This window comes from Amphiprion ocellaris, chromosome 15 (genome assembly GCF_022539595.1).
Source record: "Amphiprion ocellaris isolate individual 3 ecotype Okinawa chromosome 15, ASM2253959v1, whole genome shotgun sequence".
Lineage (NCBI taxonomy): Eukaryota > Metazoa > Chordata > Actinopteri > Pomacentridae > Amphiprion > Amphiprion ocellaris.
In genome coordinates, this window is record NC_072780.1 from 22,300,618 (window position 1) to 22,372,706 (window position 72,089).

Below are 72,089 nucleotides of genomic sequence, written 5' to 3' on the forward strand. Positions count from 1 at the left end.
TTAGAGTTACATCTCTGCAAAATTCTTTTATGCTGTTTTTAAAAGAAATGTATTTTTATAGTCTTCAAAGTACAGTGTCACATTGGTAGGAGTATTATTATTATTTCAGTATTAATGAATCGGACTGTTATTTTTCAAATAAGCACAAACAACTTAATAAATAAATTAGTTGTTTGGGCCATTAAATGAGACCATCACATTGGCTGATTATTGGATCTGATATTTAGCATTTTTCAGATTAATGACGTTGGTATAAATCTAAACCAATTTCAAACAAAATAAGTTAAATTAAAGAAATCATTATTTTGACTCTGATGTAACCACCATGAACAGTGTCCCACCGGTTATGCATCATGACTTATAGACTTTTCTGAATTTTTGAAACCAATATTAAAATTTTTTTGCAAATGTTTATCGGTTCCAAATATCAGTTATTGGTCTATTTCATTACTAATATTCTGTGTCATTATCAGCCCCGAAAGACCATCATCATTTGTTCGCGGCATAAAATCTCAGGAAATTATAATAAATCCTAATCCCAGTTTCTCTTGAAGACCAAGAAATTTGGCATGATTATAGAAAAAAATGACGAAAAAAGTTGAATTTATTAAAATAATTAAATGACTTATCCAACAGGTGACTAATTGTTGCAGATGTAGCTAGTAGAACCGGAACTGCTCTGTCAGACATGTAATCTCCACAGATAGAGGTGGGTATTGTTTTCTTTTACTATCAGTACTATTAAAATGTCCATAGTCTCAATACCAAACTTGTTTTTTTTTGGGTTTTTTTTAAATCTTGTTTTCTCCTTTAAATGGCATGTCTGAAACTAAAAAAACAATCTTGGTGTGAGCAGAGAGAATGTCAGATAAAAGTAAATAAGCACAAAGACATAACATGTCAAATGCTTGTACAAGTGGAGTGTTAAAGGTGCAGTAGATGACAATGATCCATAGAGGGAATGTGAAAACAAATGATAAAATGTGGATTTTCTGTTTGAAACATAGTTTGAGAGACTTTCTATGTTTATTGGATAGAAAACAAAACCTGAACAGAGAGTAAGATGGGGAATATAATGCAGCAAAGGTCTTCGGTTGCAAGCAAACTTTGGGCTGCCCTGGTTCAGCTAAAGCACCTGAGGTAGAATTTAATGCCGTGGACACATTTTTGTACTTTAAAGGCACTAAGGTTCCAGACACAGCTCGATGTGTAAATCATCAGACCTGAGCCTTGCAGTTTGTTGTCAGATTTACAGGTGCTGTAGTTTTAACATTTTTCTTCCTCTGCCTTTTGGTGCTGCCAACAAGTGCCGCCATGCAGCTTTAATGTTGATCGGGGAAAACAACATGAGAAGGTGCACCACCACCCTCGCTTTGTGTGTCTGCTGTTTTCAGGCAAATTCCTCAGTATCAAAGTGGAGTTTCTGTGTGTGTCTGTGTTTGGAGCTCTCTTACCTCAGCTCCACAGCTTCACCTACACGATGTGTGACTGCTGAGGTGAAACCTGGCGTGTTGTTTAAACGCACCCGGCTGCTGTTAGCTGGGGCTCAGAGGAGCCAGAGTAAGGAGCTTATTTAATCTTGAGATGTAACCACGTGAGCAAACTTCAACGCTGAGCGGCGCTGACACGCAGCTCCAAACAGCCTGAAACTGGGGGTCAGGAGGAGGTACGCTTGAAAAGACCACACTGAATATGGGTGCTGACACGAGAAGGTGGGCTTTCACGGTCTGCTGGGAGGATGTAGAGCGGGGGTCCTCGGTGTGTAGCGGTGTGGATCCAGCTCAGTGTTAATCCAACAGAAAATAGCCCAACACACACTGCTCTCCTGGGGCAAATTTGAAGGCTGTAAATGGAGAAAATGGAGCGTGTGCTCACACAAAAGGAAATGATGAAATGTGGTTGTTCTGGAGGAAATAACACCAGATTCTTTAATAGAACAATGGTGAACTGCATAATGGCTACACGGTTGTTGAAGAAAATGAGTGCACTGTAATTATAGCTCATGATAATGAGATGGTAAAGGAAGAAGGATTGTTTCAACACCAGTTCTCATAAAAGAAGAGAAGGCTCAGATACCTATGAGTATAATGGAGCCATGTGGTTTACCAAGCAGTTACAAGCTTTCAAAGCTGTGGGACGACATTCCTGAAGCAACGACTGGGCTTTGATTGTCTGTTTGGCTGAAGAAAAATGGATGCTGTTAGTTAGAAATGGATAAAAATTACCAGATGGAAATGATAAAGTGCAGATCATGTTTCACTCCTCACCTTTCTGATGAACACATTAGAGCATTAGATGGATTACATATTACAAACAGCCAACATGAGGCTATTTTTCTTTCATTTAAATGGATGGGTCAAGCATCAATGCGTTGACACATTCAATCAGCCTGAGCAGCCTGATGGACTGAGCCTGTGAGAGCAGAGCAGGCCCCGAAATTTTAATTGCCTCGACCGTTAGTCTCAGCCATTCTGTTCATCTCAGAGACTTTTACTGGCGGCGTGGCTAAAGCAAACTTGCAAAGGTGTTTGACAGAATTTTCGTTTTAATCAATACAGTGGAAGACTTGATGGGCTTTTGGAAGTTCTCAGACTTGTGAATGCTGCGAGACTTGGCAAGCTTCACTGGCTTTATACGCATATAACTGCAGCGTGAGTACTTCTGTTTATCTCAAAATGATTTCCTCTTATCGTTGAGGGAGGAGTCAGAGCTGCTGTTGTGCTACTGAAGGCAATTTTCTCCATGGAAGTGGAAATGCGGAGAAAGGCAGTGTCCCCATCCACAGACTTTATTGTTGCTGTCTAAGCTGAACTCCAGCTCCTCCTGCTACATCTGTCTGTCAGTGTAATGTATCTTCAGGAGTCATCAGCTGTCTACAGTGTTGGGCTATAGCTCATTACATCTAAAGGGAATATGATTTTCTTCAGTAACAAGTTGCAAAAGATTACAGTTAATAATCTACTACTACTGTGTTACTTTGTGTTTTAAGGGTTGCATTTTTGGCACTGGAGTGATTCATGAACATTGCAGTGTTTTTTAGCAGAATGGCTATAAACACCTGCTGACAGTTACATCGAAATGAAATACAGTAGCACTCATATGATTGACTTGAAGAAGTTGTTCACAGTTTGTCTTTAGCAACACTACCGTTCAAAAGTTTGGGGTCACTTAGAAATGTCCATATTTTTTAAAGAAAAGTATTTGTTTTCAATGAAGATAGCATTAAATGAATCAGAACTACAGTCTAGACATTGTTAATGTGGTAAATGACTATTCTAGCTGGAAACGGCTGATTTTTAATGGAATATGTACATAGGACTACAGAGGCCCATTTCCAGTGTGTTCTGATGCTACATTGTGTTAGCTAATCGTGTTAAAAGGCTACTTGATGATTGGACAATCCTTGTGCAATTATGTTAGTACATGAATAAAATTGTGAGTTTTCGTGGAAAACATGAAATTGCCTGGGTGACCCCAAACTTTTGATCGGTAGTGTATGTACGTCACCCAGGAAATGAAGCTAATTTAGGAAACTTCAGGTTTGGATATCGTATTGCATTACCAACTGCAGAAAATGGGCAGTTTGATTAATTAGAAATGTGTTGAGTTATTTGCACCACTGAAGCACTTTATGAACTGAGATGGACCATGAACTATTAGCTAAGAAGGAGGAGCCCTAATAAATACTGTTGTGTTTGAGGAAATGCTGACATATTTAGTGTCCTCCAGATTGAGGTCTGGTTGGAGGACTTCATGTGAAGTTGGGAGGTGCCATCAAGGCCAGCTGCCCCCCAGACCACACTGTTTCACTTTCTATTTCTACACATGCTGACTTTGGAGTTTGAGGTCAGTGAAACAGAAGCTGGAGTGTCTTTATTGAGAGATTCAAATTATATCCACAACATGTGATTGGATGGCTAAAAGTGGGCGTGGCTGAGGGGTCCTACAGTACTGTAGAGATTAAGGAGAGAAGCAGTGAAAAGGATGATTCAGTTGCAAAAGAAACACATAATCAGTCATATGGAAACATTTGGAAGGATGATGTTGACTTAAAAACACTGCCAGCAGCGTCTTCTAATTGCTGCCACCACAAAAAGCAACAAAATTAATTAGTTTGAGCCAGATCTGAATGCTATTCAGAACAAAAAAAACCAAACTATTTCAGAAACCTTTGCGAGTGTCAGACCTTATGAGAAAGGTCCCAGATGTATTTATTCAGCTCTTTTAGACATATTTTTTATTTTCTATGGCGATGCACTCCTCTGCAATATCACAAAACGATTCTTGAATAATTAATTAATTTTAAATAGAAAAAAAAATTAAATTAATTTTAAATAGTTATTCAAATCATCTGCTAATAATGTGTGTATTTTTCATACTAAACTAAAGATCACAAGGCCAGTTTTTTCCAATATCGTGCATGCCTTGTACTAAACAAAGTTTTTGCCACCTGTGATACAAAACCACACTATATATAACTATACTGTTGCTCTGCTAACTTCCTATGAATGGTCAAGAGCACTTTGACATGATTCACTGTGTTAGTTAGGATCTTTCTGCATGGAGTTTGCATGTTCTCCCTGTGCATGCGTGGGTTTTCTCCAGGTACTCCGACTTCCTCCCATAGTCCAAAAACATGCTGATGTTAATTGGTAACTCTGAATTGTCCGTAGATGTGAATGTGATTGTTTGTCTCTACGTGTAGCCTTTTGATAGACTGGTGACCTGTCCAGGGTGTGAACTGGGATGGACTCCAGGCCCCCCACGGCCCTATTGAGGAATGAGCGGTGTACAGTGGTCCCTCGTCTATTCCGAGGGTTAGGTTCCAGAATTCCCTGTGATAGGGGGGAAAAATCCACAAAGGAGCGACCTTATATTTATTTTATTAATTATGTATATTTTAAGACTTTATAAACCCTTCCCACACCCTTATAAACACTTCCTATGCTCTTAAAAAATTTCTAAACTCTTAAATCTATTTTCATTTTCTTAAGTAAGCATCTTCCTCTGGTGCTTGGGTTTGGTGCCAGAAGCCTCAGAAGACGCAGAATGTTTGATCGACATCATATGGATTGAAATAAGATAAGATAAAAATTTATTGCACGCCAGGGGAAATTTTTTACGAAAATTTCACAAAAATACAACACCGCAGAGCAACACTATGCGCAGTGATCAGACGTTAATGTGACATGGACACGGCGAGATGCTGAACGCATGCTATACACGGGAGATGGAGGAAACTGATGCTACGGTCGCTGAGCCAATCAGCTCACCGGCGCTATACGCATCTCATTATATTTAATATTCTTCTAATATGTTGTAATTATTATTTTTTTTATATTTTTTTATATCGTGTAAAATTTTTTAGGCTAGAAAATGGTTATTTTAGCACAAAATTTTTTTAATAATAAATATGTTAAAATACCTATATACCACGCTAGCAAAAAAATCCGTGATACAAAATTGTATATATACAATTTAAAAATCCGTGACACAGTGAGATGGCGAGGGACGACTGCTTAGATGACAGACGGATGGATTGATTTTCATTTATGTATCTTGTCCGGCGCTGGCTGTCAGAATTGTTGCATTTGATTTTCTAGACCAATTTAATGGGGTTTCTGTCAGCAGGGCCCGTGTTGGGAAACCACATGTTGGTCGTCTGTGGCTGTAGCAATCAGACTGTCCCTGAATATTACCGCCTTGTGCGTTGTCCTACTGACATTAATCTAGCGGTGTGGCTGCTGCTGCTGCTCACATGTGCCTGTCAGCACCACACCTTGTTAATGGAGCTGACAGCACCATCAGACTGCTTCGGCCTGGACCCGTGAGCCGTCTTTGTGGAGAGATCCAGGGCCGGCTTCAGCTCTCCAGGTGCTAGAATGTGTTGTTTTTTCCCCCTCGTTGACAACAAATCATTATTGAGCAGATGGAATAAAGCCAGCAGGCACTGTGCTGCCTGTCAAGCTGATCGCTGAACATGTTTAGACAATAAAGTTAATTTGCTCACTTTTAGACATCGGTACTGAATGAATTGTTGTTCACTTTAGATGGCTTCAAAGGAAGCTGCTGGGGTTTTGATTGCTGATGCTCAGTTTTTCCTCAGTGACTCATTTCATTGCTTACACAGCTCTCAGTTTCATCTCAACAGCTTTTATAACGACGTGCTCGATGAAATGCTTTATGAAATCAGTAAAATGGCTGAGTAGAATAAATTCACATACCATAAACACCTCAGCAGCAGGTGGAAAGTGAATGTTAGACTTGGCTGTGTGTTGCTGGTATGCAGGGAGCTGCTAATTGTAGAGTCTCAGGGGACTGACATGTTGCTGGAGCAACAAAAGCCAAGCAGTTTAAAACATCCAGACTTTGTAACCTCAGATGATAGTCAGACATCAGTTTGCTTTTTAACAAATTATAGTAAAGCTGCTTCTACCTGAGGTCCCCTCCGTGAACTCCTTCAGCCCCTCTCTTCTTTAGTCTGAGAGCTCACCGTCTGACACGGATCATGTCTCAAATTGTCCGCAGAGCATTGAGAGTGTGAAGATGATGCTTTGAAAGCAGCCACATAGGCAGCTTACCCGATTAAAGTGAAAGAATCGCACTGACAACAATATCTGTCTCTGAAAGCTTGACTACATTTCATGTCAGTGAAAGCGTCTCTTAATTCCTCAACCAGCCTCAAGAAAGGAAATATCATCAAGCCAGACAAGTGCACTTATCTTGTCAAATCTGAAGGAATGAAGTTGAGCAAATTCACCTTAAACACTTTAGCACTGTTAGGTAACTGTTGGTGGTGATTTACCTTATGTTCCTGGGCCTTTTTTTTTTTTTTTTTTTGCTGCTTTGGTGGTATACACAGTGATTTTGTCTAAATCGGAAAAACAACGCAGTAATACCAAGTATGAGTATGCAGAGTGTTTACACAAAATGTCAGTATGCCTATAAAATCTGCTTAATTTGCAATATATATATATATTTTTACATTTTGGCAAAATATCCATACAGACAGTAGATGTAGATAGGAGTAGGAATGTTATACTAAAAATGTGCTAATCAATACCAGTATTACAGAAATTGCACAGTCCTTAAGGTCAAAGTTGTAAATCAATTAAATTAGTGTATTTAAAAATAATCCTACTATTATAAGCAGCACCGAACTGACATTATGGCTAGAAATGTCCTGATCAAGTTTCTTTTGCCTCTGATTTAGTCTGAGACATTTAATATTTGGTATTGCTGATCTGATGCCCTTTTCCTCCACCTCATGTATTGTAGATTAGCTGTACTATCTGGTCATGATACCAAAAGGAGCCTCTTACTGTTTAATACAGAAGTGACCACAGGAGGTGCTCATTTGGACTACGACTTCCACGATGCTTTATGACCTCCAACCAGGGCTCGTGTTTGAGACACACCAGACTATAGGCTGTATGTCTGTCTTTGAGCTGCTTAGATGTGAAGGAGGTATTTTCTGTTTTCATCTGTGAATCTGTTTGCATTCTGACTTATGGTTGTTTACAACTTGTCCATGAGCTTCAACTCGAACACGAAATGTCTCTTTATTGACTTGGTGTTTATTTTCTCCCCACAAGTTGTAACAAGACCTGTTGCTGCAGCTGCACTTGCCATTGCAATCTGACATGTTGTTATTGTTGGAAATCTATGTGCAGCATTTATGGAACCTTTGATACTTTTGGCACCACAGAAAGAAAATATCATAATTTCCAAAATTGGACTTGGTACTGATATATCGCTTCTTGTGACACCTCTAGATAGGAGCGTTCATTTTAAACAGGGAGGATGACTCAATGATAGCACGGCTACAGATGATAGGCTAGCAAAGGAGACAGCATCTCCCTTCCTTTCCTGTGTAGATCACACACATTTGGAAATACTGTAATACAGATTATTTTCAAAAGTGACATTCACAAGTAAAACATTATTGTTCTATATTGTTGATCGGTACAGACAGACTAAAGTTAGAGGAGAAATTCACAACAAAATTACTTTGCATAAAGCTATATTGGAACATAGTTTTACTTTTTGTTTTGGAAAAAGAACACCAAATGTAATTGTGTTTTTTAGAACAGGAATGAGGCTCAAGGATGGAACTGTAGGTCCCAGCTAATTGCAAAAAGAAATCTAGATGAAAATGTGGTCAGCAGTTTTAATATTTACAGCATTAGGGTTGCATTGTGACAATATTTTCATTAATTAATATGTAGATTTTTTTTCTTGATTAATCTCCCGATCTATCTTGTGTTGTTCGTCCGGTGGTTCAAAACTGTAAGAAATGTAATTTATCATAAGATTAACAAAATCCTCACAAGAGTTTTTAGTAGTAAGAGTTTTAGGTATCATTAGTACATAATGATAAAGTTGATTTGTTGTTTACTAACTCCAATCACAGCACAGTGCAGTATATAGTACACACTGTATTTTCTAGCCTGTAGTAGTATTTGTCAGCAGTTGTTCAAAGGCACAAAGGAAAATGTATTAATTTAATTAGAAGAGTATTAAATCCTCACTGCATTTTTTTGTACTGACCAAATTTTGTTTGTATCACCGAGGAATCACTGATTTTTGTGTTAAATTGCAGTGTTTGGTTGTTTGTTTTTTCATATCGTACCCTGTTCATTTTGGCATTTGTACCACAAATTAAAATGATAACCAGACCTACAAAGAAAAAAGCAGTTTGTACACCAGAAAAGTAAATTGCCTCATCAAAATTTAAGCCCTGGAATGCTCTCAACATCACAGATTGATGAAAGATAACAGTGCGGAGCGTTTGAGGGAGGATTTTTCCTTTCAAGGATAATTTACCCTGTGGTTCTGGAAACATTTGCTCTCAGCACACAGACAGGGCCAACTTGTTGGGAATAGCAGGTAAGATAAAATGGTGTAGAATCCTGCCGATTGTGGCTATCTTTGTGTGCATATGTTGGTGGTGACGTGTACACAGGGATGAGATATGCAGGAGCATGACTGTTCAGTGCTGATGGCTGGCTGTCCATTTAGTCCAGCCCTGCTCTCTGTCAGATTCAGCTGCTGCTGCCATTACCTCCCGGATTTGTCAGTGCCGCTGACAGCCAACCATGAATAATCTTTATGAATATTCCTGCATCGCTTGTGCTGCCTAACCGCAGGTGTGTTTACACTGTTCTGCAGAACCAATTGTCCGAGCTACTCCCAGCCATGAAACCTGTGGTCGTGCCTGTCACGTCTGATGACGCTTTGATGCCAGTCGCGGCACTGGCATCAGAGTGGAAGCTGTCGCTCAGTTGTCTTGGCAGCATGAGAAGACGGACCCGCATATTCAGCAGATGGGTCAGAGTTCATGTGCAAGATGATTTTGTGGTGGTGCTGTCAGCAAGTGTCACTTTAGATTGCGATGACATCGGGGGCCAAACTGCGGGAATAGCATTCCTCTCGCTTCCTTTCCTCTCTGCAGCTTCTGGGGAAATATAACTGCATGATGCCAAAAGCCATTTCTTTTCAGCTCTGCTACCTCCTCTTCAACTTCTTATCTGCCAGAGTTTTTCCTCTCAGGCTCACATGTTTAGTCCCCCATGTCATTAATGTAGAAGACCACAGTGCTGATAAACTCAAGTTAGATTAACTGCCAAGCTACAAACTCACTCCTCTTTATATCTTACCCTTCATTTTTTTTAAAATACCAAAAAAATAAAAAGACCACTGATATGGAGCAAGACCCGGGGTGTGCAGGTCCCAAGGTAGCTGTAGATATTACACTTGAAAAAGTAGACGTTTAAAGTTATCAAACCTGTGGGCCTCTGAGTGTCCCTGTGGCGCACAAGAGATATTAAAAGTTAGAAGGGAAACTTGCAAGAAAAAAAAGTCAAATAATTAAATAAATAACGTGACATGCCCCTCACCGGAGTGAACAAGGGCACTGCGGCAGTGCCTGCTCACCCCTGTCAAGGTTAGCAATGACCCTCCTGTGCACAGCAGGGGAGGTTATGCAGCATGAGCAGCAACACCTGTGTGTCTGCTATCACCGTGGGACGTCTACCTCCTTCACCTCCCTCTTCTGTAGGTAATGTTGGATTGATGCCAGTTTTCGTCTCACTGTTGCTCTTTTTCATTCCATCTTACATTGTAATTGTATACATGAAGTGTCAGAGCCCCATGGTGCAGGCTGGGGAAGTCGGGAAAGAGTAATACTCTACCCTCCAACCGCAGGTATTCTAGAGATTCTGTCGAGCACATAACCCCAAAGTTTCCTGTGCAGCTGCTGCGTGGCTGGTAGTTTTTCATGTTGTTTAACACCATGTCCGCAAGAGGCAATAATCATTCAAGAAAGTTATAGGTATGTACAGATTCGGCCCTTTCTTTTCTGATACCTTCACTCTGGGTATCTGACAATTCTGAGCTCTGAACTGATTCCATTCATTAAATTTCTAGCCATCCTTATCCTCACCTGTCCAAGTCACTGTGTCTGAACAAAAATGTACACATCTGTCAAAGAAAACACAGAATTTTAAAGTGACACTGCAAAGAAATTGTGGATCTGTCACATTTTGGTGGATCGGGTACTGACCAAGACACCTGACACACTTGCTGAGGTCAGTTTCAAAGTAGATCGGATGTCTTGAGTGACACCTGATCTGTAGATGCAGGTTACTATCAGGGCTGCTAACAGTGGCGTACTGAATCGATGCATCATTAGCTGGGAACAATGATGCACACTTTTGAACAGTCTCTGAAAACATGCATGTTGGGTAGCAAGTGTTGTGTAAAGAATGATGTAAGGCAGTTTGAGAGAGAATCCTACTTTCTTCTTCACCTCTACAGACCTGGACAGTCGCTGCATATGGTCAGCATGCTTGTCTGATTGTTAGCTTAGTAAAGTTCTAAAAATGATAGGACACATCCCCTCCATTTCCCATGTCAGAAAGGCATGGTTCCGGACACTACAGTGATCTGACGAGTACTTTGATTGAAGCATACTGACACTTTCACACCAAGCAGTTCCCACTTTGACTGGGTGGAACTGTGTCAGTTTTCAGAACAACATGTGAAACTTCCCTAGATAAACAAATTTCAAAATGAAATTAATAAACGCTTCCAGTGGAGGCGTTCCCGCTGAGAATCGAACCTTTAACCCTGGCAGTGTTAATGGCTTGCCTCCCCATATTCGCCCCCTTGCTTCACAGCCCATCTGTCCTCCTCTTCCTCTTTTAGAAATAACTTGGCATGCACATTTTTGTTCGATCAATCTCTTTTTTTCTGCTGGGGCTAAACGACATGGGTGAGTTGCAAATTTGCAATTTCAGTTCCAAATTTTCTAACAAATAATGCAATTTGATTTTCCATATATGCTCTTCAAGTCTATAGTTCAGTACTCACTGTCTAATGATGTCAAACATGATGGGGCATTACCACATGAGACACCATTAAAAGTGGGACTGTCACACAAGGATGAGGACATGAATTTTGTAGAACCCTTTCTAAAACCATTCGACATGACAGTTTAAACTCTGGGTCAGACATGCTGCATAATGTATACCCTAAATTGCAGCCTTTACGATTGGCTAATTGCACTGTTCCAAACTGTGATTGCAATTTGAAATTGATTTATTGTTCAGCCCTACTTTGTACTTTCCATTGGACTTCTATCAGGAGTGCTCACTTTAACAGTGATTTAGATGATCTCGGTATTTTGGCAGGCATAAACTGTAATGACACCTGGGCCAGCATCTGCTGTGTTTGCCTTCCAAACGCCACATGCATCAGTAGTGAGTACAATAGGTTGCAGCCCCCATGGCCTCTGAACTTAGACAGATAAACGTAAGGGATTACATTCATGAGCAAGGAGCTGACGGACCATGCTCTGCATGGGAATGAGCAGGCTGTAGCATCTTTGCATTCACAGAGGAACACGTAGCCAAGGATGATTGGAGGCATATACCTCTGAAATCCTCATTCTGTTTTATGAGATATATCCCCGCCAGTGCCCAGAGTGTGATGTTGTGCTTTTTATAAGCTTGCCATTCCAGGAAGTCCTGAATCATTGATTCAATAGGCAAGACCCTGCAAGTCAGGTGGAGACAAAGAGGCAGAGAGTGAAGGAAGTGGGAGAAGAGAGGAGTGTATGGAGTACAGAAGGGGAGTAGGTGGATTTTTGATTACAATGATGGAATCAGTTTGGTGGAAACAGCATGAAAATCAGCTGGTGGTCAGATTTCTGTCTGTACTGCATGTCTGTGGGCAAGTGTCAGTGTCACAAATGAGTCCAAAGATGAGCAAAATCAACTTCACAAGTGAAGAGTTGTAATTTATAAGAAAGATCCATTTTAGGGGGTAAGTAAGTTCTCAGGTTAAATTCAACATTGATTATCCCAAACATAAAGTCATGAATCATTTACCCTTTTACACTAGTAATGGTTTTAAATAAGGAAGTATTACCATTTCCCCAAATGGCAAATATACAAACTCTCCACATGAGGCGCAAGCTTTACACAGTGGGATGCTCCATAAATGACAGAAACCCTGTTTTCCATTAGGGAGAAGAGAACATTTGACTTCATTGCACCATTGCACCATCCTGGATTATTGATTCAATAGTAAGACCCTCAAGTTAAGACACTGCAAGTTAGGTGGAGGTGGAGAAAAAGAGGCAGAGAGTGAAGGAAGTGGGAGAAGAGAGGAGTGTGTAGAATACAGAAGGGGAGTAGGTGGATTATTGATTACAATGATGGAATCAGTTTGGTGGAAACAGCATGAAAATCAGCTGGTGGTCAGATTTCTGTTTGTGCCGCATGTCTGTGCATCTCCTTTCATCCACCATCTGATCTAGCAGGCCTGTTCGAGGTGAAAGTGACCTGGGGGAAGACTTTCCAGATTGGCCACTGAACATGTGTGTCCCTGTGCCCTCCTGGCCTTCACCCTAATCTCAGCATCAATAGAGTCTGAGCAGATGGCTCTGTGGCCGGGGTCACCACGCCCATACACAATAATAATAGGGCATGAGAGGATGATGAGGCTGGCCCAGACATGGAGGGATGATGCAGGGATGACCTGAGTAGACATTAAAAACAGATCTACTTTGTTTGCCCTTGCATAAGGCAGCAGTTGACATATGTTGTTTGTGAGTTGGTTTAAGCACAGTCTCCTGTATATCGACCTAGAAAAGTGATGAGAGCAGCAGAAGCTTGCCATCAAACGGCCACACTGGTTGATGTTTTTCTCTGTTTCATGTAGAAGTTCTTTGCTTGTGTTAATGTATTATGAAACTAAAGAAAACTCAATTCCACAGGCGGAGCACTGGCTTTTATAGGAAATTGGTTACTCATGAGGCTAATCAGGTGAGAGTTTTTTGAAGATGGCCCCCACATCTAAGGACAGATTGTGCCGCTTAAGTTGTAATAACTCCAGTAATTACAGCTAGTTTTTCAGTTTGATTAGTTTGTAGAGCTGTTTATGGTTAAAGTAGGGCTTAGCCACTATACTTTTTAGACGAGGATGTTAATAATATGCCAGCACTGATCGCTTATGCCAAAAATATTCCCACGATATTTAGTTTTATTCCTAAATCATCTGTCATCTGGGAAAAAAGCCACTGAACAGCATTTAGGCCCATTAAATCTCTTCATTAAAAGTCAGGACAGGGTGTTTTTATGACCATCGCTCCCAAAGCTCTTACGGACAGTGTTGATGGGCTTAAAGTATGATTTTAATAAAATGGAACACTGATGTACCTGTCCATTTGTTAAACAAAACCCACAGCATGTACAAAAGCTCTTAACTGTTTTTAACTCAGCTTCATTTCTGAACCACTTTAAATGCAATGCACTTGATCAAAAGTGGTTTACAGCAGAGAATGGGACACAAAAGAAAGCAGAGAAAATGACAGAAACATAAAATCACAAATTCAAGAGCACCTATAGTCACAGGAAGAATCTGCAGCAATTTAAGGCAAGTAAGTCAGATGTAATGTCAGTTGAAGGTTGGGAGCATCTGCAGAGTGTAAATATGTAAGATGGACAATCAGATTTTATATTATTTGCTGACTTACTGAAAGAGAGAGACATTTACTGTCATTCATTTTTGTATGAAATTCACAGTGTGTTTCAGTTACAGTGTTATTATGTGCTGCACTTAACAGATTCCTCTGCCAGTCTTAACCCCAACCCTCTGACACCGTTACGTTCACAACTTCATAAATATTGATAAATATTTTTGTTCCACTCATTCATCTTTTATCAAATCTTAAAGTCTCTTGACTGGACAGGTTCAGATGCAAGTTGCACGTTACAGTGGTCTGGTAAATACACTTCTTTCTGGAAGCACAAGCCCTTTTCACAACTTTTTCATGTATGTATTGGTAGTCCTGAGCAATCAGATGGAGTTCATTTTGTTGCCCTATGAATTGAGTAATAATTTTTCGCCATCAATTTAGCCCAGCTGACATTAGCTATATGTCCAGGTTAAGATGTAGCAGTAGAACCCCCATCTGTATTGAACTAGTGAACTGAGTATCTTTTAGTAGCACTAAAACATTATTATTGTTATTACTTTTTGAATGTAGGAATGTCACAATACCAGAAATTTGGTAATTAGCACCACAAAAATTCTATGATTCTTAATACTGATTTTGATACCATGGCCAAAAATAAACCAATGAAATAATGGCGCTTCAAAATATTAGCAATTAAAAAGAAATAAATTTTTATATATATATATATATATATATATATATATATATATATATATATATATATATATATATATATATATATATATATATATATATATAAACATATATTTTCCCACTGCAGCGCTCAGCTGCTGATATGTGAAAAAGAATACAAATAATAAATAGTCTAGATGTAATAAGTTTTCAAAAAACTGTGGAATGTAAGCTTTAAGGATACAAAACAAGCAATCCTGTGTTATAAAACTCACTCTTTCAGTTTGGTTGTGAGGACTTTGAAGAGTGTTTTTGTAATATTATCTGAATCTTCAGATGTAATTGGCTGTGTTTTGTGCTGTTCTCTGCTGAACTGTTGCTTTACCTGTACTTGTTGATGCCATTCTAGAGTAATCGCCATCTCCAGTAGGCTATGTATGGCAGCTGTGCTAGAAAATAAGTCCCATCACTTTTTCAGAATATTGTTATACGGACTGGGTAGTGAAGTTCTCATGACATCTTGAACTCCCAAAGTCTGGCCCATTTACCATCTCTAGTCTCATGTGTTATCTCTTATTACACAACATTAATCACTGGCTTGCTGTAAGTGCTTTGAACTGAATTAATATAACTTTAAAATTCAGTTTTTATTGAGATCCAGGTAGTGCTGTCCTGGAGGCAAGTCTTTAAGTCTGTGAATTTATAGTCACAGTAAGTAAAGCTTGGTGTTGTCAGTGTAATGTGAAAGAAATATTGTACATACAGACCATATAAATGTTGAAGAGTCTGGGAGTATCAAATGGTGGGACACATGGCAGCTCTCTAGCCTTAAAGCAAGAACTGAGTTGAATCTCCTGACTCAGCTGCCAGAGAAGGTCATTTTTTACTGTTAGTTATGCAAATTTCCTTCCTGACTTCTAATTCTTTGCCACTTCTATACATATTATATGCCATGTACTTTAACAACTAGGCAATTTTAAGTTGTCAGTGGCCGGTTAAGTGCGGGGAAGGACTACAGTGACCCTGATGTGGTTAGTGTAGGAGAGGAATGCATATGTAGAACAATGTATGACATGTTTGTCATTGTCATTCCTGAGGGACGGTTTGCAAATTGCTTCAGCATGAATCTGTGCGGCCACGCCCACGCGCTTCTGCAGCGAGTCCCAGACATCACTAATTATATGCACACAAAAGTAGGCTATGCATTGTTTTCATATCTCCACTTCACCTCCCTCCATCCTCATTCCCACCCCCACCCCTACACCACAATTTGCCAACTCCATCACCCACTTTCTGCCAGGACGGCAGACCTGTTGTTAATTAAACCTGCCAATCATAGACACAGAAGGGAAGGGGACAGAGGAGAGAGAGAGAAAACCATCCAGAAAGTGTTTTTACTTGATAATAATAGAGTCAGTCAAACCTCATTTTAGAGGCTGTGACCAAGGACAGTAACAGATGGCTTGAACAGTTTGTATGAATGTGTCTTGTCCTCTGTTTGTCCATGCATGAGTGCATTCTGGGAGGGTGGAGCAATTAAAGAGGGCGCCGATCAGGAGTCCTGTTAAAAATGATAGGTCTTTTTTCTTCTGTCTTCAGAGAAAGACATAGAGTTTGGGTAACAAGCTCTGCTGCACACTTCAGTACCGGTACAGGCCTCCTTTAGCCTCAGTGTACTTGCCTTGCCAGGGTGCCGTCTTGACCCCCATGTGTTGTCTGTGTTTAATTAAAAATCTGCTGAAGAGGGATTACAGTACAAGGCAGGGTGAAACTGGCCAGGCAAACAAGTGGGAGCATAAGTCGAATCACTAATGCAAGGTTTAGTGTGGCCAGTTGGCTGGGCATAGGATGGGTTGCTAGGGAGGCTCTGAAACCATCCTTCACCGTGTGAGGGAATGCTAACTAGTTTTTCCAATCCTTGGGTTGGCCAACATATTTAGAGGCGGTTTACTGTAAATCTCTACCTAAGCCGTCTCCTTTCTAATTAAGTTGATTTGTTTGTGTTTAATTGGGCCTGAAGCATGCTTGAATAGCCCACCTACTGCACTATTTACTGTTGCACAGATGTGGGAATGACCTGCAACAAAACTTACCTCAAAGCCATGAGAGAAAGTGCAGACTGACACAGAAATGGTGACAGACATGCTTAGGGAACAGGAAAAAAGAAAAATGTGCACTTTCAAGTGTTTAAACAGTCAAATCTCTTCAACTCACATTTCGTAAATGCCAGTGAAGTGACTTGTAGCACCACCATTACTGCATTGCTGCACTAATATCTGCTGTGACTGTTCTGAATGCTGCTATTAACAAAATCCAAATGCTCCTAATAATAATTCTAGTAATGATGCTGCTAATTATTTCCCTTCTTTTCCTAATACTAGTACTACTTCTTCTTTAAATGTAGATGCCCTGCACCACCAATGCTATTGCTGTTACTAACACTATAACTAAACCTTCTGCTGCTTAGCTTTAATGCTACTCCTACATCTACTGCTGATGTTTCTAATTATGTTGCTGATGCTGCTTCTACTGCTGCTTCTTACTAATGCTACTATGGAACTAACTAATGACTGATAACTGATCTTATTGATCAATTATTTAATCAACATAAAAAGAGGAAAAAATGCCCCTCACAGCTTTGCAGTGCCAAAGCTGACATTATCAGACATCTTGTTTTGTTCAATCAACTGTGTAAAATCCAACTATATTCAGTTTACAGTCATGCATGAAAGCAAAAAGCACCAAATCCTCCCTAACTGACAGACTAGACAGAGAGAATTTTTGTCTGAATTTTAAACTGTTTATTCTGGCCATCATTTTCTCAGTTTATTGTTTAATGTACAAAATGTCAGAAAACTGTCCAACTTCAAATGTATTGTTTATGTCTAATTAACTGTTAAGTGTCCACTTGAGACTGTTGCTTTAAAAATGATGTTTAATCGATTATCAAACCATCTACCATTTAATTCTCAGATGATTGTTAGAGCTCAAGGGCCAATGCTGGTAATGTGCATTTATTAGTGCTACTGTTGTTTTTAGTGATGTTACTGCTTATACATTTGCAATGGTAATGGAAATGTATATATTGTTAATAATGCTGCAGCCTCACTGCGTACAACACTTGATAGTGTTGCACCTGTAAAAAAGAAAGTTCTATCTCAGAGAGGACCTGCTCCTTGGTATAATTCCCAGCTGCGGACTTTAAAGCAGGCGTCCCGAAAGCTGGAAAGGAAGTGGTACTCCACTAATTTAGAGGAAGTTTATGTAGCTTGGAAAAAAAGTCTAGTAATTTATAAAAAAGCTCTTCGTAATGCCAGGACAACATATTATTCATCTTTAATAGAGGAAAACAAGAACAACCCCAGGTTTCTCTTCAGCACTGTAGCCAGGCTGACAAAGAGTCAGAGCTCTGTTGAAACTTGTATTTCTTTAGCTTTGAGCAGTAACAACTTCATGAGCTTCTTAACAAATAAAATTATTACGATTAGAGAAAAAAATTAATCTGGCCCTTCCTGCAAATGTCACAGATGTATCATCGATTACAGATACTTTAGAATTGGCTATAAGACCAGATGGATATTTAGAATTTTTCACCCCCATACATCTCTCTGAACTCATTTCAATAGTTTCTACATCCAAACCATCAACATGTCTTTTAGATCCTATCCCAACTAGATTGTTCAAGGAGGCTTTACCTTTAATTAATTCCTCAATGTTAGATCTGATTAATCTCTCTCTAGTAACAGGTTATGTACCACAGGCTTTTAAGGTTGCTGTAATCAAACCTTTACTTAAAAAGCCCACTCTAGATCCAGATGTTTTAGCCAACTATAGACCAATTTCCAACCTCCCATTTCTCTCTAAAATTCTGGAAAGAACAGTTGCAAATCAATTATATGAACATTTACAAAGGAATAGCCTGTTTGAAGAGTTTCAGTCAGGCTTCAGAGTGCATCATAGCACAGAAACAGCTCTGGTGAAAGTTACTAATGACCTTCTCATAGCGTCAGATAATGGACTGGTCTCTATACTTATTCTGTTGGACCTTAGTGCAGCATTCGATACAATCGACCACAAACTTTTATTACAGCGACTAGAACATTCTATTGGCATTAAAGGGACAGCACTGGACTGGTTTAAATCCTACTTATCAGACAGGTTCCAGTTTGTGCATGTCAACAATGACTCTTCTGAGCATACTAGGGTTAATCATGGAGTTCCTCAGGGTTCTGTCTTAGGACCAATACTGTTCACATTATACATGCTTCCCTTAGGCAACATTATTAGGAAGCACTGTATTAATTTCCATTGTTATGCTGACGACACTCAATTGTATTTATCTATGAAGCCAAATGAAACTAATCAGCTAGCTAGACTGCAAGATTGTCTTAAGGACATAAAGACCTGGATGACCTATAATTTCTTACTACTAAATTCAGACAAGACTGAAGTCATTGTATTTGGCCCCAAACATCTTAGAGAATTGCTTTCAAAGCATATAGTTACTCTGGATGGCATTACATTGGCCTCCAGTACTACTGTGAGGAACCTCGGTGTTATCTTTGACCAGGACATGTCCTTTAACTCGCACATAAAACAAATCTGTAGGACTTCCTTTTTCCACCTGAGAAATATTGTGAAAATCAGGAACATCCTGTCTCAGAGTGATGCAGAAAAACTAGTCCATGCATTTGTTACTTCTAGGCTTGACTACTGTAATTCCTTATTATCAGGTTGTCCCAATAGCTCTCTGAAACATCTACAGCTGATCCAAAACGCTGCAGCCAGAGTACTGACGGGAGTTAGCAAGAGAGATCATATTTCTCCTATATTGGTTTCTCTTCATTGGCTCCCTGTTAAATCTAGAATAGAATTCAAAATCCTTCTTCTGACATATAAAGCTCTTAACAACCAATCTCCATCATATCTTAAAGACCTGATAGTACCATATTACCCTAGCAGAACTCTTCGCTCTCAGACTGCAGGCTTACTTGTTGTTCCTAGAATCTCTAAAAGTAGAATGGGAGGCAGAGCCTTCAGTTATCAGGCGCCTCTCCTGTGGAACCAGCTCCCAGTTTGGGTTCGGGAGGCGGACACCCTCTCTATTTTTAAGACCAGGCTTAAAACCTTCCTTTTCGACAAAGCTTATAGTTAGGGCTGACTGGGTGACCCTGACGGGGTGAGCTGGTGTTTTCATTTGCACAACTGACTTCCCCTCTTGACGTCCCTTTAGTTTGCCCCTAGTTATGCTGCTATAGGCCTGGACTGCTGGGGAACCTCTCTGGATGCACTGAGCCCTTCTCTAACTACCTATGTATTTACTATATATACCATTATTGCATTACATTCACTCTGTTTCTTTCTGTGTCCTTTCTCCGAGTGTCCCTGGTCCCAGAGCTGGATGCTGGATGCTTCAGATGTGTGGCTGTGTTTTATGGTCCTTGTGTCCCACCCCCCACCTCTCTATCTCTACCCCTCTATCTGTATCCCTCTATCTCTACCTCTACCCCTCTATCTCTACCTCTCTACCTCTTTTGTCCCTCTCAACCCGCCCGGCCAGCAGGCAGATGGGTCCCCCCACATTGGAGCCGGGTTCTGCTCAAGGTTTTTTTCCCTGTTAAAAGGGTGTTTTCCTTGCCACTGTCGCCTTTTGGCTTGCTCTGGGGGTCAGGCATATGGGTTCTGTAAAGCGTCTCGAGACAATTTGACTGTAATTGGCGCTATATAAATAAAATTGAATTGAATTGAATTGAAACTACTATAACATTTTTCCTTTCTGAATAATGAAACAAAAACTGAATAATTTTTTTTTTCAAAACAAGAGCTGTGATGAAAGATATTACATTTTCTATTTTTGACAAAAACTAAATAATACTGTTCAAAATGAATGAATGGACAAGTTAAGATAAAAATTTGACTAAAAATGTCACTGATTAAAACTAGAGTTTATTGGGTCTTTAGTTTTTGTTGAATAAAACTCACAAAAATCGCAAATTTGATGTAAACTAATGCATGATTTTATCAAAAGACTGAAACTAAAACAGCACCGGGTGCCAAAGTTAGTACTGCACTGCTGCAGGTATTAATACTACTGCTGGTTAGTACAGCATTATGTCCTGCTACTACAACTAATGCTGTTGCTAATGCTGCTAACTCTGCTTCTGTTCCTTACTACCAGTTATCAGTTAAAGATGTAGTATAACACACTTATTTCTTATCAATTACCGTCATCATAACAGCATATATACCTGCCTAAGCATAGTTTGAAGCCATAACCTTATATCCAACACGTGCTGCAGTGTTAGCTCCCCCTGCGTTTCCCTCAGCTTTGAATCCAAGATATAAGACCTTGTTTCTGTGGAGCTCACAGGACCACTGAACACCTGAGTCAAGACTGACCTCTAACTTTTGCTGGTGCAAGACAACACCCCAGGGCTCAGAGGGATGTCGGTGGTGGGCTTTGCCAGAGGGCACCAGCGCTGTTTGCTCTGGCCAAACTCTAAGTGTTTGCTGCAGAAAGGAAAAAAGGACTCAGCAAATGTGTGGGTGTATGTTGGTGTGTGAGTTTTGACCTAGCCGGGGGCGTGAATGAAAATGTCCAGTAATTGCCTGATTCTGTCACTGAGATCATTACCACAGGTGTTTGAGCCCTTGCAGATGCAAGGGGAGGGGGTATGTATGCCAGTAGAGCTTTGACAGAAAAACAACCTTTTCCCCCAGATTTTTTTAAAGACTTGCCATGAGGTTTTAATGATTAGGTAGGTAGGGGCCCTTTCACTGTCACTAACTTTGACAGTTGGTCTTAATGATGTTGACATTTCAAATATGCTTGGGAGAAAATGTTGTTCAGGGCAATCGCCCTCTCCCTTCATGTTATGAAAATCAAAATCATTGGCATGTGAAATTTGCGTGGTGGAGGAGGAGGAGGAGGAGGAGGAGGAGAAGTGGTTGTAGCAGTAACTGGGAGGAGGGTACAAGTTTTTTTTCTAGTTGATTAGGCAGCTGAAATCATCTTTTGTGAAGGCAGGGTAGGCGAGGGAGGGAGGGAAGCTAAACCTCCCAGAGGAAGGCCTTTTGGGTTCATTGCTGCCGGATTGATGCGGGTGGGGGTTTTGTTCTGGGCTCGGTTTCAGGGGCGTGGGCCCATTCAGAGGCAAGACTGGAGGCTCCTGGATTTATTCCGGCCCAGTGAGTAGCTGCAGCGGTGTTGGCGGGCTGTGCTGGAGGATTTAAACCCCTATCGCAACGACAGTGGCATGCTACTCGCAGAAAAAAACGAGAGCAGGGAAGCAAAACCATATACTGTCATTATCAGAGTTTACAGGAGACTGAGACATGGGGATGGACAGAGAAATTGTGGCACAAAGGGAGGCAGAATATACTCTGAAGGAACGAGTAATAGTGATTGTAAGGTAAAGTGTGGAGAAATAAATATGAGCGGAAGGTGAGGGAAGAGTGAAAAAGTGAAGGAGGTTCGGGGAGGAGGAAGGTGAGGGCTACTTAGTGACTGTGCAATAGATAGAGAGCCTGTTGTCCACTGAACACAGCAGAGCCACTGTCTGCAGCTGCATGGTCCCTGTGGCGGAGCTCCACTTCTGGGACTGTGTGTATCCAAACAAACACACACATAGAAAGAGAACTCACACTAAAGCAAGGCTTCTCATTAATGTGCGCAATGGCACAAGGCTCATTTTAGAGACCATTACGTCCTGGTAAGAAGTGCTCGTTTGTCAAGATAGAGCAGGAATTACGTCTGATTTGTCTTCTTTGCTGCGCTACACTTGAAGCAAAGTCAGATCAGTCCACAGATACTTTGAAACTGGGACTACATAATTCTCCCTGTGGAAAACATCCACGCTAAGTATCTTTACGTGCAGAAAGCGAGAGCACAGTATATTTATTCTCCTGGCCCACTGCCGTCTCGGCCTTCTTTCAGCTCTTTGAAACACCCAAGGGAGACTCTCTTCATTTTTGTAAAGCAGGTCTGTATATAAGGGTGTAGCTCTTTCTACTTCGGGGTGAGCTCTGCAACTTTTCTGGGGCATCTTCCCTGAAGTGTTGCCCTCCAAGTAGCGCAGTGCACTAAAAGTCAGCCTTAAACGTAGACCTGTTGCGGCTGCCAGACTGTTTCATTGGGGAGCATTTTAGTGGGGCTATCTGCTGGCCTGCTCTGGGGTTACTGATGATGGATTGATGAACTCAAGGACTGTGTCCTGAAGTGGAGTGTTTTTCAGGACTGTACAATCTGACCTTGGAGCAAACGTGAAGAAGATTCACAACTCTAGACTGATTGATGATCTGTGGACCCGATCTCTCACCTTCAGGCTCAGTGGCTGCAGTGAAGAGCAACATGTCAGGATGACTGGGCTGATATATTGACCTGCTGATACTTCCCTTTGATTAAAAGTAGAAATATTTGAAAATAGTGTCGTCACCTGTGCATGCTGGGCATGATGCGTACTGTTATTATTAAAGCATTTTATCAAATCAGAATTCAGCAAGAAATCTGCATCTTCAATCTGAATCCTCTTCAATTCCTTGTTTGTACCTAATAACAGATGAGATATCAATAAAATGCACTTGTTCTGGCTGAGAAATGAGAAATAAGGCCAACAACATTTCAGCAATCTGACATGCTGAAATGATGGGTGGTGCTTTTACATCTTATTTTTTAGACTTGCCTTTATTTTCATGCTGCTAGATGCATGAAGGTTTGACTTGGCGGTTCTCCTGAAATAACTGTATGATCAGGTAGCTGGAGTCACTGTTTCTTTTCACTCAGAATCTTTGGCTTTCAGTTATCAGCTGACACTAAATGGCAGCAGTATGTATATACAGTATACTTTGACACAACCCATTGTGCATGTTATAGAACATCATTTTCCCAGTGGACTCTGTCTGCAGCTGTCCGTGTGTGTGTCTCCAAGAATGTACACTACCGTTCAAAAGTTTGAGGTCACCCGGGCAATTTCATGTTTTCCGTGAAAATTCACACTTTATTCTTGTGCTAACATGAATGGTGTTCTAATCATCAATTAGCCTTTCAACACGATTAGCTAACAAAATGTAGCATTAGAACACAGGAGTGATGGTTGCTGGAAATGGGCCTCGTTACCTCTATGTGGATATTCCATTAAAAATCATCCGTTTCCAGCTAAAATAGTCATTTACCACATTAACAATGTCTAGACTGTATTTCTAATTAATTTGGTGTTATCTTCATTGAAAAAACTGCTTTTCTTTCAAAAAAAAGGACATTTATGAGTGACCCAAATTTTTGAACTGTAGTGTATATGGTTTGAAGTATTTGGCTAACCAGCACCCAGATCCAACTTTAACCCTTGTTACTGTCGTCTATATCGCTGGACTAGTGCATCGAACATACAGGCCAGTATATAAGTGTGTCAGTGTCTCTGTCATTTGATGACTAACAAGAAACTGCTGATTTATAAGAGTACAGAAGTAAATACACCTGCAGCAAGCAGATTAAAAAATTATCCTTTCTTCAAATGGTACTTAACTGTTTGTTCTGATTTTATGAACTTGAAAACACAGAAAAAAATAAACAATAGTTTTGGCATGTGTAAATGCTTGGGCACTCTACAAAGCCAGTACTTAGTAACACCTCCATTTGGCAGATATCTGCTTGCAAATGTTTTTGTACCCTTTTTAGTCTTGCTGTTCTTGATTTAGAAAGCCATCCTTCTCAGCACACCACTTCAAGTTCTGAGATACATCGAAGGCCACTCTAAAAGTTTGGCTTCAGTTTTTTGAAGTAGCTCACAGAGCATTTTGAGGCCTGCTTTGGATTATTGTGCTGTTGTAGAAGCCAGACTCTTTCACTTTCTTGAGTAATTGCACGGCTCCTGCATGTAGAATTTTCTGATTTTTATTGGACTCATTTTCCATTCCTTCCTTACCCCATGCAAAAGCTCCTGATTGTGGCCAAAGAGCCCAATTTTAACTTCAGTTAAATGTAAACTATCATCACTGACAGACTTGTTACAAACAGGACAGCTGCATTGAATGTGAGTAGGGGATTGAAAATGCATCTGTCAGGTTTATGCTGAATTCATGTTCGATTGGATTTTAAAAGCGTGTGAGCTGCCAAGCTGGATACTAGCTGACCCAATCATAGATTTGAGACCCCAGTATCCATTTCTGAAATCTCCTGAATTCACTGTCACTTTTTGTTCGACTTAAAAGTTTTTGCTCAATTTCGCTTGAAATGGCATGATTTCTCCCAGTACATTTCCTACCACACCACCACCTGTGCTACATTTGTCATTTTCCGGTCTCCAAACCTGACTCTGCAGATCTCAGTGGAATGGACTTGATTACTTCAGCCAGTAACCACAAGCAGATCTGATTGCAGAGACCCTCAGTCATGAATGAGTGATTATTGAAAATTCAGAAAACTGCATTTATTGTAGAATTCCACACTATATAATCTGGGGTTGTAATGTTTCATGTAATGTGCTGCTGATTGCCAAGTTTCTCGATTTTTGGCGAAATGGAAGATAATTACAGCACTGCCCTGACAGATCATAGACTTCACTTTATTGAGTGGCGAGTGGAAAATGAGAAAATTGATGGTGTTTTGTCCCTAACAGCAGCTTTTCTAACTTCCAAAAAATCATCAGAAATGCAGTAGTAGTCACTGACGCTTCATTAACAAAGCGATGATCAGTGCTTCTATTAAAGAAGGACACGGGAAAAGATGGCCAATAGTAGGCATGTCATTCCTCTTGCAAATAAATTACCCACTTTCTCAATGACTCATATACAATAGGCTCTAATTATACTCATTCTCAAGGGTTTGAAGGAATGTGTTATATCACTAAGTAGGCTGCCCATGCTGAGAGAGATCCCAAGACTCTGCATCACTGAATGCTGCCTGTTGCTCTGAAGGCACCGTGAGTTTATTCTAGTCAATACTCTAAAGTAAAGACAGGTTTATGAGAGTGGTTATTGCTCCCCCTCTTCCTCCTCCCTCTGATGTTCTAGTAAATCCGACTGAATATCTTTAGAGAAGCGTCTCCTCTGAGGAGCATGGCCCTCCACAGGGGACCGGGTGTATTTGTAGAAGCGATCTGTCTACTTGAAGAATGTGTCTCCATAGTGTCTTAACTCTTATTTCTTCTCTTACTGCCAAAATGAAAGAAGACGCACAGCGCTCTCTGCCCATCATCCTCAGGGTTTCGTCTCTCCTGTCTCCTCAGATGAGACTAGGGATGTGTGTGTACATGTCTGTATCTGTTTGTCTGTATGCGCTGCATTTTCCTGCCACCCAGATGACATTCACACCTCGTGGACCTCTCAGAAAATCCTATTTCAAAAAAGTAGTAAAGATTCTGACATTTGGTGAAAATGTGTCCAATTGGGGAGCTAGAGCCAGATGGTTAAATCGACCTGGTTGATATTATATTATCTCATTTCGGATTGATATCTTGTATATTAACCATACCAGAAATTAAAATGTAAAAGATATATCTTGACACAGTGTCAAGCTAAGGTGGGAAATGTATTTTCTTATTGTAAAATGTCCTGCTCCATACATTTCTTGGTCAACAACTAATATACAACTATAATAAGGCAGCACATTTAGGGGAATCTTAAAGATCTATTTTATTTGTTGTCGAAGAAAAATGACCAAAGGGAAATATTCCAATTTTCAAATGTCAATATGCTATCAGTCTCAAAAATCCTTCATATTAAATGCACACAGAGGTGGAGTACACGAGTGTACTCCAAAAATCAACAGTGTATTAAGTGCTTCTGTGTCACTAAACCCTTAAAATCTCACTTTCTTGGAATAAATTTAACTAATTCTACAAATTCTACTTGGTAAAATTTTCATATTTTAGAGCATGATAAGAATAGACAGGTGCACACATGCGGAAAATTCAAACTGGCCTGCACTTTTCTGTTTCTGGATCAACAGACATGAGGTAAATACGCAATATTGAAAGGGTTAAATCCGGCACAGATACTAGTGACAGAAAGTGACACATCTGTCACAAGCAATTCCCCTGTTATGACACATTTTATTGCATTACTTACACTTTGTTTCATGCAGTCAAGCTGAGGATTACAGTGCAACATGTTCACTACATTTAAAACACTATTAATCACAAAACATCTATATCCCTCTAATGTTTGTGTGACATAGTAAGAAGCTAGAAAAGATGCTGCCCATTAAAAAAAAACATACATATAAAAATGCATTTTACCTTCTATTTGGGTGGATAGTCATGTTGCAACAACAATAAATTATCCAACCTGTCAAAGCCAGCTCCTGGAGGGGCCCAGAAGTCCCATGTTTATTCCATATCATTTCACTCCATGTAATGTGATTAACTGCTAATTTGTTGGAAAATTGTACCACATAAGCAGAATTATTAACCATATCCAAGCTTCCATCCTCCATGTTGTGGTGACAGTCTTGTAGAGGGACTCAGAAAAGAGCTGCAGGACCTTAATTTTAGTTTAGATTGAGATCAACTTTGAGTGTTTTAACTAATTGTCGAGCAAGTCATATTAGTCCATCGCATGAGGCTGCATCCAATATTTTTTTCTCTGCTAACATCCTATTACCTAATTGCAGTAGGTTTTTTAGAATTTAAATGTAAGAAATGATAAATAATTGTCATTTTTAATCAAGCCCAAGTGAAGATATTATTTTTGTTGTTTTCTGTCTGACTAGCAGCAAACTGGGAAACTGGCAAACGTCCATATCTGACAGGCTGGTACCAGAGAATGTTGTTACCAGTAAACCAGTAGGGGGTCCCCTAGGGGGTTAATCTGACCATGTATCATACGTAACAGGGTCATTATTGTCAAGTTTAAATACACAGCTTACACAGTCTGCAGCTTCACAGTTCACACACAGTGCCAAAGTGACTGAAAAGGAAGTAGTTAAATATACATCGACTAGTATATATTGGTAAGGCAAACATACATTTAAACGTTTGGAGTCACCCAGGCAATTCCATGTTTTCCCATGAAAACTCACACTTTTATTCATTTGCTAACGTAATTGCACAAAGGTTTTCTAATCATCAATTAGCCTTTCAACACCATTAGCTAACACAATGTAGCATTAGAACACAGGAGTGATGGTTGCTGGAAATGTTCCTCTGTACCCCTATGGAGATATTCCATTAAAAATCAGCCGTTTCCAGCTAGAATAGTCATTTACCACATTAACAATGTCTAGACTGTATTTCTGATTAATTTAATGTTGTCATCATTAAAAAATGCTTTTCTTTCCAAAAATAAGGAAATTTCTAAGTGACCCCAAACTTTTGAACGGTAGTGAACATCTTCATTCCTAAAAGTAAGTGCACTCTAAAGCGACAGTGTCTCTCACTTGTTAACAATTAGAAAGGCACAGTAAATTCTAGAATTGACAAAACCATACAAGAAACACCTTTGTACCTATGATCAGTTTAAAATCTCCAGGCCACTTTACCTGCCCAGTGAAGGTTTGGAAATGTCCATGTAGCTATGAAGACTCCAATTAAACCCAGAGTTTTTCTGATGGGAAATGCTAACAACCGATGTAGTACTGTGGAGTATTGTTTTCTAAGGTGGCAGGACCAAAGTCTGTGTATCCATTTCAGTCACTAATTTTAATGTGAGCAAGAATAACAGGCTCACAAGGTGCACTGAAAAGCCACCAGACTACCATACAACCTGCAAACGATTTAAAAGATTTTTAAATAACCCTTTGATGCACAACATGGGTTAAGAGATACCCATTTTCTATTGAATATGGGCACTTTTGAACCATGTTGTGCATCAAAGGGTTAATGTCTCATCAGTTTCTCAGTCAGGTACTGAGATTTCCATCTTTCATAACTATCTCTCTGTCCCGGGGAACAATCCAACCTCCCACTCTCCCCTCCTCTCCCCCGGCTACTGGCATTTTCAGCTCACTGATGGATGATGCGCTGAGTGAGTTTCAGCGACGAAAGCTAAAACGCCTTGTTCTCCAAGCCAGAAAACGACAGAGACAAAGCAGTCTATTATTACAGTATTCATCAAAGCGTTTTGCATGGTGACATATTACCTCTTAACCTCATATTTTAATGTGATCTCAGCCACAGTTAGCCAGTCAGTGACCTTACGGTTTTAACACTATGTACAACTTCCATCAGTATTGCCTGAGGTTTTACTTTCTGCGTGTGTTTAATGTGGTTCAAAGCCTAATGTATACGGTGGGCTTCAAAAGTTTGAGATGTGCAACATATTCTTTTCACAGACACAAAGTTGGCAATCCTGCAGTGCCAGTGCCTTTTCTATATGAATAACACATGAAGCCAAACTGGATGGTTGCTGTGCAGTATCCCACGCAAAGTCTTCTGCTGCCGGCTTTCCTCAAGGATCAGCTGCTCATTAGAAGTGTGTTGTTGCTAATTGTTCTGCTGTGTTGGGCTTGGATGACCACCCCCCACCAAAACCTAGGCCATATCAGAGAGAAGCCGATTTTTTTTTTTCCTTTTTGGAAAAACTAGCCGAAACTCCAGCATGATCTAAACAGCGTGAAATCTCAGAACAAAGCTGCAGAAGCAGACAAACAGGAATAGCTAAAGGCATCTCTGTCTTCCTCCCTTATATTCATGCACATTCACAATTGCTGCACTTCCCCACAGACTCAATTTTTCCTTCTTCCCTGTGCTTTCTAATGCACACAAAGACAAGCACACGTTTTTTGTGCTTTGTTGCTATCCACCCACCAGCCCACACCTCTTGCCTGTCCTGGCCATCAGTCAGCCTCCCCACTGCGCTGCCGATGTGGCAGAGGAGCCGTCAGAGCATCTCAGTCAGAGGCTCTGATGCTGAGCCAGAGTGACAGAGCGACAGGGGGAAACGTGCCAAACAAACAGCCAGTAATATTGCCCTGTCCTTTCACTTACAGCTCTCTGTCAAACCAGAGTGCTGACAGAATGGGAAAAAATACAGACACCCTTAAACATGCAGACACCCAAGCAATATGTACCCACACACACACACACACACGCATGCACACACACACACACACGCACGCACGCACATAAATACAGTAGACGCAAAACTGTTGGCATTATAATTGGATAATTTCAAAGCTTTTTCTTGCTGATGCACATTGAGTGATTTCCAAAAGCTTTTTGCTGCAAAGCCCAACACAAGGATTCATGAATGCCAAAACTGTATCCGTCGCATTCAGTATGTGACTTTGCCGCCGTAACCCCCCTCTGAGCTGTGCTGAGTTATTTACACAGCTTCGGGTGAGGATTATGTCCACGGGCCCTGATTGTTTCCCATGCATGACTGGCATTAATGTGTCTGGGTAGCTAAACAGGATGGGCGATGCACAGAGACACGTCTGGCTCTTACCTCAATCAGGGCCTGGATGATCCGGGATTACTGAAGATTGCATCCATTCATTCCCTATGGACTGCAGCTTGGTATGTCTCCAAGATGCCCGCCTAGTGCTACATGCTAATCACCGCTGAGATGCTACATCTGCAAAACACTCCACTAAGAGATGGTGGGAATTCTTATAAATGTAGAATATTCTCAAATAGTTGGCATTTGGGATAATGAGAAAAAGTATGTATGACCAGATTCAGTGCAGCAGCGTGACCTACTGATCTTGCTGCAGGAACAATCATACATGTTTGATAAATGCTACATTAAAAAAATCAATGACAGCGCTGCCTGTTAATGTTCACACTTGTGTTTTATAAGCATGCGCTGCTTCCCTCTGTGCTCATGCTCTGTGAGACTTTGCCAGCTTTGACACTGGCTCATTTTTCTGTTATTTAGGGTCCAAAATAATTAAACCGGAGACTGCCATTATTGAATTTAATGTGGAAAATCAGTCCCTTTTCTTTCTGAAATAGTCATTGTCTCCTGGCTGAGTTCTGCAGAACAGTGACAAAAGAGATTAAGAGGCCCTAATTCTCCTCAGAAATCCACTTTAGCCGTACTAGAGAATCTAGCCTGAGGGCTGGAAAAAGCTTTATATCCCTATCACCAGGCTGAGCTCCTCTTAGCTTTATGTGTCCTCTGCCTCACTTGTATTCAGCAATGACAGGTGTACTCGATAGTGCTCACCTGGGGCAAATAACTGGGATTTTTTCCTGGACGGTAACTCTTGAAGACCTTCTGACCTCCAGATGGACCCACTGCGTTCTCAGACATTTGATTGCTTATAAAAGATATTATTTCCATACCAATGTGGGATGTAACTGCATAATTTAAGAGGCTGCATTCCTTTTGGTCCACTGTTGGATGGCCTTTGACCTGCACACCCAGGCAAATCCAGCTTCCTACACTACTGCAACTTATTCAGTTAAGCGCTGACTAAGCACTCTTCATCTCGCCACTCGTTGTCAAAGACGTGTGTTTCTGTAAGTGCAAGTGTTGTCAGTGTACATTGTCTTCAAGCACAAACAAAGATGTGTCTAGCAGCATTGCTGCAGGGTACAGACTCTGCTGGTTGCTGGACGCTGAGATCTGGCTGCTCTCGAAGGTGACACCTATGTTCATTGGGCTGGTGATGAATTATTCTCCCTTTAATCAGGACAGAAAAGATGCTGCCCATCTTCAAATGGGCTTGCACGGCCTGGGTCACCGGCATCAGGGAGTGTCATAAATCACCTCTCAGACTTAGTTGCAAGTATGAATCATGTGTGGGGGGGGGGCTTGCACAGTGAACAGCCCCTTGGATCCACCTGCTCTGTGGGGCTTTTTGCCAGATGGAGCAGTTAACAGGTAGTTAATTTACTCTGAGGCTACAGAGCCTCACTGGAGGTGAAGGAACTACTGGGTAGCTCCCTTCAGTCTCCCGTGATCCTGGAACCTATGGATTTCAAGTTGGTGACCAAAGAGAGTAATCCCATTTAGAGCACCCTGTTTTGTCCGGATGTATTTGTGTGTTTCATCTCTCTGAGAATGAGTGATTCATTTTTTTTGTGTTGGGGCTTTTTGCTTGAATAAAGCATTAGCTGGCAGGTTAGCCTAATGCAATGCTCCCTTCTGGAACTTCACTGTGATAGCCTAAGGGTGCAAACATAAGTGGATTAGAAAACACACACAGAGAATCTACTGTCTGTTTTCTAAAAAATGCATCTCTGGCTCACTCTCCCCTTCCCTGTCTTTCCTTGATACATACCAAAGCACTTGCAAACAAGCACATGCATAAGCATGAAAAGACCCACATGCTTGAACATTATTTCGGGGCGATGCATCGATGATGGCCTTGCGCATCTCAGCCTCTTGCTCGAGTCTAGCTGTGATGCTAACACGAGGTGAAGTGTTATCCAGCACGGCCCGGTCATGAGGCTTGCCCTCTGTGGGGTGGCACAGCACCAACTGTGCAACCGTGCGCAGTGGGCACAACCTCGAGCAAGGCAGCAGGAGAGCGAGGCTCGGAGATAATGATGCAGTGCTTGTTGCTTCCATTTTTAAAATTTATTTTTCACCATAGTTATGCTCCCTGCCTCGTGGCCTTTTCCAGAGGCTGGCCATTAGTGGGATCTGATGGTGTGCAAAGCTCTCTTCAAGTGACAAACATGATTTAATTCTATGGTGCATTGTGTCTCCGTTGTAAGAAAGGATGTGGCCAAGTGTTGGGATACATCATTACAGAGTGAAATGTCCTCTGTTTGTCCTTCACAGACTTTCCAATGGGGTCCCAGGGGTCCTTGTGTTGTCTATATTAGATAACACATATAGTATGCCTTCAACACTCACAAAGAAAAACATTCATTACATCACTATCAACACTGTGTACCATAAGTTCTGTGTGTGTATTATTTTGTACAGAGGTAGAGCGGTGTGCTTTCATTCAGCCATGGCCTGAGTTATATATATATATTTAGACAGCATTAGACAACGTACGCATGACGGAGGCTTCACTTAATTCATTGACCTCATTCCTTGATCTTATTTATTTGTGTTCTTCTGGCTGCTTAGTGGGCCGCTTTCATGACGGCAGGTCACTGGTAGCACACAGCAGCTGCAGCTAACATTTCTCAGAGGGTGTATGCCTGCTTTGAGACATACAGAGATGAAGAGAATAAGAGATGCTGACTTTATTTAATTATTTGAAACATTATTTCAGCTTTCGTTCTCATCTTTGGCTTAGACTACGCACAAAAGCAGGAGAGTAATAGACTTTTAAACAAACTCTGTGAATGGCTGATTTAATGCTTGTATTTCAGGAAGCTTAATCAATAGCTCCCTCCACCTTCAGGCTCAGCGCAGCAGCTGCTATAGGATATCCATAAATTGAGTGGATGATGGTGGCCAAGTCAAAGCCACCTACTCCCATTAAACCCCATCATGAGGAGGGACAGGTATAGGTCACATTGTCCAAGCGCTGACAGAGATTAATTGAGGCCATGTGACTTTGTGCACCCGCGGGGCCTCAGGGGGCATCTCTATCCCTGCCCTTAAATAACCTCGCAGTGCCCAGCCACCTTGCCGACAGTAACAGGTGAATATTTTATGAACCACGGGGATTTGAGGGAAACCGCTGGTGATTTTGTGGTGGCAGCTAATGGCCTCAATGTGAGATAAGGAAAAGATTGGCGTTTGCTTTCCTTCAGCTCCATCTGACGGTTTGACAACCTATTCCACAGACAGAGGCTGTCTCGTTTGCTGGAGCAAACCGAGTGTCATGGTACGTCTGCCCAGACGCTCGGGTTTTATTTTTATTTTTTAAAATGGAAACCAATGAGAGGGCATCTAAGCTAAACTGTGCTGGGAAGTCTACATTTTAGGAAAGGCACAGATGGCCATGCTGGAAGGAGATGCAACGACACACTGAAATGAAAACTCGAGCTGTCATTTGTTTTTCAAATCTTCAGCTGCCTGGGACTCTGTCTCCGTCTGCTAATGTCAACCTGTCTGGCTACGACAAACGCTTGAGTTAAACCGCTTTTCATGCCCGGGCCTCTTTTATTGTTTGTGGGTACAAAGCATGCAGGGCTTTCATAATTGGACTGGTGATTTTCAGTCACAGGCTCGTTTCTGAAAAGCTTCCTTCCCCCTTGCACACACACATGCACTGCGTGGTTATACTTTTGAAGATGTACAGTCAATCTTTTGCAACACTAAAGTGGGAGATTTTTTCTTTTTTTTGTCTCCATCCTGTTGTTTCTAACTGCAATTCACAGAGATCACCTGTCAGTCAGGCCATAATTTATTCTTCTTTTTGAGATTTTCCTTTCTAGACTTTCTGTAGGTGGTAATTGAAAGGAAAATTACAGTTTACTGCAAGTTGTGTTTCAACCAACATCTTGAGTTTTGCTGAAAATAAGTTTTAAAGGAAAAGAAATAAGAGCAGTTGGATAGTCTAAACTTTGAACAAACCAATAGGTTGGCCAGACTTTGATGTGGTTTAGATCATTGATGTGAGTACTGTACATTTGTTGAAAACAACAAAGAATGCATCGAATCAAGCCTTCAATTTACCTGACAATAGGTATGGTTGATTAGTTTTTATTTATTGGTTAACTTCATACAAAATGCAGTAAAGTGAAAAAATCTGAATGTGGTGTTTGCAACTTGAACACAGAACTAGTTCTCCTTGGCACCGTCACTTTGCAGCTAGAAGATCCCCGCTTCGCATCCCGGCCTTCCCGGAATCTTTCTGCATGGAGTTTGCATGTTCTCCCTGTGCAGGTTTTCTCTGGGTTCTCTGGCTTCCTCCCACAGTCCAAAAACATGCTGAGGTTAATTGGTAATTCTAAATTGTCTGTAGGTGTGAATGTGATTGTTTGTCTCTATATGTAGCCCTGTGATGGACTGGTGACCTGTCCAGGGTGTCCCATGCCTTCACCCTAAATCAGCTGGGGTAGACCCAAGCCCCCCATGACCCAGTTTGAACATCCTCTTGCCATTTCAAAATTTTTTGGTTGTAATTTGGGCATTATGAACATAATTACATTAGAACATATTACCTGTCTTGGCTTGGGACTTGATGTTTTACGTGGCTACACTTAGGACTTTGCATTGATGTTATTATGGAGGTGATTTGTTGATCTTGTCTGGATGCTTGGAAGTTGGTTGTTATGAAAATCACTTTGTCTCACTCGTGTAGATAATCTGGCGAATAAACTATATGAATAAACCAGAATTATCTTGAGCCCAAATGCACCACTTCCTCTGCAACCATGGATTTTTCCGTGGACAAGACAGAAGTCAAAATTTTGAAGGCGTACCATTGTTACTTTAATGAACCTGCTGTGAGCAATTTAAGCCCACCTTGATGTGGCTCACACAAATTTTTTTTGAGCTTTACAAATGCTTGGGCAGAGGCTGCTCTTTTACTGTTTGTGTTTTGGAATTGAAATGACATAATAACTAGCACGATGGATTGTTTCCTTCATTTCAAAGCCTTTTCAAAGTATCATCAGATCAATAGTTGCACAGTTTGAACATCCTCTTGCCATTTCAGGCTGCCAGGCTCTGTTGTATCATTTTCTCTTCAGCAAAGAGACAGTTATGCAGACGGAGTATTCTGTGGATTATTGGTTGTGTTTATGTGTCTCCATACATATTAGCTGCTCTTGTAGTTTCACACTTTCTCTCTAATGAAAGTTTAGGTATGTGCACACTCTTGTTTTGGTGAGGATGTGCACATATGTGCTGGTAAACAGTATTTTTTCTCATATTCTTGCCACACTGCGGCTGTGTTAGTGTTTGTGTGTGATTCCATCTGTCTCTGTTTGAATAAATGCATGCTTTTTCAAATTGCTTGCCATAAACGTCAGAGCAGAGTACATCAAAAGCCCCATTGCCTCCCCTCGCGGCCCTACCTGCTGAAATTGCATACCCCCTAAATCTCAGCGCCGGCTGCTCCATTCAGAGTAAATTACCTTTTGTACACAAAGATGTGACACGTCGTTGCATGAAAAACATCTTAGGTTTCATCACTCTTTCCGACATCTCAGGCACTCGTCCTCACTCCTCTCTTTTCCTGTTTTTTCAACTCTCATTTCCGTTCTGATGAGCTGTTGGGTGACGAAACCCTGGAGAGGAAGTGGGTGGGTGGGTATCGTCTAGACGTAGCGTTTTACAGCGTGGATCGGAGGTGGTGGGGTTTGGATAATTCTTGCACTGTAGGGAGTGTGAGGAAAAGGAAGACTCTGCTAGGCTCACAGAGGTTTGTGGGGGGTAAATGGAGATAATTAGAGACATTTTGGAGGCACGGGGGGGGGGTCTGAATCATCGGAGGCCGCTCCTCTTCCATCCTTCCATTCCTTCACATGCATGATGAGTTGCAGCGTTTGCCGCAGAGAATCACAGCATAAATGACAGCAATGCAAATGCAAATAGCCCTGTGAAGCAAACACCTGCATCCTTGTACGGCTGCTGTTGCCCCCCCCCCCCCCCCCACTTCACGTATGACTAATTGCCACTTGTGACTTGGAGGAATGCTGCAGTGATGGTAAGGAGTCAGCAAGGAAACCTTTCCTCCACAAGGGGCAGCATGCGCTCCTGTGAAAACAGAAAGCAGGATTTCTTTTTGACAAATGAACAGAGTATGATGCTGTATTTAGAGGACACTATACAGAGCAGCCTGTTTCTTTAAACACTGTTTTAGCTTTTAGCTGGGGCAAACGTCTTTTTAATACTGTTCAACTTTTTGCTTCATGTTACCAACCAGAAGTATAGGGAACAGTACATTTAAAATGTATTTCTAGATCAATAGGGATGACTGCAGAGAAGTATAATTTTTCTTTTCTTTTTAGCTCATACACACTGAGTGCAGTGTATAATTCTAACCCCCAAACTAGTCCTACAAAGAATGTATATTAGTTAATCTGTTAGAAAGAAAACACAACATCAGTCATATTTTTTCCCAACTAACAGTCCAATATCTTGACAAATGATTCCATTTACAGTCAGAGAGGACTGCTGCATGCATTGCAACAAGTGCATGCTGTTTCTTTTTACCTTTTCTGCTCCACACATTTTGGAGGGGTGAAAACCTTTAACCTTTGCTTCGTAAACTAATTTAAGATATCAATTAAAAAAAGGGGAAAATATTGATGATTAGTTAAGTTGAACATTGTGTTATTAAAATTTTAATATTAGCACACGTAACAAGCTGAATCTGTCACAAAGAAGGTTTTTTGCTCAAACATTATACAGATTTAGCCTTTTTTCATTTTTCATATGGCTGTTTTTTTTGTCTATTAATTGTTTTTGCCAGTTAAATGTCAGAGAAATGGCGAAAATATGTTCCTCAAGCTGAAGGTGACCGTGGCATTTAGTTTACTATCCTAAAAAACAAATAAAGCAGAAAATCCTCACATTTCAGAGGCTGGAACTAGAGCATTTCTCTGCTAACTCATTCAGTTGACTTCTTTCTGATGTTTATTTCATCATTAGACAAGCCACGCTGTGAAAACAGATTTGAAGTTTTTGTTTCCTCAGTTCATTTTCCTAAGTCAGTTCAACTAAAACGTTGGATGTATTTGTAATATGAAGTTTTACTTTCCTAACTAACCAGTTCATTCAGAGTCATCAGGCAACATAGATTTAATTTTTCACTTAACTCCGCATGAGTTACAAAAAATGCATAGAAACCCCACACAGACAAGGGGCTGCTCTTGAAAAACTACAAAGCTGCCTTATATGTTCTTCAGTTTTACTGATTAAATGAATTTACAAATTACTACTATTAAGTACTACTTAGATCTATATTAACAATCTTTGTTTCACTTATCTGACAATATTGTCTCAATTTCATTTAAATAAGCTACGAATTTGAACACTGTATGCCCATTAAACCTCCTGAAACCAAGGACATAAGTGTTGTGGCTGTCAGGTGTTTCCATTTTTCTTACTGAAAGAGATGTTTAAATGTGCAGAAGCATTGTGCTGCACTATATTGCCACCCATTCTGCTCACAGTTTTTTTTTTTTTTTTTTATGTGACTGAGCTGCTTTAAAACCCAAACTTGAACTAGGGTTGTGTCACATCAGAAGTGAAATGTTAAAAACTGGCCAACCAGACGTTAGCGAACACTTCACTCAGTGGCTGTGGAGCACTACAAACATTCTTAAACACTTGTGCTTTGTTGCTTTTAACAATCGAGTCTTTCCGACAGATATTCCCACATGACTTGAATGAAGCTTAGTTGTGTTTCTGTCTTTCTTCACTTCCCCTCCTGCGTCTCATTTCTCACTTCAGACATTCTCGCCTCTTAAGCTCACTTGAGTCTTCCTTTCTCAGCTCTCTAGAGCACCTACCCAGTCTGTCACACATTCACACTCTGCTCTGTGTGTGTGTGTGTGTGTGTGTGTGTGTGTGTGTGTGGGTGTGTGTGTGTGTGTGTGTGTGTGTGTGTGTGTGTGCGCTGGATGACCCGAGGGAGTGTTTATCATCAGTGGAGATGATAAATCCAGTCATCCGTTTGTCCTCTTGCTCCTTCAGGATGTTTTGCATCACGTGTCATCATATATTGACACACTTGGATGTTGTTAATTTCCTGTACATGGGCCTAATCTGTGTTGAGTTTGGATCACAGCAACAGCTTGTAATCTGGTGTCTCCTGTACATGATATAGACGCTTTCCCAGTGAACAACAATGAAGGGGAAGCTCTAGTTGATGAATAATTTCCTCCTTTTTAAGAGAAGAGATTGTTATAAGGGAGAGCTGTGAAGAACATAATTATTTATTATCTTTAATTACAGACAGTTGTATTTCATTGTATTGTATTTTATTCTCTTGCTTATTGTAATGGAAACCATTTTGAGTTGCGCTCACTCAGTGAACTGTGCTATATAGCTACAGTTTGTATTTAGTTATGATCAGAACATGAGCATGAGTCTTGAGCCAGGGTTTTCAGATAGGGGCGCTGATTTTTTAAAGCACTAAACTACATTCACATTTGTGGTTTGTGTTTTTTCCTTACTAACACTTATTTTATGGCCCTCTAATTTTGTCATTTAAAAATAACTACAATTTCTTAAGATGGCTCCTGGAAAGCAAAATATCATTTAGGGAAAATGGAGACTTCTGAATATAGCCATGTCTTTTTGAGATCAGATAAACTTACAAAACTGTATAATTCGTCCTTTTGTGCAGGTGTAAAATTAGAGCTGCGTAGACCATTTAATTAAACAATTAAACAGAATTAACTGTCAGCTTCTTTGACAATCACTTAATTCATTTTTGACACATGATGACCTTTTGGATGGCTGGTTGCAGCTTCTCCAAAGTGAGGTTTTGCTACTATTTTCAGTTTTATAATTTTAGACTTAATAACTTTAGTCATAAAGCGAGGAATCTGACATTGTTTCCATGGGTACTGGGAAATAGTGATGAGCAGTTTTTTCCTATTTTATGTTGAGTTTGTAGACTAAAACATTAATCAAAAATAATTGACAGATTAAAGGGCATAATTTTCTCTGGGAATGGAGAGGACAAGCTCACCCATCCCCAACCTTAATATAATAATACAAATGAAAAGCAAGTAGCTGATAAAAATGTTCATCTCGGTTCTTTTCAGTGATTCCTGCATTCACAGCAATTACACTTTATGAAGAGCAGTGAGCGCTTTACAGACTTTCTTTGCCCCTCAGGCTACAAAGAGGTTACTTCCCTGTGTTCTGATTGGGTCTGCCGGATGTTTGTACCTGCAGCTTTAGAGGAGGACTGCAGGCAAAACTCAAAGCAGGAGAACATCTTCAAACACTACAGCACCGCTATGCAATTTAAATAAATATTTTGTCAATACTTTTGGATTCTACAATCGAACATAGATAGGCCAGTAGTAGGAGACAGCATTGACGTTCCGTTGCTCCTAATGAGGACTATATATATATATATATATATATATATATATATATATATATATATATATATAGTCCTCATACACACCTTCTCATTCAGTTCTTTTTATTTATTTGACTTATTGTCTGCATTGTAGATTAACACTGAATATTAGCACTTTTTTGTTTACAGCATAATTCCATATTTATCATTTCATACTTTTGATGTCTTCAGTATTAATCTACAATGTATAACATAATTAAATAAAAACCATTGTCCTGGAGCCTCCCGCGATAGACTATGTATGTATGTATGTATGTATGTATGTATATATATATATATATATATATATATATATATATATATATATATATATATATATATATATATATATATATATATATATATATATATATATCCCATTCTGTTCTTTTTTTGTTTTATTCCTTTGGTGTTTTGTTGCTGCAACAGTTTAATTTCCTCAGGGCAATCATGAATGTTTCATTTTGTCTCATCTCATCCTCCTTTCTTCTCTTTTTTTCTTTCAAAGTATCTGCTGCGTTCTTTTACTCTCCAAAGGACTGAGCAGCAGTAAAGTGCTGTTACTTCAGAGTCGGCACCCGCTGTGTGCTCAGATCATCACATGATGCTGGGTTTCTGCCTGACAAAGCAAGGGTTTGGGCTGGAAAACCTAATGATCCTCAGGGGAAAATGGTTGGAGTCCTGAGTAGAATACAGCAGAGAAACATGTAGGAACGCACCATGTAGAATTGTTAAACAAAAATATAGGCTGCCAAGATGCTCAGATAGCTCAGCTTATTGAGACAAAGACATATTTATATCCTGTGAAGACATGTGAAAGGCATACAGATTTACTTATGTGTTTTTCAGCCCGTGAGAACGCTTTATCATATCTTCTTCGGCCCCGACAGAGCTTTGTCAAAATAACCTCAGATGATGTAATAGCAACGTCATCATAGCTGCTTCGACAAGCCTAATTATTGTGTTGCACTATGGGAATTGCAGTAGCCAGTTTTATTGGAGCTTGGCCAAGACCCAGAGACGTTAAAATCATGAAATAGAGCCTTCTGTTGTACCACTGCTGTTTTATTCTGTTTCCCACAACTTTAGAAAAGTGCAGCACTAAAACAATGAAGTGGTGCCCCTTTAAAATAGAAGCTTTTAACAATGAGGAGTAAACTGCACAAGAAAACTGTTTTGCAAAAAGGTGCTTTTTGCAAAAAATGTTTTCATAAATGACAAAAGCGAAAAAGCTGTCATAATGATATGTTCTATTTCAGCTGATATCAATAATTATTACAGATCTTGAATTACCTTATATGGATAAAGAGCAAGAGAAAGGGGTTAATATGAATTCATTCACCGTACAACACGCATGGATACATGTATTTGCATGGTTAAGATTCTGATCTCGTCCTGGTGTCCACATTCACCCAATGTCAGATCCGTCAGCTCTGGCAGCAGGCTGCTGGGAGTGTGTCGCTCAGATCGAGGTGGTAGGAGGCCACGGGGTGTTTTTACAACCATGAAGCCTGTCTCGCAAGGACAACCACCAGCCCTCACTGGCACAGATGGGGGGAACTATCCTGCCTCAAGAGACCTGATCAGAGACCATGGGGAGAGCAAAGAGGGTGAGGGGCTCCGTTATCAAGGGACATAACAGGCTGTTAAAGAGCCAGGGACGGAGCACACATGGGATTTATTCATGCAGCTGATTTTTTCATTTTCATTATCTGCTTTCAGTTTGCATCTGATTCATTTAAGTGGAACTGTCACACATTCTGTGACACACTTTCCTCATCGCTTTGATGATTTGTCTGTTGTCTGGACATATAACTACCACTTCCCAGACTGACTGTTCAGATAGATATTTGAGGTGAGACAAATCAGATAAGAAACAGAACATTGAAGCATTTTATATGAGCCTTACTCGATATTCTTTGAACACAATTTGTAATGAGCAGGATATTTTCAAAATTGGAAAATGAATGGACAGTCTATACCGTAATTGCCCAATTTCTAAACTAATTCAAAGATGTCTTTCCTCTATTGAACGTTCTTATGATGTAGCATCTGACGCATTGCTGCCAACAACTGGTCAGACTCAATTATCGGTGCAGCTCCAGTCCACAGGGGGTGACAAGGCTCTATATCAATTACACGACTATGGTAGAAAAGTAAATGGCAATTCCCCACACACTTCCCCAGTCAAAACAATTGCTTTCTTCATTTTGTGTTTGGAGAGCAGAGAGCTGCAGTCTGCAAATCTCATCATAGGACATTTCATCCCGAAATGAGATATGGTTTGAAAAAATGGGAAGCCTGCTCTTGCTAAATGGCTGCTTGGATGAATCTGACACAGCTGCGTTATCATTAAAATCATGATGAGTATTTTGTCTTTAATGGGATCAAGCGAACAGATATATATATTGAAACAATCACGACTATGATGAGAAGAAATCAAGTTAATGATTCTGAAGCAATGCTCTTTTGCTCTGGACCCACTGGGACATTCTGAATAATGTCTGGAATAGCACTGGATGTTTTGCCAGCTGAAGAGCATTTATGTGCATTTATATTAGCAAGAGGTATGACTGCTTCAATTCTTCTTTCTCTCTCTCTCTCCCTCTCTATTGTTCTCATTAAATTTGCCATTTCATGTCATTTAATAAGAGCCCAGGGAGGAAACAAAAACACCCAATGATTGTTTCGGAAAACAATTTACAAAAGACAGATTGTGCTGATACGAGAAAGAATATTTATCCCTAATATGTAAAGAACAGCCCTGGGGCTCATGTTTATCTCGCTCTGGCATTATGTTACGGCTTCTTTTCCACAAAATGGAAGTACAAAGTATTTCCATGATCACAGAGTCAGATGTGAGAGGTGTGAAGAAAGACTGATAAAGCAAACACTTCCTTGTTCTCTTCTCATGCTTATTTGTACAGCTTTACAAAACCACTCTTTTTTTTCCAATCCATTTGCTTTTGAATGAAGCCAAGAAAACGGTCAATGGCTTCAGTGGAACCAGTGCTGGAGGCAGGGGACGGGGGGTTTGGGCTGATTAGCCCACCAGACACTTTGCGCTAATGCTCTTTTTCATTACTCTCCAACATAATCAAAAGCTATTCTTCTCCAAGTACTCTTGTTTCTTCTCAGCTGTGTCTTGTGTTCACATACACATACATGCACACACACACACACACACACACACACACACACACACACACACACACACACACCACGTGCTAACTGCCTTGAGATTGTTTCTTCTACTGAGTTCACAGTCATTCAGAGATGAGAGAGACTGACGCAGAACGAGAGCTTGGTTGATAAGGGAGATGAAAGCTGCAGAAGAAAAGCAGGAAACCAGGGACTAAACTGCCCTCAGTGGAAAACTTAAAGATCAGTAATGCGCCTCCATGTGGTGATGAAGAGGGCCCTGGAGTGGTGGAAGTGATGGGGGGCCTTGGGCTTAGTTTTGTCGGAGGCAGGATCAACGCCAGATTGACAGCTCCCCAACTCCCATTCAGTCCTGCTCATTTCCTCAACAGTTCAGCAATCCCAGCTCTAACCCCTCCCCACTATACACACTTGTAGACACACTCTAGTACAGCAGAGAGCTGATGGACATTATTGCCAATGAGCGCTCTGCAGGGCTTTGAGGGTCCTTTCTAACCCGTCTCCATGCACTGGTCTCTGAGGAAAGCCACGTGCTCGTAGCTCCTCTAAGTTTCTCAGCTCTGACTGGAGGAAAGGGGAAATCCTGTCCATGTGATGATTGGGCAGACTGTGGATGTGGTCCAGGCACATGCTACTGTAGAAATAGTAAGCAGCTACAAGGGTGGCCAGATGTTGTCATTTTTTAGAGTGAAGGCACACAAACCCCAAAAGATATATTTTTTAAATGGGTATTGAAGCGGAAACTCAGATGTCTAAAATGCTTCTTTAAAGATCTTCAGAGAATCACCAGGAGAAGTCAGCATTCAAGGGCAGCGGGATTTATTCTTGACAGAAAATCCAGGAATAGTTCTTAGTAGTGATTAACACTCCAAGAAAAACCAGAGATACTGAGCATTGCTTCATCTTTTATGCTGTGAGAGTTGGTCATTTTTCCACGCCTACAGGGCGTATTATTGATGCACAGTTCTGACAACATTATACTTGTTTAAATCTATTGATCAGATCTTGACATCAGGTTGTCATATTTTACCTCTAGATCACACTCTGCAGAGGACATGCCCATTAGATAATCATTAGGTCATGTTTTACAGAGAACATGCCCAGACATGTTCAGACTTTGCCCTATTATTTTGAGACAGATTTCATGCAAGTTGCACCATTATGTGTTGTTAGCTTTTTAATATATTTCAACAATTATAATGCCTTTAGTATACACCATTATATTTTCAGCACTCCACATTTCATTTTATTTAAAGCATATGAGCATTCACACCATTTTTGGTGATGCAAAAAATGCATGTTTTACTTTATGATCTTCCAGCTGTGTATGTGTGTGTCCTCCACAGACACACACACACCATACCATCAAAGCATCAGTGATTACTAGATTATTCATCATAATGTATTTTATACACGTGTTTTAACTCTATTTTTCAGGCTAATAGCGTTTGCAATAATTACATCATCTTTTACACTTAGTATACCGTACCCAAAAATATTACACAACAGTATTTGGCCATGCAGGCAATTTCTGATGTTGTTGGAGTTTAAATCTTGAAAATAATGCCACCAACATAGTACAATGTGTGAAAAGGGGATTTTGTTTTGGTTCTTTAAAAATTTAAGTCATTAAACATTAAAAAAAGATTTAAAAACAACACATTTTTCCAGGTGTCTTTAGCTCCTATCACATTTTTTCTCACTGTTGGCTCAGTTTCGCTGCAGTATTAAGTCCTTCTCCTCTATGGAAACAGAACAACTATGATGAGAAGTAGAGAGAACTCAGACATGTCTTTTATGAAGTATAGCACAATTATAACACTATAAATTTTAGACACAGTAAGGTAAGTTTTAGATTATCTATGTTATAGAGATTTTAAAAAATGTGGAATCAACATGGACAACAAAAATATGATTCTGTTGTAATTCTCAAAAAGCGAAAAAAAAAAATTTAGAAAACAGCGAAATATTTTTCCATAAAATTTGATAATGAATGAATGACGGTAATCCACTTGCTACTTACCTGGTAGAAAGCACTGCTATCAAAATTTGGTCACAAAATGTCTGCGTCTCCTTGACATTGAATCCGATTGTTGTCATCACAGTACGTTAATGTACAATAGCCTTTTTCACACTGTACTTGTAATTATGACAACAATGTGTTGCTTGGTATAACGTTAACTCTGCATAAGGTGTGAGGGCCATTCTGAAGCTCCTTCTAGACAGTGGATGTTAAATGGGAGGTCATTCTCTGCATTCTGCCTGCTGACACAGACAACATGAGCAATGGAAGACATATGGATTTTTCAGTGCCTGACATTTTTCCTTGTACTACCTGCAGAGGGCTGGGCTGTTGGCAACATGCCCACTATCTCACCTTGAAAGGACACAGTGTCTTCGAATACGCACAAACACACCAGGATCAGCTTTGATAAATTATTGTAAAACCTTCATGTTTTTTTTCTTCTTTTATATGCAGCGTGGAAAAAAATTTTAATTCTAATTCTGACATAGCACTGGTTAAATTTCAATAATATTAAATAGCTATTGACAGCAAGTGTTGTCCTTTGGAGCCCTGGACTATATAGTACAGTCACAAACATGTTATTGCACACTTGACCCTGGAACCAAAGGTTATTTGGTGTGAACATGTCCTGACTTCAGATTATTTTATGGTTATGCTTTATCTCCTGCTGTTTTGAGCTGTTCTCATGCTTTGTTCCACAGATGTATCTGGTGTTAAAAAGGCCAGATGCCAAGTGGTACTAAATGAAGAACAAACTGATGCGTTTGCTCTGTGACCCAGCCTGGATGCTGCCCCTTGTAAAATACTGGCAGCTGTTTGAGAGTGTGAATGTTAAATGAGGATGGGATCTGGGCTGTCGAACAGGCCTCAGTGGTCCAGCCTGTGTGATGGACAGAGAGCTTTAAAATATTATCTGAACAGCGGCTTAAGTGTCATAATGGATATTACATATCATAAACTTTCATTCCTTGCTTAATGCTCCGAAGACAGGCACATAAGCTCCTGCGCATGCCTGCACATGTGCCATAAAGGTGCATACATATTCACACGGGCGCTGGTTAACCTCCATGGAGTCCCAGTTGGTGTGTAACGCAGCCCAGATGGCCATGTGAGCTGCGGCCACTGGCCTCTGTATTGCCCGCTATTAATATGCAGCACAAACTCTCAGCCCTTGTAATTCTTTACCCTTGCTCTACAGTCTTTTAACTCCTCCCCAGTGACTCGACAGGCCCGCATATCAGATCCGTATTTCTGTATGACCACAGCTAAGCACCTAATTATCAGCTTATACCGCCCCATGAAGGAGGTTATCATCCGCCGTCGGGGCTCAGTGTGTCGGGAGGGGGCAGTGCTGACATTGTCGTTTGCTGTTGTGGTTTCTGAGGGCCCTTGTGAAGGTGTCAAGGCCGGCCCACTGAACACGAGAGTGCAAGTGAAGCTGGCCCCTGGCTGTGGTAATTACAGGCCCCGCCACAGAGCCGATATCGCAGACATACTCGTCTTGCCTCCTCGCTCTCAGTTTGCTGCATATTTGTGTGGCTGTTGCCTCGTAAAGAGCTGTGATCTGTGGAGTGCTGAAAAGGGCTTATAATGGCGTCTGGGAGGGAACAGGAGACTTGAAAATATTGAATAATTTTGCTAAAATGACTGTCATTTTGATTTGGACGGCTCTGCCCTTAATTAACATTTGAGTTAATCTGAAGCTTTTACCCATAGCAACATCAAATATTTCTTTGTGCATCTTGAGGCATTTAATAGTCAAAAATAGTCCATCGTGAGGTCGTTAAACTTCACATAGCTTCATGTAAACCAGCATAATAGGGTGTGTTGCTTTTTATGAAAAGATAGCAGGGATTAGAAAGCTTTGTATTTTTCCTATTTTATTTTTCTTCCAAACGTGACACAAATAATAATTTTTCCATTTCATTTTCTGTGCACTGTGAAGAATTCATTGTGCTTGCATTGCTTTGTATGTGCAAAGCTCTTGTGTATTGCTGATGGATGTAATTTTTTCTCTCTTGTTCTAGCCAAAGCATGAACTGAAAACAATATTCCCCTTGAATTTTTTTTTTTTATGAGTGGAAGCAAAATAACAAGACTGTGGTATATTTCTATAAATGTATGGCATATATACAGCAAAATTAACTGCTGGAACTTTGTGGTGCATGTACATCATTATATATGAGCAGTTTCAAATGGATGCATTTTCAAATTAGCAGATGGCACAGCTGTGAAGAGAAAATGTATCTCATTAAGCAAAGCTATTATGAAGCCAACTAGCTGTAGCCTAAAGTATACAACAGAAGTGAATACACCCCTATGTAATATTCTTGTAATTTACACTATCGTTCAAAAGTTTAGGGTCACTTAGAAATGTCCTTATTTTTGAAAGAAAAGCATTTTTTTCAATGAAGATAACATTAAATAAATCAGAAATCCAGTCTAGACATTGTTAATGTGGTAAATGACTATTCTAGCTGGAAACGGCTGATTTTTAATGGAATATCTACATAGAGGTACAGAGGAACATTTCCAGCAACCATCACTCCTGTGTTCTAATGCTACATTGTGTTAGCTAATGGTGTTGAAAGGCTAATTGATGATTAGAAAACCCTTGTGCAATTATGTTAGCATATGAATATCAGTGTTGGTTTTCATGGAATGCATGGAATTATCTGGGTGACCCCAAACTTTTAATGGTAGTGTACCTCTAAATGCATTATTTCAGAGTTGACTAATTGACTACTTACTCTTATGAACAATCAAAAAAAATTTTTTAGAAAGATTACATTAGACATACAGGCTTCAAAGAAATTCAGTACCAACATGAATACACTTGGGACCTGAAACTTAACTGGGTGGTTTCCATTTGGTCTAACTGCATGAACAGGCTTATAAAATTGACCTGTGAACTTTTTCAGTTTTGGACTGATTGTGTCTGCATGTCTGCATTAGAACTTAAAAAAATATTATTGCTAGACTTTACATAGAGGGAAAAATGTCAAGGAAGATCAGCGACCATTTGAAAGTTAGCGGAAACACAGTTGCAGCAGTAATCGGGATGAATATAACGAGCCATACTGTCACTAGTCAGAGCTGCAGCGTCGGCCCTCTAAAAGAAACAGACGGGAAACTGCTTCAGGCTTGGCACTGTGCTTGTCAATGGAAATCTAAGTTTCTGTGATAGCTCAGACAGTGTGAAGGACACCCCATAATGGCAAGGTCTGTGGATAGCTTTCAAGAAAATAAACCTTGCTTGCTATTTGGTACAAAACTCCAAGATGAAATATTACTACAGAACATTAAAATAAGCCTAATGAATGCTGGAACCACATTCAGGCGACATCAGGATAAAGTTGCTCAATGCAAAAGATCTTGGACTGATGGCATTTAGAGATGACACCATGAATGACTCTGGATATAATAAACTCACAGTCTGCAGAAGCTTGGCAGAAGAGGAATATTTGAGCAAGATAACGATCCAAAGCACACTGTTTGAATCATACAAGAATTTCTATCGAAGAAAAAAATGAAAACTATGATCTGGCCAAGTATGTCGCCTGACTTGAAGTCAATAGAACATGTTTAGGGTATTGTAAAGAGAAAAGTAGAGCAACACAACCTTTCCAGCAAAATTCTCAGAATAGTGACAGAACATCTCTCCAGAAATTTGTGCATTCAATATAAATGGTGGACATGTGAAGTACTGAAGAAACAAGATTTAGGACTGACTTTTGTTGCATTGAGTTCTTACTGTGGAGTTTGTATTTATAAGTGTTAACTGTTAGCTTTTAGTTCAACATAAGACCAAATACTCATACACAGTTAACTGGTATTGCCCTTATTTTTTTGTGTACTGTACATTGTGTACATTTTTTATAAGATGGTAGTGACTATTTTAGTATTAAAAATGCACTGCCACTTGTTAGAAATGGTATGTGAAGGAACCTTTTGTCTTTGGGTTGTGTTAAAGAAACGTTTAGAAACTGTGCACCAGCCGACGCTATATCAGATTCTGATGAAATACTGTTATCTGGCAGTTATTACATCAGTTGCTCGTCTTAGAGTGAATCTGATATTTTCCAGTTGGAGTCATTGCGGTGAACCGTCGGACCTCCTATAGTGTGGTTCACTTTATTTTTTGGCCCATTCTGAGTGAATCCTGTGCATGTGGCTCCTGGCCGGACTGCTTTCCTGAAAAAATATCAGGGGACTGTTTCATATATATAACAACAAATAACAAATAAAATAAAATAAAATGGAATAGAATAATAAATATGAGATGAAATTAAATATAGTTTAAAAAAATCTTTGTGCAAATGTTAGCATTTTGTGCAGTACTGTCATATGTAAACAATACAATACTGACATATATGAACAGGTGTTGATATGTGCAAAATATTGCTATTTATAGGTATTGCAGGTAAGTCAGATGGCGGTTGGTGGTGGATGGAACATTTGGAGAGAACATTTTCACCTTAGTAAAATCTCAATTTTGTTCCACTGTTGCTGCCAAATAATGCATCTGTTGAAAGAAGAAACGGCTCTTGCTCTCATTGAATGTGTAACCGACGAAGCATCCCATCAGTTTGCAGCTTTCCTTGCTCTGCTACAACCCTCAACTTGCGGAGGATAATTTCAACCAATATTTGTAACCTACTAATACTTACTAGACTCACTGCTGCTTAAGCTGCCGTAAGCTACATTTACCATTATTCTATCATTGTTTACTTGTGGCCACACTGCCCTCTAATCAGAAAATGTACCACACTCTCCTTACATGTTTAGGCAGATTTAAACAACTCAGTATTTTTCTATGGCAACTTCACTTACTGACATGTATTTTATATGTGCTATTTAAGTGTTAATAGAAAGAGTAAATGTAGTGTAAACTTCATATGTAGTGTGGGGTCTATTGAATAACGAGGAATATTTACAGGCTCTTTGAAGCGAAAGAACAGTTTCTTTTTCTACTTTCTACCCAGAAATCGAGCATATACTCTCAATAAGTGTAGGCATTTTTTCCGGGTGCTGGAATTAAGTAGCTGACTGAAAGAGTGACGAGCAATTACGTCTGCATTTTGGACATTTTGGTAATATTTCGTTATCATAATAATGGACAGCACTTTCACAGCTAAGCCTCTTATTACAAGTGCTCATTTAAATGTATATGGTGCTAAAGGAAGAACTCCTTATAATGTTATGTAAAGCCTCTTGTTACTGAATACCACTTTCTGTTTCCATGTCTATTAGTTCTCACGTGTGCAGCTGAATGCTGTAATGTTTTGCTGCTACTAGAAAGACGCCTGATGCATCCTCATCATCGGGAAAAATATGGGTTGATAAATTAAAAAAAAGTGAGAACAGAAGACAAAACGGCTTAGAAACGGGGAGTAAATGATGCCACCGGAACGAAAGGATCAAGTGTTCCACAGGGCATCTGAATCAAAGCCCTCTCTTCTCTCCTCTGCAGACTGAGAGGGGAGGTGTGAGCTGTAATTAAGTCGAAGCAAAAGACACAGCGACTCTCTCCGAGGAGCACTGATCTCTTTCAAAAAGAAGCTCTCATCACTGTGGTTACGGTGCCCTATTATGCAAGTTTAGCATATTGTCTGTGTGTGCAAAAGTGTGTGTGCAGATTTTTTTTTTGAAGTGCTGTTGTGGTAACAGCTGATTTTGGGCTTGTGTATTTTGTTTAACTTTTTGACAGTTGGCTTTCAAGTTGGCAGCATTTCTGCATACTCTCAGTACGTTAAACCTAGCAACGATGCCAGGTGGGTTTGCCTGTGGAGAGCGCTGGATTCTTCCGCCTTGATATAACAATGTGCAAGAAATGTCTGACACAAGTCCTACTATATGGTGGGATATTCATATTCATGACTTCCAGCAGACTTTTAGCAGCACATTCATATTTCACATGATTGCTGGGTATTGCAGTTGTTAGAAATTTTTATGCGTATATTCAGTTTGGACATAAAATCATAATTTCGAACATCAGCAGTCTAAAGAAAATCTTGACATCATTCCAAAGAGTTTTTTCACTTGGCTGATTTGGAACAGGTGGCACAAAGAGTGGAGGATAGAGACGTGCATGTGGACACAGGGACACTGTAACCCTTCCTGAAAGTAATACACAAATCCTATCCTTTCTCTAAATGGGCCTTGGTTTGGATTTTCTAGTGGGAATTTTCTTAGAAATTGCGTACATTTAGCTTACATGTGCCACAACTCACAAACATTGTCAACAAGATTGTGTTTTTTATGCATGGTAAAATACGAAGGATCTTCGTTAAAAACTCGATCATCTTTCGCTCCTTTGATAAAACTCACTGCCAGCCTTTGAGTCTTGGGGGAGAAAACGCCTGCCACAGGTGCCATGTAAGAGCAACATTCATAACTCTATTTTTATTCTAGTTACTTAATTAGTAGTTAATAAGTATAAACATGTTGAATGTTCTACAAGTCCTTAATGCAACACATGACACACAATGGATCCAACTTCTTTATAGTGGGATTTTTCCACATTTTGAGAAAGAAAGAAAGAAAAAAAAACAGAATGAAAATATTTTATTTATGCTTGAATTGTGTATTACTTTCAGGAAGGTTCTCGTGTCCTCATGCCCACATGCACATCTGTATCCTCCTCTCTTTGTGGAATATGCCACCTTTTCCAAATCAGAAAAGTGTAAAAACTCTTTGGAAAGATGTCAAGATTTTCTTTAGACAGTTGGTGTTCCCAGTCATGATTTTATGTCCAAACTGATTTGTAACTGAAGCTCCTACAATTTTCTTGACCTGGATGACTGAGAATCTTCACAAAGAAAGAAAAGAAATTTGATGGTGACTCTTTGGAATTTTGTAAATTATAGTTTGTTTTGTTTTTATTTATTTATTTTTGACAGATTTCTGATGTTTTATTAGAACAATTTAGAAAATTGAGTGAAAATGTTTTTTTCTAAACCTAAATTTCTGTCGCAGAATCCCTCTGTGCATGTGCAGGAGTATACCAGCCTTTGGACTTGATGTGGTAAATAACTTGTAGGAGCACAGTGTGTGAATGAACTCCAGAGGTGTGCTGAAGTGTATTGACTAGCTGTGTGCCTGTTGGGATTGTGTAGCAGGGAGGCTGTGCAGTCAGCGCCCTGTCTGAGTAATGGAGGTCAGGGCCCTGCAGCTGCCTGTAGCACCCATGGGATGAGCTGCAGCAGCGGCGTCGGGCCCTATGGGTCTCTAAGGACAGGAGAGGGAGGGAGGCTCGTCATCGGAATGGCTGCATCTCATCGGCCAGTATTCTGGGCACGTTCCGCTCGCTAGTTGACTTTTGTTTTTGGATACAGTATGCACAAATAGATAACAAAAAACTCCCGTTGTTGTGGCCGACAACCCGCTGTGAACACCAGTCCTGAGCACATTACATATTCTGCACACAGCATAAAGACGAATCCGCCAATAAATAACCATCACAATCGGTGCTGCTGCAGTAAAGTTGTTTCTTCATTTGTGGTTTCACATGACTGCGTTCAGTGTGCTCGGAGCCACTATAAGTGTTTATTTTTTCCATTTGATTGCATGGAAATCAACATCAAAGCCGTTGGGCGGTTGGTTGTTGTGACATCATAAAATCACGCATCTCTGCACACCATTACTGTGAGTGCCATCCAGTCAATAGATCCAGGCTATTTTTGAGGCCTCTGTGTTTGAAGTCTTAAGGAGTGGGTGTGTGTGACCTCAAATGGAACCACACCTTCTTTGAAAATGTTTACCTTTTTAAAGACCATGCAATAATGTGAAGCTTTTAATTGGCAAGAAAGAATTTAAGCGTGACAACAGCAATAATGTGTAATAAGAATACATCACCACTGCACAGAGATACGAAGCTTTCAACTAATGCATTTAGGTCACTTCTGAAATGAATATTCCTCTGTTGTAGAGGACAAAAAAGGCTTGACACAACCACTTACGGCTGCTTTTCACATGAAGGGGGACAAGTGTCTCCTCTGGCACTCTGGATTAAATTTTCATATGTAACACTAGTTGAGTGCATCAGTCATTTTCCTCCATTTCTCCATCAATGAAGAGGCCCAGTGCTGAAATGCAGGTGCTAAAGAAAGACCCTCCATCTTCTTAATTAGTGTGATTTTGAGCCTCATCGGACAAGGTCTGTTTTTATTCATCAACCTCTATTCATGCCCTCCTCTCCTCATGACATCTCTAACAATAGCAATAACAGGCTAAGCAGTTCCGATAGGTTTTAGGGAGCAGCTTCAGATTGCAGGAGATGGGGCTCTGTAATTGATGTCTCTGTAGAGGGTGGGGTGGGATGGGAAGATTAAATGAGAAATGAAAGGAGAGAGCCAACCCTAATGAAAAGTATCTGCTTTGTCCACAGCGGGCGCTTTGTGACTCTGTTCTTCTACCTAAATAAACTGTTGGCAGAGAATTTATACACCGTCTCCATGCTGACAAAGGGTGAAGTATATCTCTGAGCCAGAGCCTTTACTCTCTCTGCAGGTATCTATCTATTTTTCTATCTCGCTTGCTGGTATATCATGCAGCCACCCCTTTAATCTCACCGTGCACGGACCAGTTCGTCTGGGCTGCAGTGTCTGTTCAGGTTAGACTGATGCTTCAGGAACAAAACTGCAAACATTCTTTTTCTTGTGCAACAATTTAGTCAAATTTAAAGCACATTAGGTATTCAGTGACCTTTATCAACCTTTAACAGGAGTGAAAATAATTTCTTTTCCAATTCTCCTAATTCTCGTGTGCAGCCCATTTACCCGTGTGTCTCAACACCTCTGTCAACGCCTGCAGGTGTGAGTTTGTCCTGTGGTGCATTAAAAATCTATCCAGGATACTGAAAAATCTAAGCGTTACTAGTCACAGAGTACCCGTCTTGGCCAGCCTGGGCTACTGGGATTTTTGTGTTTTGCAGTTAGCGAGTAGAACCATCGTGGACCAGTAATGAAACAATTTCACACAACAGCATATGCCCTGCAGTGCCAATCTTACCATCCGCTCCCAACCCAAGTGGGAAAAGTGCAGCATGGAGTTAGAGGGAAATTAGATTTTTGCCATTCACTGCTTTGTGTGTTCATAGTCACTTCTGCCCCACAGTCACAGCATGAAAGGTCGGAGGACAAAGGTAACGCTAAAGCTGAGATAGGAGGTGAAGACCTGCACATGGAGGCGAGAAGGAGAGAGACACATAAGGAACATGGGTGCAGCTTGGAGGAGACATAGTTCACCCTCATGTAATGGAGACTTATGGCCAGGTTTGTCTTAGGCTGGACAACCGTATCACCATCACCAGACCATTTACTCTACATTTACTGTCTTGTAAAGGTCACATGAGCCCAGCAGTTCAGCCCATTAGGCAGAACATGCTCGGATATCTCCAGTCAAATAGCCACATCACGATAAATGCAGATAAATGATTGTAGCTGCAGCAGCAGCTAGTACTGTGATCGATCTTTCTTCACACACGCAGTCTGGCTGCTCATACAGGTTATCACAGCTTTCACTCAACTACTCTTGTGCCACATGTAGGTTTTTATGTCATGATTGTTGGGTCAGACCACTGCTTAGCTTTCACTTTGAATGATGGAGCAGTCCTGTCATATACTAATCCAACAGCTGGTGCCAAATGCATGAAGCTATGTAGCATAACACCTAAAATTGTGGAGGTGCAAAGACAGATATATAAATACATTCTTGTCCTTTATCAGAATAATGGAACCGTATGTATTGATGGTTCTGCTTTACACCACCGTTCAAAAGTTTAGGGTCACTTAGAAATGTCCTTATTTTTGAAAGAAAAGCATTGTTTTTAATGAAGATAACATTAAATGGATCAGAAATACAATCTAGACATTGTTAGTGTGGTAAATGACTATTCTAGCTGGAAACGGCTGATTTTTAATGGAATATCTACATAGAGGTACAGAGGAACATTTCCAGCAACCATCACTCCTGGCTAATTGATAATTAGAAAACCGTTGCGCAATTATATTAGTACATGAATAAACGTGTGAGTTTTCATGGAACACATGAAACTGTCTGGGTGACCCCAAACTTTTGAACGGTAGTGTATATAACAGGCAGACATAAATGAGCAAGGACACACCCCTTTATCACACATTTGCATATCAATACTTGTTCCTCCTCTGCCATTCTTCAGATCTGTCAGAAGGAAGAAAGGCAAAATGAAGCACATTTTACTGGGTCACTCTGTTGCATTGCTGATCCGCTGTGTTATCACACACTGAGGTGGCCACCTGTGTGTGTTATCATTAATTTGTCACATGTGCTTGTACACCGTAATTGGCAGTGATATTTCAGCCACAGTCAAATGTACAAAAGTTCAAAAGTTTGGGGTCATCCACACAATTTCATGTTTTCCATGGAAACTCACATTTTTATTCATGTGCTAAAATAATTACACAAGGGTTTTCTAATCATCAATTAGCATTTCAACACCATTAGCTAACACAATGTAGCATTAGAACACAGGAGTGATGGTTGCTGAAAATGGGCTTTTGTACCTCTATGTAGATATTCCATTAAAAATCTATCTGCCGTTTCCAGCTAGAATAGTCAGTTACCACATTAATCATGTGTAGACTGTATTTCTGGTTCATTTAATGTTATCTTCATTGAAAAAAAAACTGCTTTTATTCCAAAAGTAAGGACATTTCTAAGTGACCCCAAACTTTTGAACAGTGGTGTGAGAGGTTCACGTTTAACCACTTTATTTCCTGTTTTTTTCTTTGGAACGCGGACAAATGGTGTATTAAAGAATTGCAAAGGCAACAAAATCGAGAAAAAAAATTGCCTGTAAGAAAATTAGTAATTGTGTGCAATGTTTTCTATGAATTTCCTGAGCTATTGTTGTTTTCAGGAAATTGAAGATAAGTCCTTTTCCCTTTAATTTCTTTTTCCATAGTGTGAGTTTGGCAGTCCTTTTAAGACTGGGTTTTATAGTCTTTTGTTCCAAAATACAGAGAAGGAATGTTTGGTGAGTGAATTTTTTATTTCTTTTTTACTTTGACACTCCAAGTAAATATAAGGTAAAGCACAAAGAAAACCTTTGATTTTGAGACTGCCATCAATTCACTGCAGTTATCATCTACTAATTTTATAAATGACAAAAGCCCAGCTAAACTAATAATTGTCCTTTTTAGACTATAATAATTGCACACATAAATTTATAATATGGTACATGTGTGCACTGCATCAGTCAACAACCTATTTGGCCTGTAAACAGTGCTTTGTTTGTAGATCCTGTTTCATGTAGTTTACATTTCATTTCTTCTTATCTATATCACAGCCAGCTCACTGTAGTGAACCATATGCAAGACTGAAGTATGCTGGTTAAAGGTATTTTATGGCGTTTTTGTTTATTAACAGAGCTATGAAGCGCTGTTTTTAGTGAGAAGATCCATGTGATCTACGTACATTCACGTTACAGCATTCAGGAAACGATGAGCAACACTTGGTTGCTGTAATATGTCAAGAATCCCAGCAATACACCCACAATGACTCGGAAAAAGAAGGCTGGAAGTGAACAAGTCATGCCATTAAATATAAAAAAAAAAAAAAAAAAAACCCTGTTTTTACCAATGTGTTTTATGATGAAGGAAATGCAATTAGGGGGTTTGTTTGACCTGAGGGATACACAAATTGACTTCTGGTGAGAAAATTGAATGGAAACATAATTTTCGTTTGTTTATATTAAAAGCCTGTAGGCCAAGTTTTATTGTGGGGTATATGTGGCATTTGTGCAAATGGATCATTCATAACGTCCAGGTGTGTGGGTTTCAGTTCTAGTTAGTATAATGATGTTGTCAGTGTAGGTTCAGATTACAAATTCACTGAATTTTTTGGCATAAAAATTCATGTTTACAGACATCCAGATATTGGCTTCTTGCTTTCAGTGTCAATCAAACAGCTATATTGAACAAACTGTGCAGCCTACGAGGAAGCCTGTTTCTCTTTAATAACCCATCATACTCTAGTCTTATACTTCTTATCCATTCCTCTCCTTCTCCTGCACTGCTTCCTGTGTGTAGCCTCTGAAAATGCAGCGGCTGTTATTAATGGTCTATGAAGAAGTGGTGTAGGGAAGATTCTTCTGCTGGCTCAGTATTGATGAGCTGTACGACTGCTTGCCTCTCTTCCCCGTTCCTCCCTCCTCCCTTACACCCCCTCCCTAAGTAAACTTGTCAGGTCTGATGCATTGCCTGCACACGCTCAAATGCAAATCACACAGCAGCGGAGCTTTATCTCAAACCAAACAAGAGAAGCAGCAGAACATCCTGGATCCTCGGTCCCCACAGAGCTGCTGTATCTTAGAGGCTCTGATTAAAGGAGTGTCAGCAGAGCGCTGCTGCTGGTTACACAATATTAGGTGGTTTGCCTGAGGAATTTGCTTTAATGCAATGGGAAATGAGCTTAACAGAAAGGGCTGTCTTATCAGCGCAGGATATTTTTGGTCAGGTTCAACTAGTCAAATTTAAGTCAGATTTTTGAAAAAAAAAAAAAACATAAGGAAAGATTAGTGACAAGAATAGCAGCCCCATTTCTGAAGGAAAGATTTGCATTTAACATAGTAACTCACATGCAGGAGAAGTTGTATTCTGTACTTAAATTGAAGGGGAAAAATGGTTTTCCTTGAAAAAGAAAAAAGAACAGCAATCAAGTCGATTCTGAGAGAGGACGGCCTGTGCTGTGTTTTTAATGGAGGCTTCAGTAGCATTTTCAGTTCATGTTCTTCAAATAAGCAGTGAAAGGCGATCTTGCAGACTGGCAGCCATCCATGATAGCTGGGATTTATATTGGTGAGAATCAGTTGCCACTGTGCCCTGCGCTATGTAATCACTGTTATCCTTGTAAGAGTAATTACAAATGAGTGTCCTTGTTAAATCTGTATATAGATGATTTAAGCCCATCTGGAACAGTGTGATCAATACAGAGTCCTTCTCATCCCAGCCTTCTTTGATTACCTCTTGGTGGTTTATACTGTACATCACTGGAGAAGAAAAAAGTATTGTTTTCTAAGAATCCTCTTGTTATACATGCTCTGCACTATGTGTGATCTGTTCTCATTATCCCCACCCCTCTTTGGCTTTACTCTTTCTCTCTCCTTCTGTTTGAGGGCTCTTCACCCAGCCCACGTCTTCTGTCTCGCCCCTCTAATTTATGTCTCCCTCTCTAGGATAAATGCTCTGTAAGAGGCTTGTGTTTTCCTCCCGCTCCATCACAGCGTATTTATGATGGGCCTGCTGTGTGGACTATTAGTCAGGGTGGTGGTGTTCACTGTAGAAGCAAGCTAAGTTTGACAGTCATACCCGGGGTCCATCACAAGCACTTCTGGCTGGTCTACACCTTCTCCCATTAATCTCCCTCCAGGGCCTCTTCTATCTGGCTCACAGCCTCTCTGTGCAGCAGAGTTATGCTCTGCCTGCTACTTCCTGACTTTGACCTGCACTGCTAATGGAATTCAATTAACTCCTTCTGTGGACACTAATGTATTAAACCAACATCTGGTAATGAAAGGCAACACCTCTTAAAGGGATGTTTTACACAAATTGCAAAAGCTGGATACAACCTTGAATCTTGTATTTATCCTTGCACATAGAGTCTTGTTTCTCTAATTTTTTTCAGACATGCAGCAAAACACAGTGAAGGACAATTTGGCTTGTGATGCTTGATACCTTCAAGCTAGAGCACCTTACCACTAAGGATGGATGAGGAAATATGTTTTGGAGGGACAGAGATACAGTTACCATGTAATCTGCATGAAACAATCCTTTATTAGCTCAAAGCCAAGGCAAATTGGACATTTTTTTAAAAAACTGAAGTTGATAAATTAAGTTGAGATGCTTTCCACCAAAGTAATTGCAAAGTTAATTGGGTAAGGCCAAGGTAAGGTAAGGCACAAATTCTGAAAATACTCATACTAAAGTAAGAGTGCAGGGCTTTTTTTTTTAAACTTGTAGGTCCATTCCAGTCACGTTCTTACCAACACACATTGCTCATTAAACCTTGCAGCATCAGTTGAGTCTTTCTGGGTGCAGAAGTTTACCAAAGGTTTAAATCTGGTTTCTGCTGCAGAATTCCTTCTCTGGTGCACCAGTAGCAATGTAGTTTGTATTACTAGCAATAATAGGTTTACCAAAGTCAAGAGGGGAGAAACTGTAGAAGGGGTCGATCGATATGTTTTTTTTTCAGGGCCCATTCCTTGTATGTTTAATTTAAAGAAAATATGTCAACCTTTACCGTCAGTGTTGATAAGCAATTTGTTGTATTGCATAACCAATCAGATAGTGAAGTGAGTGGGACATTGCTGAAGACCACCGCGGTTCTACTAATAGAAGGAGGTGATGGTATCAGAGCTGAAGTCAAACACTTTTAAATTCATTAATCAGTCATAATGTTAATAATGTAATCAAAATGCTGAATATCAGATCCAACAGGAGTAATCTGTTAATACCTAAACAGATGTAACAGAATCATTTACAGCAATTAGGGGTATGAGTCTATGGAGGAGAAACCAAGAAAGCATCCAAGAAAAGTTTCTGATTCTTCAAATAAAAAAAGAAATATGATTTTCAGAGCAAGAACTACAGTCTAATAGGGAAGGAATCGAAGGTGAGGAAAACATCATAAGCATGTGTTTGTGTAAGTACCGTCTCAGTCAGAAGGCGGAGACAAAAGTCCCTCACTGCAACTTTACTTATGTTGAAAAGACACAACTGGTATTGTTTAATACTCTTTGTCAAATCCTGCAACAAGACCAGAAACCAACAATGATTGTGTCAAGTATTGTGTGTGTAATGTCTGATGTGTTATTTCTTTGTGCCACTGAGCTGACAAAAGCTTTGAAAACCCATCAAATACACCATCCTGCAGCCACAAATATCCATGAGACAATTATATATGCATTAAACCATCACTGCAAATAGTCCTTGGCAAATGTACTATATCCACTCAATTAATGTTTGCTAAAAAAAATACAGTGCCTAAGTGTTTCTTTAAATTACTGAGTCTTTTTTTTTAAAGCTAAAAATATGCACACACACGTTTAAAAATACATTTCTTCAGTTAAAAAAATAAATAAATAAATAATGGGCTTGAGGCTTTAAACATGAGATTGGTGAACAATGAAGAATACCACAGAATATCTCCAACCTAATCATTTAAGTGTGACCATATCGGCTAAAAAAAAAGAGCAAGAAAAGCTAAGGAAATGAGCAATATTGGGTTTTCCCCTCAGATTTTTGACTTGTCATGGGAAAGCCTCTGAAACACCATTTAGACCATCACTGAAAGCCGTATTAATGAGATTTATTGCAGCCTCTTGCAGGCTTTGCTGCCTGTTCAGTAAAATCCCTCCTCAACACACTGGAAGGATTTCTCTGATCAACATTCTCGTATAAAATTAGTAGTACGAAAAATATCTCAGCCTGCTAATGTGGGATCTGATGAAACACCACGGCTGATTTAGGACTGGAGCAATAGATGGACTTAAAAATTAACTTCTTGATTTTGATAATGGACAGTCTGACAATTTAACGTCTTCCTTAGGAAGTTGCAGGTTAGTTTCAAATGTGTCGGCCGAGTAGAAGTCTCTTTGGAACTTCTCCAGAAACATTTCTTCCTTTGGTTGGTCTTCCATCATCTATTAGAGAAACTCCAACACTTGCCACATTTAAGCTTCACCTAAAACAGTGGCTTAAGGAAAACCAGGCTTGTGAACATTTTTAGTGTAACTCTTCTTCTGTTTGTATTGTGATGTGTTTCTCTTTTTCTGTCACCTGCCTGGGGACTACAGATGGAAATTAGCATTTCTGCTATAATCTGGCATATTTACACTGCTATTGTTGCATGTGTTCATTAATATGCACTGTCCCTATTAAATAAACTAATAAAAAAAAAAAAAAAAAAAAAGAAGAAAGCCCAGAATGGGTTGAAGCTGAGACAAGAGGACAAGCCAAACACAGATAGCATTCCAGGCTCGGTATCTTACGACAAGCTCGGATCTTGTTTGGCAAATTACCTCCCTTACCTTTCAAAGTGGAGGGTGTCTTGTTCTTGCACATTTATTTATTTTTCCCTTTTTGTGCTTCTCCCGAGAAACTTGTCAGCCATGACAGTGTCTCACTAAAGTTATCGTGGAGCCTGCAGTCCACGTCTCTAGGTGTTCTATTGCTGCTCTGCAAGGCAGCGCATCACTGGGGGACTGTGCTGAACAGAGCTGCTCTATCGCCTGTGATAAGCAGTTAGCATTCTAAAAAGCCGCTTTCTCTCACATTCAAGTTATTATTATGTGGAAATTTGAGCAATCTTGGTCCCTTGTTGGCCAGATTCCCTGTTGCTGTGATAAACACAAATAATTCATTCCCCCGTCATTATGGCTTCAGCCTGCGTGGCATTGACAGATTCATTATAATTTTATTCATTTTTAAGTAAACATCAAAACAGCAAAGACCACTCAGTGAACACACACACTTTTTACACACACATTTGAAGAAATGCATGTCCGCACACACACACACACACAAACACCAGTAAGAATTCCACAGAATGCACGTGGCTTTTCTAATTACATGGGCTTGCCCTCCTGCTGCCAGAGAAGCTCATTTGGGCACTGAGAGGAATGTGTGTGCTAAAAGCAAAGGGGGCTTGGAAGGATGAGTCTTAATGAGGGGAATCAGTGGAACGTGTCTGATGGTGACATTTCTTCCTGGAGCTGGAGGGCTCTCAATGAAGAGCAGGCCTTCACCACGGGCCCCGCTCCACCACTCAGCCCTCTCATCCTCAGATAACCGGCCACGGTGCAGTACAACAAGAAGCCCTCACACAGGAGGCAATTAAAACTCTGATCTGCTTACACACCCGGAAACGCTGGCTTGGCTGCAGGCAGAGGGGAAGAGGGCTGGGGTGGAGGGGAGGTTCACTGGCGGCAGGCTGGTAATATCTGTTTGTCAGCAGAACGGGTGAACGCAGCAGTCCAGAATTAAAAGTAGTTTATTGCAACATACAATGTTTCTTCAAAACTTATACATTACTAAAGAAAACACATGGAGCTTCAAAATGAAACACAAAAAGCAACATTGGGGGAGTAGGCCCAATTAAATAGGAACTGGCACACAGTCAGAGTAGCTCTTTAACAGCAGCAGCACTGCTGCCAAGCCTTAATACGATGTGTTAGTGAAGAGGGTCCTGGGACTGCAGTGGGCTCAGGGTGTTTGGAGTTAGATAGTCACCGTTAGGCCTGTCTTCAAGGCAGGGCCAGACCGAGCATTGGCCGCTTCAGTGGATTGGTGGCAGGCCTGCGCTACACTCTATGTCTTATAAATGAGCAGCTCCCCGGCGCCACACACCATTATTCTTGAGCTACCCTCTGGCAGCTCGTCCCAGGCTGTTCTCAGTGCAGGTGGAGCTGCTCAAATCACACTTAGTTTTTAACCTGAGGAGACTCGCTTCAGCCTGAAGAAGCACAGGTTAGAATAATGTGCGAGTTGGACTGCACAGCAGCAAAGAGTCGCTGCCAAACCATTCAAGTAGAACAATGTGTTTTGCCACTTTGTTTTGATCTTTTTTTTAAGTAGCTCCAGCGACTGATTCTGTTGATGTTGCTGTATTCATCAAATAAGGTTTTCAGATTTTTGAACATAGTTAAATTAGTTAAACAGAAGAGGTCCAACGGGACAAGAAACACCCACTTCCAGACAGGTTCTTAAGAAGACAATTCACCCCAACTAAAGGTTAAAGGTTAAAGCAAAGGTCACTGCTGGCAATAATCCTTTGCAGCACAGGAAAAATGTAAGTGTACTGGGGTACTGGGGCCTTTGGTGTGCCTTCCAGAAATGCAGTTAATATCTTTGTTATCCAGCTGAGAGGTTGTCTGTTTGCTCATGTTCACTATCCTGTTGCTGCAAGAACTTCTGGGGTGGTGCAAACATTTGTGCATGTTCCACAAGAACTGCCCCTGTACAAGCTCTGTCAGGGCTGTTTTTGGGGTAGGTGTAGGAGCGTTTTTCTACCAGCTTATGCACTTGATAGCGTCCTTGTAAAACAGCTGTGCAGGGCTCAACGCTGATTGGTTAAACTCAGAGAAGAAAAATGGTCATTGGTTAAATTCAGAGATGACAGCACAGCATTTGTCTTTGTTAAAACTGTTTCCATCTTGTACTATCACTATATTTTCAATAAATCACTGTGCCCGTCCAGCATCACAACACTATTTCTTCTGTCTCATTTCCAAATCAGTCAGATCCACAGAGCTTTTCCAAAACACATCTATTGAATCATACTAGCAGGACAGTCACAGTTCCTCTCCACTTTGGGTAATACTGTTGATCAAGATCTAAAGTAATTACTCACACAGTGTTTTCATATCTGAGAGAAAAGCGGCCAAATCATGAAATGAAATGAAGCCCACATTTTCCCCTCAGTGCTTCATCGAGGAGCCGACCCATAGAAAATGTTTTGATAATTGATTTGTTAGATTTGAAGCAAATGTTTTCAAGCAGCAGAGAGCTCTTCTATAGACAGTTTTGTGTAATTGTGAATTAAATATCTTGTGGTTTATTCTGTTATTTGGACAACACAAGCAGTTTTACAAGAGCTCAGGGAAATGGCGAGAGGTACTTTTCACTGGTCTCTAGCTGAACAAATGTTAGATTAATCAGGAAAACAATCAAAACAATGATGAAAGTAATTGTTCGCTGCAGATCTAAAGGACATATTGTGTATCGCTGGGAAGCATTACAAATTGGTCTTCCCTAGCCCACACTATTCATTTTCAGATTTCCTAATGAACACTTGTATTTTCATCCCAATTAAACAACAACACTCAGTGGTTTTTTTTTGCCCCCATAGTTTGACAATTGAGCTGGTGTCTTTAAAAGCCTGTGGCTTGTGTGATAATGGCAGAATAGTGAATGGAGCTATTAGATGGCAGACAGGGTTGGGTCACCTTCACGGGCTGAGAGCTGGGCTGTTGTTGTCCTCCATCAGCTGAAGAAGCCCTTCACTGCTCACTGGCACTGCTGCCTATTATTTCTGGCTACCGGGTGACCTGTGGCTTCTGTGTCATTTTCACACCACAGGGCTAATTGCAGCAAATGGCGGTAGATTTTGAGAGAATAGATGAGATCGGCAGCCTATGCTGACCGCCTGGTGCCAAGCATTAGCTGTAATTTGGTTTATAGCTGCAGAGATTCGCCAGGACTTGATGTATTAAGACATTTACAGTGAGCCTGTGGTGATGCAACAGACCAATAATAGGAACTATGATGTGTTCCCTCACCAGTTTTCTCCAGGTAGCATGGAGCAAAGAAACTTTGCTATTAGCTGGAAGTTGTCTGCTTTCTTTGCTTTCACCTCTCATGACGCATTTTGTTTTTTTCCTCTCTGTAGCTGGCTGTACCTTTGATGAGGACTCAGACCCTGGTTTGTGTGAATACCGACAGGGCCAAGAGGACGACTTTGACTGGCAGCTGATCAGAACCTACAATTGGCCACACCCAACCCCTGATCTTCTACGAGGTAGGCTGCGTCACCGGTACATGATAGGTTTACAGCTTTTCCAAGTTTGTTTTAAAACGGCAGTCATATGCCGATATGAAAGTAAAAACAGATTTGACTTGTTGTAGTCAGTTCCTCTGTCCATACTGGCCACTTACTCTAAAGCCCAATGGAATCACTTTGCTTTCAAATTCACATCACTTCTTCTCTGTTGAATTGCTTTTAAATAATCTGTTGCAATGAAATGTAGCACTTATCAAATTAAACTGCACAACTTAACCTTTCCAACAATTATCTGTGCAACCAAGTGTCAGTGAGAGATAATAATTACAGCAAATTTAATCATAGTTAGAACCTGCATTTATCTCTTTGTCCATGTCCACACCCTTTACACCGATTTGAATTAAAATGAACTTGTCATTGCATAAATATTTTTATTTTGTGAGATGTTAATATCAATTGCATAGACATATCTTTACATAGATATGTTGATATTATATCACAGAGAAAGAGCAGAACCAAAGCTTTGTACACACTGATGTGAGAACTTAATTTAAAAAGAAGCTTCTGCAAAATAGTATTTTTACTAATGTTTCTGCCCATTTTCACACTCCTGCCTGTGCCCAATATTTACATGGTTTCCCACCTCTGCTTGATGCTATTGTATGTGAATACCTCAGTGAATAAACTACTGTTCGTTCTTTTCATATGCACGAAGCCTGGATTTTTACCAGTTTCTAATTCACCATTTGTTTTTCAAATTTGTCCAGATTCCAGACAATTTACTTGACACAATTAAAAAAAGATGTCTGGACTGCCAGTTTTTTACACGGAGGTACATTTAAATGGCATTGTCATATCAAATGAGGAAGGATAGCCGAGATTGTGCAGGAAAAAAATACCACACATGGAGCCACTCCTTATAATGACCAAGATAAGAGCTTAGAAAGGGGTGACATTACATTGGAAATAGCTGGGGCTCATAGGGTTAATGAACCTCTTTTGTGAAGTGCTTCCAGTCTAAATGATTAGGGGGACTTTCCACAATCCTTTGTATTTTAAATTCAAAAATCTCTCCCTATTGTTATTATCTTCCCACCACAACTCACCATGGAAACACTGCCGAGGGAAACACAAAGTGGGCATTTCATACCAAAAAACTGGAACTGTAACTTTGTAAGATGGCCACCTGGTTTATAATAGTTATATGGGCACCTTACAACACTTTTTAGCAGCATCTTGGTAGTATAGTGACATAAAATCCAGCTTCAGACTGACTAAAGACAGAGAAAAAAACCTAGCTGTAGCATCTGTTTTATGTGCCACAGTTGACAACACACATATGTCGTAGTGGAGCAGCTCACTCCAGACCAGTTGAAGATTTTGCTCAGTGGTTTGCTCCTGTAAGTGAGGAACAACAGGTTGAAATGGCCATCTGTTCACAAAGCATATTCCAAGCACTCTTAATATGTATGGGGTTGTTTTTGCAGTAAATATTTATTGTGCAGAGATTCAAGAGAGCCGTTTCTGTAGTTCTGTTTCTGGAGAAAGCGCCACACCAGGACTAAGCATGAGTACAGCAGAATTCATTAACAGACATTTTCTTTGACTGGGTTAGAAACTACTTTTAAGAGAAGGCAAGATCATGTTTCAACAACAAAGCCGTTTAAAGAGCTTTAATTGTGACATAAAAATGCATTAAGACAAGATTTAACGGAGACATAAGAGCATTTTAAAAGACTAAATGCAAATAGATGCAAAAAAAATCAGCTAAAACGTAATAAAACAGGTTTGACAAGAATAAAAATTTAAACTGCTGAAGTACAATGAAAAGTATGGATGAATAATAGCTAAATTAATCTTGTTTTAAACTGTACAGTCACAGGCCAGCTGAGAGGTTAGGATGCTTCACTCTAAGTTATTCACTGATTTATAAAGCAGCAGAGGTTTTCTGAAAATTAGCAAACTCTCCCGTCAAACTTCCTCCTGTCCATTTTAATCTCATTTTTATAGTATTAATCTTATTTTATTACTTCAGTCTCTCAAAATACTCTCATGTTCTGAGACCTCCCAGTTCCTGCCTCACAAATATATTGTGCATGATCTTATTATTATGAGATCATTTGTAATAATTATGCCTGTTAAGTGTTAATAGATAATTCAGCCATTCAATTTTCCCTAACATAAGCAAATGTAGTCTTCACACATGCGAAGACATTCACTGTGACATCTTCTGAAATTCTACAAACTTAAATTGTTAGATTGAAGCTCATATTCATAAGCTAGCAGCATCACCTCTGTCCTCTCAAGCATCGCCGTGGTTGATGAACACCTTAACCTTTTCTGGTAATTACAGGATTCTTCCCTTGTGATTATTATGAGATAAGGTGTTAAAATCTTTTTTTTCTTCAGTAAAAGCACATAGAAGCAGTAAAAGCTTCTGTCAAGGTGTGCATTGCTCCTTTCAGACAATATGTCAAATGTACATGGATTAAATAATGTATTATTGGAAAGGGAGGAAGCCACACTTTACACCATTAAGTTGATGCCTGCTTGGAAAGACTAATTGCTGGTCTTGAGAAGCACAGATGCTTTTCACTAGTCGGGATGCTAGGGATCAGTGAATCCAATGGGCTGCTGAGAATGATTGAATGAATGTCTGTGCTTAGTCAGTGGATAACTTATCTTCTAGATTGATAAGAAAGAGTTCCTGCCAATCTCTTAGCTTCTATTGCGTGTCTCTCATTTACCACCAATGGTCTGTCAGTAGCTGCTGTAAATCAGTTCCTGGCTTCAAAATGGACACAGGCCTCTCTATATCCACCGTAACCATAAGCTTCAGGAAAGTGGCTTTTTGTGATATACACAACCAAACAAGGTCAAAGCCCTCTCTGCTGAGTGAGCCGTGGCTAGAGGAGGTCGTGATAATTGAAAAGGAAACGTTACCAAGGGAACAGTTACAAACAGAGTAACCACCAAGATGCCGTTTTCAAGAGAAAACATAGTACTAACCCAATCTGATTAGCAGACCGCCATCAACCACGAGTCCTAATTTTGCAGTCAGGTTTCTGAATACTGGAATATTTATATTGGAAAAACAAATGTGAACCACAGAAGCACTGATTTTTTGGAGATGTTTACCTCCAGTCCAGAAAGAGAGTTATAAACAGTGCTGTTTTGGTGCAAAAACACTACCCAGAATAACCTGCCAGTCTACTATAAAGCAGGCTTGCTGCTGCCTTTATGTGCTGTGTTGTTTTTCCAGACGGTTCATTATGGGAGCTCTGAGAATGTTCAGAATAAAATAATGGCACATTTAATGAAAACAAATTTCCAGCAAACTGACTGGGACTGTTTGTGCAGCATTCTGTCAATTGCCAGAGGGGACCTTCAAGTCCAAACCTCAAATCTAAATTCATTGCAGTGCAGTTCAGTCTTGATATTTATACAGTTTTGAATGGCGGGAATACAAAGAGAAGGAAGCTGCGTTTATTTACTTTTTAGAACTTGGATGCTTTTGTCCAAGTTTTTAAAGCCTGGTAACATCAGACGTTCATGTGAGTGTAATCCTTGAAAATAATTTATCTTTTAAATTTACATGTAATTACAACTTACAACACAGATCCCTTTACAAATATTCATCCATCCATCCATTATCTACACATCGCTTAATCCTCATTAGGGTCATAGGGGGCTGGAGTCTATCCCAGCTGACTTGTGGTGAAGGCAGGGGACACCCTGGACAGGTCACCAGTCTATCACAGGGCTACATATAGAGACAAACAATCATATTCACATTCACATGTAATTTAGAATCACCAATTAACCTCAGCATGTTTTTAGACTGTGAGAGGAAGCCAGAGAACCCGGCGGAAACCCACACATGCACAGGGAGAACATGCAAACTCCATGCAGAAAGCGAGCTGCGGATCTTCTAGCTGCGAGGCGATACTGCTAACCACTGAGCCACTGTGCAGCCCACTTTACAAACATGTACTGTCTAAAATTCTAAAATATGTTTTGCCATTGCACAGCATTAAACTTGTCTGTTTGTTGTATTAAAGTTTGATACAAGAAGCAACAAGAAAATGAAGAATGCAGCCTGAACACAGATCACAAGGTCTCAAGGTTTAGTGCAGATTTGGACCTGTTCTTTAGATCTTGTTCAAATTCAGAAATTTGATACATACTATCGATCTGAACTCACCTGACTGATTGCAGTCCTCTTCTTCCTCACCTAGCATCACAATGCACTTCAGACATGATTGTGTCATTTCTTAAAGCTGCAATAATCAATCGTTTTTGTAATACAATCATGCAAATTACTATTTGTAATCTGGAAAAGACAAACCCACAGAGAATATCACCTGGCCCTGGAGATTTATCTAGTTCTATGGAATTTTTTGGTCTCTTTAAGCTCATTGTTTTTGTTTATATATTCACAAGTTTCCTGTTCAGTCTCACTGTCTCGCTGTTATTCACCTTGTTTTCAGCAGCAGACAGACAAAAATTAGCTCATGAATATAACAAGGCAACGTTTCTGTCCACCATTTTCTTAACTCACTGATTAAGTGTTTTGTTTTTAATATGTCAATGAAAACATGCAAACAAATAGACAGCTATGCCTTCATAATGAATTCATGTCTTCATCTGACCAACAGTCCAAAACCTAAATGTATGAGTTTATTATCCTTTATGACACAGCAGAGTGGAAATCAATTTTAAACATTAAATTTCATCTTTAAAACTTTATTATGACAGCCATCTGAGATTGTACCTCTTTAAAAATAAAATAAAATTTAGATTCCCCCTTCCTCTTATTTCCATCCATCCGTCCATTATCTATACACCGCTTAATCCTCATTAGGGTCGCGGAGGGGGGCTGGAGCCTATCCCAGCTGACTCGGGCGAAGGCAGGGGACACCCTAGACAGGTCGCCAGTCTGTCGCAGGGCTACATATACAGACAAACAAGCACTCACACATTCACACCTACGGGCAATTTAGAATAATCAATTAACCTCAGCATATTTTTGGACTGTGGGAGGAAGCCGGAGTACCCAGAGAAAACCCACGCATGCACAGGGAGAACATGCAAACTCCATGCAGAAAGATCCCGGGAAAGCCGGGACGCGAACCAGGGACCTTCTAGCTGCAAGGCCAAAGTGCTAACCACTACGCCACTGTGCAGCCCCTCCTCTTATTTCAACAGCCTAAAATAACAGTTAAAAGTTTGCATGCTGATGTAAGAAATCACCCTGGTAAAAATACATAATGATCACATACTGCTGACCTGCTGTGAAATCTGTCTGCACACTCCAGTAATCACAGCGACCTTTCACTCATCTACCTTCTAGAGACATGTGAACATGCTTTATTTCAGGTCTGAATGAATGTTATGTTAAAATGGACTCACAACCTACAACTGCCTGCTCAGCAGGGTTTCTCTGTGATTCATGGTAAACAATCTTATTACGTTGAACTCTTTTCCAGTCATCAACCTGCTGACAGCTTGTTTCACCATATTCAGTCCCGTGCTGTTCTTCATGTATCAACACAGGTGGCCTGCATCCAGTCTGCACAGACATTTTTGTGTGTATTCTAAGGCAGATTGTTTCATTCCTGAAAAGTATGAGCACACATCTGAGAGGAAAACATCCAAGTGTGAAAGGTGGTGCTGGTTATAGGCTGCTGGCTCGGGTAAATTGTTGGCGATTCGCGGATGGAGCTGGCAGACGTCCGGGATTTCATAATTCATGCACAGTTATCTAGTGCTTGTTCCACTGTTCCAGGCATGGCTCCCCTGAGGCAGGCTGGGTATGTTAACGAACTCCCTGGGATTGGTGGAGTCTAGTACGGATCATTGCTGATTACACTTCCTGGTGTTCCTCAGGGGCCAGTGGCGTCACAAAGGCCACTCTCCATCTTCTTTTCTTCCATTAGAGAAGGTCGATTTCAGACTGGATGAGCACATGCTTGGATGGCTTGGATGTTCCCCTCACATGCTGCTGGATAAGAGATGAGGATCTGATAGAGAACTATGTGAAATCCTCCATTGTTGAGTCCACTTATGGCTGGGATTTGCACAAAAACATCTGAAGTAGCAGGTCAGTTGTAAAAAGTAACCAGCTGGGGTGCCCAGGGGCAGTCAAATTATAACGCCTCTATTCTATCATATACTCTCCTTTTTTATTGCATATTTTATTGAATTACTTACCCAATTGTAAACATACAGTGAATGACTCTAAAGGAGAATTAGGCTTTTATTTGTGTTTCAACCCATACAGTCTCCAAATAGCTATTAATATTTAAAAGCACACCCGATCCTGCCTGAGGAGGACTTTTATAATAAATCATCATTAGACTTTATTTATACGTTTTATTTATTCATAGACACCTTCATTTTAAGGTTTATCAAGACATGCTGTTGTGAAGGTTGATATGTTGTTTTACTAAATATAAATGCACTGGAGTCTATCCCAGCTGACTTAAGGTGAAGGCAGGGGACACCCTGGACAGGTCACAAGTCTATCACAGGGCTACATATAGAGACAATCACACTCACATTCACACAATTTAGATTTACCAATTTAGATTTACCAGTTAACCTCAGAATGTTTTTGGACTGTGAGGAAGTCAGAGTACCCGGAGAAAAACCACACATGCACAGGGAGAACATGCGAATTCCATGCAGAAAGATCTCAGGAAGGGCAGGACGTGAACCAGGGATCTTCTAGCTGCAAGGCAACAGTGCTAACCACCAAGCCACTGTGCAGCCCCTAAATACGCTCTCATTCAATGAAAATAAACAAGCCTATTTTAAGGGGGATTGTCTAGTCTTTTAAGTTTGGAATCTCTGCTACTATTATGGTGTCTCAGTAGTCTCAAAACCAGGAGCTTTCATTTGATTTGAGTGCAGAGACCAGCGTCCATGAATGGAAAGTCAGATTAATATTGTAAAAGCATTTCTGAACCACAAGCACTACAAGCGCTGGACATGTTCCACCTGCTTAACACTTGCTCGCTTCTCAGGTTGACTTTTGGGACAGTGGCAGATGTATCCACTCTTCTGATTGGTTATGAGAGTTGTGTTGATTGTTTACCGCAGCTACTGACGGATTAAATGCTGAGAGATTTATTTATTATTTGGCTGATCACTGTAGGTCCTCAAATCTGACAAATCATCTAGTGTCAGGTAACCAACTACATTTACTCAAGGGCTACACTAATGTACAATTTTGAGGTACTAGTACTTTACTTGAATATTCCATCTGCTATATTTCTACTCCAACACAGTTCAGTGGAAAGTATTGTACTTGTTTCTCCACATTCATTTGATAATTGTAATTACTAATGACTTTGCATAGTGCTACGACCCACCAGTTGGGGTCAGCTGGGGGTAACAAAAACAACCAGATGTCATTGGTTAGGGAAAGCAATTTATTGCTTAGTGACAAATTTAACATAAAAGTGATCAAACAACAGAAAACAGGGCTGGTGGATGTTGCTAAATCAAAGAACCAAATACAACCAAACAAAGGCTGACAGAGTTCCCAATCTAACTAAAGAACAAACAAAACAACTAAACTCCTTACCCACACCTATACACAGTAGCAACACCCTTCAGGAACAACAGAAGCTAACTGCACAGAACTAACTAAATAACTGATGACTCAAAACATATATTACCAACATGACATGGTACACGAATCACCTCCCCTCAGTGGCTGCAGGACACGAGTAGCATCTCACCAAATTAGTCAGCTGCTAACAGAAGCTACAATCTTCACCAAGAATGGTAACTCCTCACCGAACTAGCAGAATCTATATTTTCTGAGTAGCCACCCCTTGGTGGCTATGGAACACACAAAACACAAAGACACA